Source organism: Malaclemys terrapin, chromosome 1 (assembly GCF_027887155.1).
Source record: "Malaclemys terrapin pileata isolate rMalTer1 chromosome 1, rMalTer1.hap1, whole genome shotgun sequence".
In the NCBI taxonomy this organism is placed as follows: domain Eukaryota; kingdom Metazoa; phylum Chordata; order Testudines; family Emydidae; genus Malaclemys; species Malaclemys terrapin.
The window spans coordinates 202,104,735-202,176,823 of NC_071505.1; the positions used below are offsets into that span (position 1 = coordinate 202,104,735).

The 72,089-nt window shown below is 43.7% G+C and overlaps 1 protein-coding gene and 1 long non-coding RNA gene across 2 annotated transcripts; both read right to left on the bottom strand.

Moving 5' to 3' along the window:
* Window positions 1–35,434: 35,434 nt before the first annotated feature.
* Window positions 35,435–40,794, bottom strand: LOC128823639 (uncharacterized). The gene is made up of 3 exons (XR_008441886.1): window positions 40,619–40,794; window positions 37,819–37,912; window positions 35,435–35,622 (listed from the first exon to the last, which is right to left on the bottom strand). It is a non-coding gene; the product is annotated as an uncharacterized LOC128823639 (long non-coding RNA).
* A 6,917-nt stretch (window positions 40,795–47,711) lies between these two features.
* Window positions 47,712–49,353, bottom strand: MID1IP1 (MID1 interacting protein 1). The gene is made up of 2 exons (XM_054005883.1): window positions 49,107–49,353; window positions 47,712–48,424 (listed from the first exon to the last, which is right to left on the bottom strand). The coding sequence occupies exon 2, from the start codon at window positions 48,244–48,246 to the stop codon at window positions 47,746–47,748; it is 501 nt and encodes a 166-aa protein (XP_053861858.1). The 5' UTR covers window positions 48,247–48,424; window positions 49,107–49,353; the 3' UTR covers window positions 47,712–47,745.
* Between the last annotated feature and the right edge of the window lie 22,736 nt (window positions 49,354–72,089).

Sequence of the window (72,089 nt, forward strand, 5' to 3'; positions counted from 1 at the left end):
ACAATAATGACCACCAAATTATGAATTTTCAAATGATACCGCACAAGGCACACTTGTACAACTATTATTATAATAGTGTGCAAGGGATGAATACAAGGGTCCATTCTGTCACAGGATGACCTCTTCAGTGCCCATAGCTACCGAAAGTTGCTATTACTTTGTGGAGGCTGGGTGCAAAGAGAGCCTTTGCTGGCACACCTTTGCAATAGGCAAGTCTGCAGCCAGGGCCATTGTGTTAGAGAAATTTACAACAAAAACAATGCTCTGTCAGCACATGTGATTTCTATGAAAAGTGTCCCTTAAGTTAGTAACAGAAAAATGGGAGTGCAAATGGGAGTGAAAAACCCTTGCCCAATGATAAGAGACACAAGCAAATGCCAACCGGACAACTACTCGATTGTGATGCAGAGGCCATTTCCTGGTTGTTTACATCAAGTGGCCACATTAAGAACATGATGCACAGGATTTTTCAAAACTCTGACCTGTAAAGTAAGGACACTCTTCCCCAACATACATCATAATACCTGTGTCTCTATTACTATGACGATCATTGGTGATCTTGCCTATTCTTTGATCCATTGGCTAATGAAATCTAATTCAGATTACACCAATAGAGTAAGGGATTGCTTCTGCTCCAGTTTTAGCCAGGGTCAAATGATGGCTGAATCACACCTGTGGGAGATAAAAGGTGAGGTGGAGAAGCCCTCTGGCAGCTCAGTCAAGTCTTCAACCAGTGGAGATACAACCTATCTCCACTGGTTGTTGTGTTTGCTCTCCAAGGAGGAGAGATTGCCCAGAGGAAACGGAATACTATGTTTTAGCAACTGGAAACCAAGAGTCCAATGCAGCTGGAAGTGTCAAGAATGCTACCTGTAGCCACCAAGGGAGTAGAACATACTTACTGGCATCCACTGTCTATAACAGCTGCTGTGGGCAGCCAGTTATGAAGTGCATTAACTTATTTTAGTCATCAGCTTCCTTATTATGCTTGATCATTGCTCCATAGTTAGGTGTGGAAGGGGTGTAGGCATGGGAATGCTTTCATGACACTACAATTATCATAATTTATTGGGTTGTACTTCTGTTGGATGCATTTAAAACATGATGCAGTTTCCTTTAGAGCATCAATCAATAAGTTGGCTCATGTTTAAGAACAAGTGATTTAGTAAAGAATCGTGCAAAACACAAACTGGGACTCAGGGAGAAAAGAGTCTCTACCATGTTCTGATATCCCCAAAATCAGTCAGATGTGAGCAGTCAGAGTATGATAGTTACTTGAAAGAAGAACAGGAGTACTGGTGGCACCTTAGGCCTTGTCTACACTACGAGAGTAGTTCGATTTTACTTAAATCGAATTTTTGGAATCGATATTGCAAAGTCGAACGTGTGTGTCCACACTAAGGACAGTAATTCGACTTTGTGAGTCCACACTAACGGGGAAAGCGTCGACATTGGAAGTGGTGCACTGTGGTCAGCTATCCCACAGTTCCCGGAGTCCCCGCTGCCCATTGGAATTCTGGGTGGAGCCGCAAATGCCTTCTGGGTAAAAAAAATGTGTCCAGGGTGCTTTTGGGTAACTGTCGTCATCCGTCCATCACTCCCGCCCTCCCTCCCTGAAAGCGCCGGTGGGAAATCAGTTCGCGCACTTTTCTAGTCAGTGACAGCGCGGACGCCACAGCACTGCGAGCATGGAGCCTGCTGCAACCATCACTGCAGTTGTGGCCGCTCTCAACGCCTCGCAACTTATCATACACCTTTCCCTGAGGCAGATGCAGAAAAGTCAGGCGAGGAGGCTACGTCAACGCGGTGATGGCCTGAAGTCTGAGAGTAGCACAGACCTCTCAGAAAGCAGGGGACCCAGCGCCGAGAACATCACGGTGGCAATGGGTCATGTTGATGCCGTGGAAAGGAGATTCTGGGCACGGGAAACAAGCACTGAGTGGTGGGACCGCATAGTGCTGCAGGTCTGGGATGAATCCCAGTGGCTGCGAAACTTTCGCATGCGGAAGGGAACTTTCCTGGAACTTTGTGAGTTGCTGTCCCCTGCCCTGAAGCGCAATGACACCCGGATGCGAGCAGCCCTGACTGTCCAGAAGCGAGTGGCCATAGCCCTGTGGAAGCTTGCAACGCCAGACAGCTACCGGTCAATCGCGAACCAGTTTGGGGTGGGCAAATCTACCGTGGGGGTTGTTGTGATGCAAGTAGCCAAGGCAATCGTTGATGTACTGCTGCCAAAGGTAGTGACCCTGGGAAACGTGGAGGCGATCATAGATGGCTTCGCAGCGATGGGATTCCCAAACTGCGGTGGGGCCATAGATGGAACTCACATCCCTATCCTGGCACCGGAACACCAGGCCAGCCAGTACATTAACAGAAAGGGCTACTTTTCCATGGTGCTGCAAGCACTGGTGGACCACAGGGGACGTTTTACCAACATCTACGTGGGATGGCCGGGCAAGGTTCATGACGCTCGTGTTTTCAGGAACTCTGGTCTGTTTAGACGGCTGCAGCAAGGTATTTACTTCCCGGACCACAAAATAACTCTTGGGGATGTGGAGATGCCTATAGTCATCCTCGGGGACCCAGCCTACCCGCTAATGCCCTGGCTCATGAAGCCCTATACTGGCGCCCTGGACACTGAAAAAGAACTCTTCAACTACCGGCTGAGCAAGTGCAGAATGGTGGTGGAGTGTGCTTTTGGACGTCTCAAGGGGAGATGGAGAAGCTTACTGACTCGCTGTGATCTCAGCGAAACCAATATCCCCATTGTTATTGCAGCTTGCTGTGTGCTCCACAATCTCTGTGAGAGCAAGGGGGAGACCTTTATGGCGGGGTGGGAGGTTGAGGAAAATAGCCTGGCTGCTGATTACTCACAGCCAGACAGCCGGGCGATTAGAAGAGACCAGCGGGAAGCGCTGTGCATCCGGAAGGCTTTGAAAGCAAAGTTCCTGAGTGAGCAGGGTAACCTGTGACTTTAAAGTTTGTGTATTGAGAAGCTAAACCTGCCCCCGTTTCTTTACCCAGTTAATGTTGACTATCCTATCCAGTTACATACCCCCTTCACCCCACTTCCAACACACGTTTCAAAATAAAAATAGTTCTACTTTGTTAAAGCACACCGTTTTCTTTAATACTGTATTCGCGGGAATTTTTTAAAACTGGGACGCAGACTGTGGTGCGGAGCGGGTGTACTGTAGTGGCGCGAATGCAGCTTCTAAACTCAAGGATTGACAGGCTCCGCTGCGGTGGGATGGTTGTTTCAACGGAGCCTGTCACCCCTCCTGATAGGGACTGTGTGTATGGGGGGGTCTATGTGACTTTGTGGCAGGGGGAGGACGGTTACAGATCCCCTGCTGTGTGGCTCTGTGATCCTGCCTAAGGACCGCCGCTTAAGATCTGTAACTGCCCTCCCCTGCCACAAAGTCACAGAGCAACCCACCCCCCACCACATAACATGAAAACAACCTCCCAGACTAACCAGGGTAACTAGTCACTGCATCACTGCACTATGTATGTGCCCTGCTGCTGTGCCTGCCCCCGACTATATACCCTGCCAAAGGTGACTGTCCTGTCGAATTACCAACCCCCTATCCTCCCCTCCTCCAAAAGAACATGATGGAAACAGTAGTTAACAGAAACGTATTTTTTATTATCAACCAAACATGGAACTGGGAAAGTGAAACTTGGACGGGGGCTTGTGTCAGGCGGGAAGGAAAGAACTTGTCAAATTTTGGGGAATGAGAGCCTTCTGCTGCTCGAGCTCTCTGCAGGGGTGGAGTGAGAGTTAGCAGGGACTCTGCCGCCTCTCCTTCTGTGCACTTTGGGTGAGGGGAGTATGGGACTTGGTGGCGGGGGAGGGCGGTTAGAGATGGACTGCAGCGGGGCTCTGTCCTCCTGCCTCCGTTCCTGCAGAACATCCACAAGGCGCCGGAGCGTGTCCGTTTGCTCCCTCATTAGTCCAAGCAGGGTTTGAGTCGCCTGCTGGTCTTCCTGACGCCACCTCTCCTCCCGATCCATGTTGGCTTGGTGCATTCGGGTCAAGTTCTCCCGCCACTGGGTCTGCTGTGCTGCCTGGGCTCTGGAGCAGGCTATAAGCTCCGAGAACATGTCCTCCCGTGTCCTCTTCTTCTTATGCCTAATCCGCGCTAGCCTCTGGGAGTGTGATGACAGGCTAGGTTGTGAGACAGTCGCAGATGGGGCTGTGGGAATGGGAAAAAGGGAGTGAATTCCTCAGAAAGATAAATGTAGTTGTGAACAAAGAACATAGTGTTTCTCTGTGAACAAGACCATGCACAGCACCTATCACATGCGCACTCAGCACAAGGTCGAATTCTCGGCCTTCGCATTCAGTGCCTGGGGTCTTCTACAGCACATTTGAGAAGCCTCTCAGGAGAACGGAATTTCTGTTGCAGGCAGACATGGTAAGCCGTAGACTTGTGGCAGCTTAAAACTTTAATATTAGCAATGGCCTCATTTCACATTGAAATCAATGTCGGTCCCTGCTGCCAGCAATTCGGCAAGCAGGAAGTCTGCTCCTGTCCCACACCCTCGCGGCTGTCCCCGGGAACGATCCCTTTCGGCTGCCCCTCTCCCGCCTCCACCGCGTGGCTGCAAACCAGCGGTTACAGTTCTGTAAAGGAACGGCAAAGCAGTCCCAACACTAACATTCCCCTACCTCATTCAAAGCAGGTCATCATGAGCGACATCACCCTCATGAGGATCTCTGACAGCGAGAAAGAGAGAATGCTCCGGGAAAGCCTGCAAAGACCAGGGCCGTATGCCGCCATGCTGTGCAGAGCAATGATTCCAGAGTACTTGATAGTCTCGTGGCGTGGCAACGTGTCCTACTACGGAGGACCCAATAAGGCCGCTCTCCCCAAGAACCTAATGCAGCGGATTTCCAATTACCTCCAGGAGAACTTCCTCGAGATGTCACAGGAGGATTTCTGCTCCATCCCCGGACATATAGACCGCATTTTACTGTAGCTGCTGTAGCAGTGACTAACCAGTAGAGCGGCTTGGGCAGGACAATCATGCAAAACCGGACATTGCTAGATTTTTTTTCAGTAGTTGCACTGCCCATGACTGAACCGTTAAGCTAATCAAACTAATCATGAGAAACCCATTTTTTAAATTGTTAATATTCCTGTTCTGTTACAAATAAATGTTTAGATTTTTACAACACTTACTGGCTGATCCTTCCCCAGATTCTGTGTCCGGGGTAACGGCTGGGGAGGGTTGGTAGGGGATCTCTGTAAGGGTGATGAAGAGATCCTGGCTGTCGGGGAAATCAGCGTTGTGAGCGCTGTCGACTGCCTCGTCCTCCTCGTCTCCTTCCTCATCTTCCCCGTCCGCTAACATGTCTGAGGATCCAGCTGTGGACACTATCCCATCCTCAGAGTCCACGGTCACTGGTGGGGTAGTGGTGGCGGCCGCACCGAGGATGGAATGCAGTGCCTCGTAGAAACGGGATGTCTGGGGATGGGATCCGGAGCGTCCGTTTGCCTCTTTGGTCTTCTGGTAGCCTTGTCTCAGCTCCTTGATTTTCACGCGGCACTGCGTTACATCCCAGCTGTATCCTCTCTCTGCCATGTCTTTAGAGATCTTCTCGTAGATCTTTGCATTCCGTCTTTTGGATCGCAGCTCGGAAAGCACGGACTCATCGCCCCACACAGCGATGAGATCCAAGACTTCCCGATCAGTCCATGCTGGGGCCCTCTTTCTATTCTGAGATTGCACGGCCATCACTGCTGGAGAGCTCTGCATCGTTGCCAGTGCTGCTGAGCTCGCCACGATGTCCAGACAGGAAATGAGATTCAAACTGGCCAGACAGGAAAAGAAATTCAAATTCAAATTTTCCCGGGGCTTTTCCTGTGTGGCAGTTCAGAGCATCCGAGCTCGTACTGCTGTCCAGAGCGTCAACAGAGTGGTGCACTGTGGGATAGCTCCCGGAGCTATTAGCGTCGATTTCCATCCACACCTAGCCTAATTCGACATGGCCATGTCGAATTTAGCGCTACTCCCCTCGTCGGGGAGGAGTACAGAAGTCGAATTAAAGAGACCTCTATGTCGAACTAAATACCTTCGCGGTGTGGACGGGTGCAGGGTTAATTCGATGTAACGGCGCTAACTTCGACATAAACGCCTAGTGTAGACCAGGCCCTAGGGACTAACAAATTTATTAGAGCATAAGCTTTCGTGGACTACAGCCCACTTCTTTGGATGCAAAGCTTATGCTCTAATAAATTTGTTAGTCTCTAAGGTGCCACAAGTACTCCTGTTCTTTTTACAGATACAGACTAACACGGCTGTTACTCTGAAACCTGTTACTTGAAAGAGGAGAGGGGAAAAGATACAAGGGACGGTTGCTGAGATTAGGGCAGCCTGGAGGGTGTGAAAAGCATCAGTTAGTTGTCAGACTGGAAAGGGCTTGTCAGTTGCTGATGGAAGGTAATGCTAAATCCCTGCTCTTGGCAAAGTCCCTGGCATCCATTTGTTAATGGCAGGATGAAGGATCTCATAGATGATCTGCCTGATAAACTAGGCCTGGCTGTCCATGTCCATCTACCATAAGCAGGTCTCATACTTTCTGTCATGTCTCTGGTTCTCTTTCTGCATATGAAACTTCAGTTTCTCCCCACAGCTCTAATCTCTCTTGCAACTGCCCCTGCCACCTGTTTTGTGTCTCTCTTCCTCATGACAGCAGCAACTATGACTCCCTCCTCCTCTCCTGGTGGGAATATTTCAACCCTTGACATTACCTTCTTCAATTTGCTAAGGGGTTTTGTGTTTGTTCTCTTTTGGCCTCTCTAAATGTCACTGGAGCCGGGAGCTATTTCAGGGGATCCATTAACACTTTTCTCATTCAGTGCATTGACAACTGACTATGTGGGGAGGATCTAGCAGAGAAGCAAAAGAAAATATATGAAGATTACATTATCGGCTTTGTACTGTACTAGTGTTGCAAGTTTGGAATGCAGCTGTTTTGTGCACAGAAAGGCCATTGTTAAGTGAAGTCCCTGAGAAATCATTACTAAAATACAAAGTATATTTTTCTAAATACCACCAATCTTTTGAAGTGAAATAATCAAGTCTTGAAGGGAATGAGTGAGAAACCAAAATATAGGTCAATGCACTTTCTTGAACAATTCCTCAGCCAAGTTCCACGGGTATTTTTCTTTTCTGTTTGGACCTTAAAAAGACTGACTTTATTACAGGCCACCTTGAAGGAACTCAGCAGGTAATGCTGGGTTCCCCACATTCTGGCTTCAGGCCTGGTTGCAGCATAGAGATGTTGCTAATTGCCCTACTGGGCAGTCTCCTCTACGCAGCCCTATAATAGGTTTGTCACTGTAGATCAGGAGATGCTGCTGATTTGTCCGAGTGACCTAGGAGGAGTGGGTGGAACTGCACTAAGATGGCTCCATCATGCCTCTCAGCTGGATCTGAGAAAGATGCGATGGGCAACTGCATCTCTGTCTCAATGTGTGTCACCTGTGGGCTCCCACATGGCTCACTTCCATTCCCCTCTGCATCATGTTCCACCTACATGTGAAATGCCAGGAGAGAATGAGAGTAGACATGGGCTTCAACGCACGGCTGGGTCGCTACAGCCGTGCCACTAAAAGTTGCGCAGTGTAGCCGCTGTTTGTCGGCTCTCCTGCTGACAAAAAACTTCCACCCCCAACGAGCAGGGTTAGCTTTGTCGGCAGGAGAGCACTCCTGCCGACAAAGCACTGTTCACACTGGTGCTTGTCATAGGCAAAACTTTTGTCTTTCAGGGGGGCGTTTTTAAAAGTTTTGTCGTTCAATTGCCAGTGTAGACAAAGCCTAAGACTTAGTCTGACATGGGACGTGGGATCAGCACTTGGTTAGTCCAATACACTTCTCAGCTCTGAAGACAACGTTAGAAAAAGAGTTTGAAACTTGATTGCTGACTGCTGGCAGAGAACCCTGAAATCAACAATCTTGCACCTTGGGGAACTTTCCTTAAAGGAGTAGGGGGGAGGGGGGAGTAAACAACGCTTAGACACAAAATTCCTAGGGTATGTTTAAATCTTTCCTGCGTTTTCACATTAAGCCATATAGATAATGGGTTAAATGTCCAACGAAAATGGGTTGCATAAATATTTAATTAATGCAAGTTATCCTGAGTTTTACATTCCCAGAAAAGAATACAAAAAGGATTAATAAATGGTCAATATTAACAAAAAAGTTTGAGAGAGAACAGCGTGAAAACTAAGGACCAATCCTGTAATTGAATCTATGTATGGGGACTCTTAATACTGTAGAGCCTCTGACTTCAGTGGGTTTAAGTAGGATTTATGTGGTGTTTAGGTCTTGTACTGGCCCTCTGTTCAGGGGTGAATGTCACCCTATAGGATCAAGAATCCTATAATCACCTTCTGCATGAATGGGATAGTTTCTTTCTGGTTTGTTTTTTAAAAAATATGCATTTATATTAACAACTATGGAAGCATTATAAAAAAAAACAAACACCCAAACAAACAAAAACATATCACACACAAATCCAGCTCTCCCAAGAAGAATAATAGCTTTGCCTTATTTTGGTTCTCAACAAGTTGATCATTAACTCTGTTGGATTTTCTCAGTGTTTACGTGTGTCAGCTTTCCTAGCCATTTTCCCTGTCTTAATATAATCAAATAAAATACATGTTTTCCACTTATATAGCATTCTTCATCCAAGATCTCAAGCCACTTTAGGAACATTAATTAATTACTTCTCCCATCACTCTTGTGAGGTAGTTAAATAAGTAGTATTATATAGAGAGACAGGAAAACCGAGGCATCAAAATTAGCTGATGATCCAAAGCTATGCAGCAAGTCAGTAATAGAACTGGGAACAGAACCCATTTGATTGGATTCACTGTCCTCAGTTCTAACCATTAGACACCCTCTACTCCCTGTTGTTAAATAGCTAGTAGATACAACAGAAAGTTAGAGCTCCTGAATTCTATCCTCATGTCTACCACTGACTTGCTTGGTGGCCTTGGTCAAGTCAATAGACCTTTCTGGACTTCAGTTTCACCATCTCTATCATGGATATAAAGCTACTTGCTTAACTTGTAGGTGCAAAAATTGGTGTTCTGTTTACCAACAGGGAAGATTTTTTTTTTAAATCAGCCAGTAATCACTGGATTTAATCCGGTAAAGCCTGGAGTAATTAAAAATGGAATTGATAAAAACCAGGAAGCCTCCATCAGTCCAAATAGGCCTTTTAGAAAATTCAGGAAGAAGACTCCCAATTCACACCATCCCATACAGAATGCTGGAAATCCAGCATGCACACTGTTACTCATCCCAAAGCTGAAGTAGTTTACCTGCCCAAGGCAATGGTTTGATGCTTCATTCATACAGTTTACAAATCCAACTAATGGTTAGTTCATTGTGGGCATTACAATTACCCCCCCCCCCCTTTTAAAAAAATAAACACAGCCATATACAGATTACTGAAAGTGCTTAGCATGGTGAACTACACAGTCTCTTTCTCAGAGGCCTCTGGGAAGGTCTTTGCCTGTCTGGTTTTAAACGCTCCTGCTCCCTTGCCTCCTGTGTTTGCTGAGTCTGCCTGACCTTTCCTATGCCTAGGCATATAAGGAAGAGGAACTAGCATAGCACCAGCCACTCGGTACTGTTTAAAAGCATAATCCTCCCTCTCTGAAAAGACAGAAAAAATCTTCAAAGGAGTCATATTCACCCTCCCATTCCCCCCAAGATCTGAAAATTCTCATAAGTCTACATCATAAATAATTGAGCTCTGGAATGCAGCGCTGACTCTGTTCATGCTCTCGGTGGCTGCAGGACAGTTCATGGAGTGCCTAGATTTTTATTTTAACACTTGCCCTTGGAGTCAGTTCCCCAGCTGAGCGAAATGTGTCGTTTTCCTCTCAAAGTACGGCCCCTCAGGATCCAATCCTGCTCCCACTGAAGGAGGCTTTTAACAAAATCTTTTGCAACTTTACCCGAGGCGCCAACATCCTGACTGTACAATGACGTGACTAGTCCATCAAAGTGCTGTTCACTCGTCTATGGGGGAGGATTTGGCTGTGGACGAGCATCCACATCACAGAAGTCACCGTCCCAATTGATACTAACAGCCTCAATAGATAGGCCAAGGATTTAATGAGAATGGAGACTAATCTACACTCCCACTCCCGTTCACTAGAGCTAGTCCCTTCCGGGCAGGTTTGAGGCACAATGGCAGAGCAATGTGGGGGAAGCTTTGCTGCTTCTGATCTACCAGATATGAGGTTGCATAAGAGAATATCTATCTCCAAGGCTGTCAGTGCAGTGCCTGAATCTTGGACAGCAGTGTCGGCGAGCAAGCGGACACTGCAGAGCAGTTATATCACTCCCTTGTGCAGCTGGGCATCAGGGGCCTGAAGGGAGTGGGAGGAACTTTAGTTCCAACCCCTCCCCCAACATCCCAGCCAGTATAGCTGCATCAATATGCCAGGGAACATACACTACGCTGGGTACAGATCTGTCACAGATCATTCCTCCCTGTAGCAGTGGGAAGATTAGAATTTGCCCAGTGGAAGCACAATGTCACAATCTAGCTCTCAACTTTCATCTTTGGTCTTGGTTCTTATCTGTTGATTTCACCTTCAAGTCAATCCTTGACTTAATGTATACACTTTTCAATTTGTTACTACCACTATTGTCAACTCTGATGATTTTAAATCACAAGTCTTTTGTCGTTTGGTGTTTTACTTAAAGCCCCAGCTCCTGGAGACATGTGATTGAAGAGGCAGCTCAGCTTTCAAAAAAAGTTTCTAGCCCTCAGTGGTAAAGAAAAGCTTGAAAAAAAAAATATCCAAATGCACCGTAAAGGCTCCAACACAAGAAGGCAAAGAACCCCACTCCCCGCCAACTAATTATTTTTAAATCTCATGATTTGGGGGCCTCACTCATTATTTTTGAATGCCTGTGGTTGGCAATGCTGCATTACTAATAATCAGATATTTGCTTCCCTCATCATCCTCACTTTTGTGTTCTTGAACTCTCTCTTTGGATTACATGTTTAAACCTATACTTTTTCTTATACATTTTTAATCTGCTTTCTATATATTTTTCCCTATTGCTTTCTTCTTCTTCTCCTCATTCTTTGCCTGAGCAATTGCTGTTCTCCTTTGTTCTTAAATCAGATATCTCTTGCAATTTAGAGCAGTCTGCCTTGTCAGTTTCAATAGTCCTGAGCAGCAGCTCAAACTTACAGCATCGCATTTGTGAGGCAACAATCCAACCCCATCCTTGCATCAGTTATCCAGGACCCCTGACAAAGAGAAATGGCCGCCTCAGCTGATCCCGTCTCTGTACAAAACTAAAACAAAGGAGGTAGTTACATATTTGAACCGGGTTAGAGCTATAATCTGAATAATCTTCATTTTAATAGTCTACTGCATTCTTCATTTTATAAGTAAAATTTAATACTATTTATTAGAAGTCTAAAGAACTTTTAATTCTATGTAAGTTTCAAAATACCCTGGTGTGAGAGAAGACAACAGAAGAACAATTACCTATATAAAAAGCTAACCACCACATCATGCAAGTACTCTGCGTTCTGGGACTGGGCTATATGCATATTTGTAGTTGTAATACAAGCAAGAACACTAAAATATTTCATTTTCTAATTGTAATCATTTACTTCTAGCATTCCTCAATATTAATCCAGTGGAGTCACATATTTCTAGTTTGTTAAAAAAAAAGTTTACAGAAAATACTTGAAATAACCGTTTCTATTGTAGAATTATTTTTCATTTTATTTTCCCTCCAAATAATAAGGGCTTGCAAAAATTTCAAACACCAAATTACACAATATGGAAAAAATGACCAAGATTTAGAAACCTGATTTTTCAATACCTGAAACATGGGGTCCTTTTCACACCTTGATCTCCCCCATACTCAGAAATGTTTTGTTATCTATCTATGGTACTTATATGGCCCGTACTACTGTGGTATCTGAGTACCTCACAGTTTTGAATGTATTTATTCTAACTCCCCTGAAGGCAGAGAAGTGCTGTTATCCCCATTTCACACATGGGGAACTGAGGCACAGAGAGACCAAGGCCTAGTCTACACTAAAGAGTTGGGTTAACCCAGCTACATTGCTCAGTGGTGTGAAAAATACACACCCTTCAGTGACGTAGTTAAGCCAACCTAACCTCTGGTGTAGACCACACTAGGTTGATGGAATAATTCTTCTGTCAACCTACCTGGAAGTGGATTAACTATGCTGACTGGAGAACCCTTTCTGTTGGCGAATGGCATGGCTACGCTGAAACACTGCAGTGTTTCAAGTGTAGACAAGCTCTAAAAGCAACTTGTCTAAGTTTCCATAAAAGCAACTTGTCTAAGTTTCTGTGGTGGAGCATGGAATTGCGCTCTAGTCTCTCAACCCCAGTAACAGAACCTCTCTAGATCATCTTTTCTTTGGGTCTAACTAACAACCAACTACAGCAGAATATTAGATATTACTGCAAAACAGATGCAGTCAGTTCCTCCTGCAGCTACTAGAAATGTTGCATTGGGAATTCTTTTTCTGCATACTTTAATGAGGAGTCATGAGTAAGGGCTTGAGGAGCCCACAGGAGAACATCATGAAATAAATTGATGTAGAAAAAGGAAGTACCATAGACAGACACTTATGACATGGATGTGAGTTGGACTCATTACAACCACTCCTCCCAAACTGTTCAGCTTACAAATTCATTGGGATTCCCTGGGTGCAAATCAGGATAGACTTTCCTCTGAAAAAACGGATGATAGTAGATTATCTATCCCATTCAGAAAGGAAAGCAGGAAAAAGAAGCCTAATCAAGAGGAGCTTATTTTTAATCATAAGTGGTGGAGGGGGTTATGGCTATGATAGAAGTACTATGAGTCACACCTTCTAGCTCTGCACTTAGGACCTAAGTGGCCTGATTTATTGATTTCCGAAGTGCAATATACCCACAAATCCCCTTGAAGTTAATGGAAGCTGCAAGTGCTCATCACAGCACCTTGGAAAATTAGGTGATTCATATTTAGTGACCTAGATGGGGGGTTAATGTCAACAATCCAAATTTGGAAATTTTAATCTAGGTGCATTTGTTATTATTTTGTTGAGAGTCGGAGAAAACAGGCCAAATGTTCATCTCCTCAGTAATATCAAAGCTAAAACAGCTGGGCTCTTCTAGATGTAAAATCGATTTACTTTTCATTAGAATTTTTCCTTAATTAGCATATGTTTAAAGTTTTTTTGGGGAAAGATACTCAGTAGACAGGAATGGACAATTTTCCCAATAGCCCTTCAGAGGCAGACTGATGACTGTCTGAGGAATGATGCAACACTTGCAAAAGCACAGAAACTAGGGGAAAAGGGAAAACGTGTTGAACTGCACTCGTTGACTTCATGCAAAGCAGCAACCTTTCACCTATATTTGTCGAATCACTTTTCTGAAAGAAATAAGTTAGGACAAATTGCCTCATACGGGGCAAGTCAGGCAAGGTCATGTAGGACCATTTCACATCAGGTGCAATGTCCAAAAATCCACCTTCTTTTGTTTTGTAACAAGACAGTTCCCCAAAATACAAGGTTAGCAACAGTCTATGAAGCGATTGTGTATTAAGAACTCTACTATTGGTACAAATACAGAGAACAAGTGCAGATCCTGGGCCAGGTGCTTCTATAACCCACTGGTCATGTGTGTGTGTTATGTGGGGCCCTATTTGCCTAGTTCATGTCAGACATGAGTCTGTTACTGCCACTACCTTCAAAGCCTGGTTCTTTAGCTCAAACTGCAGAGACCCATATTTCTACCACTGGAAATCCCCAATCCAATCTTTGGTGTATTGGCCAAGATGGCCTTTATTACACTTCCATGGGGCAGAACTCACAAAGCTTCCTGTACATTTGTAAAATCTGACTTTGAGGTTACCTTTAACTCCACTCTCTCCCTCACCTCACACATTTGGGTTATGTCCATATCCTGCCACATCTTCCACCTCAATCTCTCTAAGATCTGTACTCTTCTCCTCCATCACAACTGCCAAAACTCTCATCCTAAACCTCAACATCTCCCATTTTGATGCAGCAATCTCCCCTCTGGCCTTCCTAAAACAGATATTGCCCCCTCCACTTCATTTTACTCCTACTAGTGTCATGAGAACTTACTCTAAGGAATTAAGTACAAGAGATCAATTCTTACCCCTTTTCCCTATCATTTCAGTTAGGAGAGAAGACCCTTCTACAGCTACATGTCTATTGCTGAAGAAGCTCCCAAAGGTTGGGGGGGGAGGGTGGAGAGCAGACTCAAAGGTTCCTAGTTTGAAAAATCAGAAGGGGGGGGGAAATAAGATCACTTAAGTGTGCACAAATGGGATTTTGTTTTTCTTAAGCAACACTGACAAGTTAAAACATTAACTTGACCATGAATTAAATATTTTCCACTTTATCAAAACAACTGGACATCCCATAAAGTGAAAAGCTGAACAGAAATTTGAGATGGATCTGAGACAAAACCAGACCCAATTTTTCTCAGCTGGGCTTTGAGTTTATGTGCAGTGTTGGCCATAGGTGCTGGACACAGAGTCCAGATCTGGATCCACACTTTTCAGAAGAGATGTGCCTGGGGGATTGGTACAGTCCCTTCTCTAGGGGAAACCATGATGCTTGGAAATTAGATCTAGAACACAGCAGTGTATTTCTCTTCAGTGGATTCTATTCCATGAGACTGCAAGAAACATTTAACTGTCTGATCTGAGTCGAAAGAAAAGAAGCAAAAGGGAGAAACAAATAGAGCTTGGCATGTAGCTTGTGCTCCGTCCCCCTCAACAGGCACTAGAAGTGCTCCTGCATTGAACTGAGCAGCCTTCAAAAAGGTGTGATCAGCAGTTTAATTCCATGAGCCTGAGCACTGTATTTTATACTGTGACCTGGTAACACAAAACTACATTTACAGACACATCTGGAGCCTAAGACCTGCTGGCAGTCCTCTAGGCCAGGTGGGGCTGGGATCTACTGAAGACATTTGATAATAAGTGTTTCTGCAATGCTAGCAGAGAAATGCAGCTACTCTTTTCCAAGTTCAATAGTAACACAATAGGTACTTGTGCCTCTCATGTGACAGCTACTATTTCTGCTCAAAGTTCTTGGTAATTGCCAGGGTTTCAGTGGTTCCAGAGAAACAGCAATGTCATAAGGCTCACTAATATGTAAGACGTCACCAAGTTAGCATTTAGATTTTGGAAATTATTTTGAATTTGCCAACTGTGGTAAAAAATTGTATTGTGTGTTTTAATCTACCATGCTAAGCACTTTCTGGAAACTGCATGCAGCAATTTGCTTTAATAATGAGTGTAAATCAAGATATAAATACACCCAATATTGTTCTGGGGTGAAAATAACCATGTAATGCTATTTCTAGGGCCATCTCACAGGTAATCCTCCTCATTCCTGTATGAGAGGCCCAGGTACAGTTCTCTTGAGGATGGAGGGGAATGAAGTGCCTTGCGTCACTGAAGCCACAGAGACCCTTTCCCCACCATTTCAGCTGATTAAGGAACAGCAGCCATACGATCCATTAAAGAATCAGCAAAATCCATGCAGTAGAAATTAATTTACCCAGAAATCTCTAGCCTATTTGTGTTCCCCATATACATAAATTGGAGAATTAGTCTGAGATCAATAAGACGAAAGTCAATAAAAACAAGTGCAAAGTACTACACTTAGGAAAGGGGGAAAATCAAATGCATAACTACAAAATGAGGAATAACTGACTAGGCAGTAGTACTGCTGAAAAGGATTCAGGGTTTACAGTGGATCACAAACTGAATGAGCCAACAGTGTGATGCTGCTGTGAAAGAGGCAAGCATTATTCTGGGGTGAATTAACAGTGTGAATTTACAGGAGTGTCATATGTAAGACACAGGAATTAGTTGTTCCATTCTACTTGGCACTGGTGTGGCCTCAGCTGGAGTACTGGGTCCAGTTTGGGGCACCACAATTTGAGAAAGATGTAAACAAATTGGAGAGAGTCCAGAGGGGAACAAAAATGATCAGAGGTTCAGAAAACAACCTATGAGGAAAGATTGAGAGATTTGGACATGCTTAGTTTTGAGAAGAGAAGGCTGGGGGGAGGGGAGGGGAGAGGGGAGGCACAATAAGTCTTCAAATATGTAAAAGGTAGTTATAAAAAGAACTGTGACAAATTCTTCTCCATGTCCACTGAGGGTAGGACAAGAAGTAATCAGCTTAGTTTGCAGCAAGGGAGATTTAGGTTAGATATTACAAAAAATTCTATATAGTGATAGTAAAGCACTGGAACAGGTTACCTATGGTGGTCAGAGAACCCCGTCATTGGCGATATTTAAGAATGGGTTAGACAAACATCTGTAAGGAATGGTCTAGGTGTACTTGGTCCTGCCTCAATGCCAGTAAATGGACTAGATGACTTCTATGGGTCCCTTAGAGATCCCTTCCAGCCCTACATTTCCATGATTTGGGGGGCCCTCATATATTAAGGGAGTATCTCATCACACGATGTACAATCAACCTGCGGAACTTGTTGCTAGGGGATGTTGAGAAGGCTAAAGGTATAACTAGATTCAAAAAAGATTTTAGGTAAGTTCATGGAGGATACGTCCATTGATGGCTATTAGCCAAGATGGTCAGGGATACAATCCTCTTGCTCCAGGAGTCCCTAAACAATCAACTGCCAAAATCTGGGACTTGACAACAAGGGATGGATCACTTGAGAATTGCCTTGTTCTATTCATTCCCCCTGAAACATCTGGCACCAGGATAGTGGGCTAGATAGACCAATGGTCTGACACAATATGGCTACTCTTATGTTCTAATTCTGAAAGCTTCATGGGGACATTCCCACACAATAATGGCTTATTAATGTGAAACACTTATGTCCTTCTTGCTACTGATAATGAAATGATAGGAAACAGATTTGATTTCCTTTCCCTTCCTCCACCCAACTCACTTCTTTGAAAGCATTTCTATCGGTAGTGTGTTGGCAATTCTATAGGCATCACATGGCAAAGCAAAAGCCAGATGTTTGGTCTTGACAAGTTCAGCGTGAAATGAGACTGGAGATGCATAGTAAAAATGATGCTTAAGCAGGCCCTGTATATTACCTTGTACAACTTTTTCTTGAATTTACAGATAAATTAAAATACTGCCCCAGATGTCAGGATCAAATAAATAAAGTAAAATATGTTTTCTTCTAACATGCATAAATAGCTAGGCTGGCTTTCTGAGCATGAAATACTAATAAATAATACTTAGCACTTTTATTTTTTTCTTTTCAAAGTGCTTTTCAAAAAATTACTAATTTTCACAAAGCCTCTGTAAGGTGGTAATTGCCAAAAGCCTCATTTTACATTCAGGGAAACAGAAGCAGAGACGCAATTTTGGATTGTAAATTCCTGGTATACTAAATAATACCACCTAGCTCTTACGTAACACTTTTAATCAGTAGATCTCAATGTGCTTTATCCCATTACCCCAAGATGGGGAACTGAGGCACAGAGTAGTGACATGACTTGCCCAAGGTCACCCAGCAATCCAATGGTAGAACTGGGAACTAAACCTAGATTACCTGAGTCCCATCCCAGTGCTCTATCCATTAGGTCATGCTGTCTCCCTGTCCAGCAAGAACTGTGTCCGCATATGTCTATAAATACCACACCATGCGCCACCTACATGTGTATGGCATTGTACAGATAGCTAATAAAAAAAGTGACTTCCTCAAGGCCAGAGAGAGAGTCAGAGCAGAGACAGAACACACATGTAACTTCAGGATTAAAAGCCCAACCTACTGCTAAAGGCTTTATAACGAGCTCAAGCCAGCAAATGCTTACTCACACTGGCCCATAGAGGATATGCTCTGGAAAGAAGGGAAGCTTTCTTTCCTTCCTCTAGTTGTAGAAAGGGTGTGTGGTCTAACAACACCTGTTGTCTTCATTGTTTGTTAGGGCTGTCATAATTCCCTGAACCAGAATACATTTGTAATAGAATCTGGCCATTTCAATGGATTCGTATTTGTACAAATGCAATAGTTTTTTTTAAAGTATGGAAAATTAATATTTAAAATGGCTGCTGTCATATGACAGAGGCCATTTAAGTAGGGCCTAGCTCCCTCATCTTCCTCTTACCATCATCCCTCCTCCCCGCATGGTGCTCCCATGATCTTCTCCCCAACCATTCCTCCCATCAGCCTGCTCTTGTACTCAGTATCCATGCATCCTGATCCACATTATCTGTCCACCCGACAAATCCAAAACAAGCAGATTTGTTGCATTCCTGTTATCTGTCTGCTGTAATGTACACACGTATATCAAACCATTCACCTGGATTATGTATGGTCACTAAAGACAAAGTAAAATTAAGCACTTTATTCATTCCCTTTATAGAAAAAATATAGTTCTCGTCAATTAAATTGTCAATGTAAAGTACAGTACAATAACTATCTGTAGGCCCAAAAATCAGACCTACCTGAAAATTGATACTCTGATGGGGAATGCCCTTCACATTACAAATCTCTCTTTTAAATGGGTTACCATTCCACCACCAAGAAATAAATAAAAATTAACAAATACATACAGTTCATGTAGGATTGTGTACAGTGATTTGATCTCTTCTGCTTCAGAGCCTGTCAACCACACAAAGCAAGCACAAGCTAATTAATAATCCTTATTTACAGATCTGAGGTGACCTTTTGGTGCTATTCTCAATGCCAACTACATACAAAGCAGTATCCAAAACAGAGGCAAAAACAACAACAAAAAAGCCATATTCATTTCAGCTCCATTGATATTTCAGCTCTTTACTGGGGAAAAGATGTTGGTCAAACATAAGTGGTTAACACTGATTAGGAAAGAAATACTAGTCAGAGCTCTCAAATGTGGATGCTCTGCAGCTCTTAAAGAAAAAAGTTATATGCAGGTGCCTAAACATGTCCTTTGGGTACCCAGGTTGGAATATTCTGGCCATCATTGCCGAGTTCTGCAAAGCTGGATCATTAATGTCAACCGAAAGATTTTTTTAAAGTAAATAAAATGATAGGAAAGTATTTGACAATGTTTATTTTGTATTTATTCCTTTTTCCCTAGCTAGATTAAATTCTGGACCCATTCCAACAATTTTCTTGAAGACTATGAGCCCAGTCCTGAAAGATGTTCAGCACCTTCCTTTCTTTTCATTCACATCAGTGGGAGTTGGGGTGCTTTGCATCTTACAGGCAGCACTCAGGATCTTACAACATTTCGTCCTAAGTATCTTAACCCCTGGAAAATGTAATGAGAAACTTTGTAACACCTTAAATTATTTGTAAGTTATGGGCCTCATTCTGATCTCATTTACCCAGGTGCAAATCAGGAGTAACTCAACTGAAGTCAATGGAGTTGCATCAGAGTAAAGCCAGGTCTGCTCTTAAATTTTTTGCCAACATAGCTTGGGGCCCATCCAGCTTCCAACCTTGCCAGGGCCTCAGGGAAAGAGGAGGAGCAGGGGCAAGGCCAGTGAGAGTGGCAGGGCCTCATACCTTCCCCTTCTACCCAGGTTCCAGCTCTCCTGCTGAGGGCCCCCAAATTGGCCAGGGACCCTGGTCACAGGCCTCATGGGTCTATGTGTTAAACCACCACTACTGCCAGCCAGATGAAGTCTTAAGAGGGGGACACAGATGTCTGCAGAGTCCCATTAAATGCAACGTATTTGTTAGGATCTATTTAATAAGATGTGTAACAGAGATTTTTTTAAAAAAATAAATAACATAGCTTTCGGGAAGTCATGTCCTTGGCAGAGTTACAGGTATTGCTCAGAAAAATTCAGTCCCCTATAGAGGAAGGGCTATACCATATATAGGGCAATAAAACAATAGGAGGGGCATAGAGGATTCACAAATCTCCACACCATTCACCTGCAGAGTTCCTAATCTGTGTTCCTCATGTGTGGGGAAGATTTATCCCATCACGGAGGGAGCACAGCCCCCAAACCCTGATGATCCTATTTTTCAAGGACACTCCCACTCAAGCGGACGAAGAACCTCTGCTCACTTCCCACTACTCTGCTGGCTGTTTCTCCCCCTCCCCACAGCAGTACAGCTCATTTAGGAGCCAGACCCCATTGCCTTCAAACACCCTCCCACCCCCTCCCCCACACACCCCTACTACTCAGTAATCCTCCAAGGGATGGTGGTGGTAAGGAAAATAAGCAAGGAACAGAGATAAGCACTTTGATCTCTGCCATTTTAAAAAGGAGCATGCTGCAGAGAGTAGCTTCTCCCCAGCTCCTCCCTTTTCCATGCCAAACACAGGCACCTTGGAATCCTGCAGAGCCCCAGTGCTGAAGAGAAGAACTTCCTGTGGGCCCCAGGATCCCCTGCGTTTGCTCTTACAGGCAGGCATGATAGCAACTCCCCTACCTTTGTTAAAAAGAGCCATTGCTGTACATAAAATAAAAACCTGCGCTGGATCCTGGTATTACCTTATATAATCAGCCATCAAGGTGCAGTGAGTTATGGTAATGAGCAGATACCACAGCCTTGTGAAGGCTCATAAACCACTTGGGAGAATCCCCACAGAAAATGTTGTCCCTGTAAATAACTAACTAGAGGTCTTGGATTCTACTTTCTTGATACCTAGTTTGCATTCTCTCTCTTGCTTTTTCATAATATAGTTTGCATCTAGTTTTGGGGGTTTTGGGTTCAAACAAAGATGCAAATGAAGTGCTGGAAACAATAAACCCATTGAAAGGAAAATGTCATGCCCGTCAATAAATGTCCTTGTGAGTGTGGGAATGTAGAAGACCATGATGTCACTGCTGGGAATAACTCTGACATTCCCATTGAGAAAAGGAGTCTTATGTTAACAGAACCAGTCCTTTCAAAAAGATGCCCTGTGGGGGCTGTGCCATACAGTAACGCACAAGACGATTTAACTGCAGCATGACCAGAGTCAAAAAATCTGATCTGATTCACAAGTTACAAAAGCTATTTGTGTTTCGTTTCCACACATGCCATGAGAAACAAATAGCTGTGCATCCTGAAGACTGGTTTGCAAGCAAAAATATTCAGGACAGATTTTTCTCTGACACTGATGAATTTAAAAGTCCCTCTCCCATGTGAAAACTATTTTAAAGCACGACTTCATCAAATACACTGTTGAACTGCCGTATAGTCAGTGTCTAGCTATTACGGCAATAGATATGCTACATTTCAATTAGTTAGCTATTCTTGGATTATCTGAGATGGGCCAAGTAACAAAGCTTGGGTCTGGATCCAGATTTCACATTCCTCAAATGTCAGGGCTATAGAGATTTAGGGGTTTGGTTTAGCCTACTACAGAGATAGAATTGACAAGCTTTGTGCAGGGGAAAATGCTGCTGTGAAACACACTTCACTTCCTCTGCTGTTCAGTACAAACCTGGAACTTCCCCATCTTGGGATAAGAATAAGGGAACATAGTTCAGAAAGCAGAGACCTGCCACCTTATCCCTTTTTCCCTCTTAGCTATAATATTTTGGCCCTTTCAACAAGTCTAGAGGAAAATAAGCGCAACCTACTATGCTACAGCATAACTTATGAGAAGGCACATGTTTCTGGCAGTTTGTGTCTTAATATATAGAAATCAGTGCAATATACTGTTTTTCTGGAAGATGTTGGAAGGAATGAAAGCACCTTTTGCAATTAGTCTGCCTCCCCTTGAAGTCATCATCTTTCACTTGTGGCAGTACAACTGTTTGCTGTTGAAAAAGATCATACCATACACACAAATTGAGAAATACAACTGTCATGGAGTGGGGGGACATCAGGGCCCTGCACCCCTCTTCCTGGGATTCACTGTGACTCTCAGCCAGCCAGTAAAATGAAAGGTTTATTGGACAGTAGGAACGCAGTCTAAAACTGGGCTTGTAGGTACAGCCAGGACCCCTCAGTCAACTCCTTCTGCGGGGCAGGGAGCTTAGACCCCAGCCTTGGGGTTCCCTGCATTCCACCACCCAGCCCAAACTGAAACTAAACTCCTCCAGCAGCTCTGTCCCCGCTCACCTCAGCTCCTCCTCGCCTTTGTCCAGTCTCCTGGCCAGAAGGTGTCACTTCTCCCAACCACCCTCCTGGCTCAGGTTACAGCACAGGGATTTTCCTTCAAGGGAAGTCCCCCATCCCCAAAGTAACTCCCCTGCAACATTCCCAGGTCAAATCCACCCCGCTCCCTGCACCGTCACAACAACTTCAGGTGGAGAGTGGGTAGAAGGAGCAGCTGAATGTTTAAAGTGCAGTTTTATTCTGAAAGTAACACAATGGGGCTCTGTGTTTATTCTCCAACAATGATTTCAAGATCAGATTAGCTGAATTTAAAAAGAAAAGTCCCCCCCCCCAATCTCATATCTGTCAGCCCTGCAAATTTACCATTGGTTCTAAGGGTCAAGCAGGGTTAGTTCTGGCTAACATATATCCAGTAATAAAGGTTCCTAGAATCATAGGACTGGAAGGGTCCTTGAGAGGTCATCTAGCCCAGTCCCCTGCACTCATGGCAGGACTAAGTATTATCTAGACCAGTGCTTCTCAAAGTCGGGCCGCCACTTGTTCAGGGAAAGCCCCTGGCGGTCCGGGCCAGTTTGTTTACCTGCCCCGTCTGGAGGTTCGGCCGATCGCAGCTCCCACTGGCCGTGGTTCGCCGCTCCAGGCCAATGGGGGCTGTGGGAAGCAGCACGGGCCGAGGGATGTGCTGTCTGCCGTTCCCACAGCCCCCATTGGCCTGGAATGGCGAACCACGGCCAGTGGGAGCCGCAATTGGCCGAACTTGCAGACGTGGCAGGTAAACAAACCGGACCGCCAGGGGCTTTCCCCTGAACAAGCGGCGAACCGGCTTTGAGAAGCACTGATCTAGACCATCCCTGACAGGTGTTTGTCTAACCTGCTGTTAAAAATCTCCAATGATGGAGATTCCACCACCTCCCTAGGCAATTTATTCCAGGGCTTAATCATCCTGAAAATTAAGAAGTTTTTCCTAATGTCCAGCCTAAATTGCGCTTGCTGCAATTTAAGCCCATTGCTTCTTGTCCTATCCTCAGAGTTTAAGAAGAACAATTTTTCTCCCACCTCCTTGTAACAACCTATTATGTACTTGAAAACTGTCATCATGTCCCCTCTCAGTCTTCACTTCTCTAGACTAAACAAACCCGATTTTTTCAATCTTCCCTCATAGGTCATGTTTTCTAGACATTTTTGTTGCTCTTCTCTGGAATTTCTCCAATTTGAATCTTTCCTGAAAGGTGGCAACCAGAACTGGACACAACACTCCAGTTGAGGTCTAATCAGTTCAGAGTTGCACGGAAGAATTACTTCTTGTGTCTTGCTTACAACACTCCTGCCAATACATCTGTAACGATGCTGGTTCTGGTGGGACACAACTGAGAGTGCCAATTCAAGACCAATTGCTTAAAACCAGGCAGTTACAGCCCAAGGCTGGGTTTTTTCCACCTCTAAGGCAAACAAAACCAGCCAGACAAAGAGGATTTTGGTCTCACCCCACTGGCTAACCACAAGTCACACAAGCAATTCCCTTAGACACTCCAGTTTCCCAAAATCACCACCAGTGCCACTCGTTATAGGGACAAATGGTTATGAAAACCAATACCCCCGTAAAAGAAAAAAGGTTCTCTCGATCCCAAAGGACCAACCCCCAGACCCAGGTCAATATACAAATCAGATCTTACCCACAAATTACGCTGTTGCCAATCCTTTAGAATCTAAAATCTAAAGGTTTATTCATAAAAGGAAAAAGATATTGATGAGAGCTAGAATTGGTTAAATGGAATCAATTACATACAGCAATGACAAAGTTCTTGGTTCAGGCTTGTAGCAGTGATGAAATAAACTGCAGATTCAACTCAAGTCTCTGGAGTACATCCTCAGCTGGGATGGGTCCTCAGTCCTTTGTTCAGAGCTTCAGTTTGTAGCAAAGTCCCTCCAGAGGTAAGAAGCAGGATTGAAGACCAGATGGAGATGAGTCATCAGCCTTTTTATAGTCTTTTCCAGGTGTAAGAACACCTCTTTGTTCTTACTGTGGAAAATTACAGCAAAATGGAGTCTGGAGTCACATGGGCAAGTTCCTGCACACTTTGCTGAGTTACAAGGCGGATTTGCCTTCTCTCAATAGGGCAATTGTATAGCTGACGGTCCTTAATGGGCCATCGAGCAGGCTAGGCAGAGCTAACACCAACTTGTCTGGGATGTCTCCCAGAAGCATAGCATAAGTTTGAAATATAGACAGTATAGAGCCAATATTCATAACTTCAACTACAAAATTGATACAGACATATAGACAGTATAATCATAACCAGCAAACCATAACCTTGTCTTAGACACCTCATTTGACCCCCTTTATACAAGATTTGGTGCCACTGCAGGACTTTGGTTGCAACCATGTTCTATATGCTCCCAGATTCAGATTATGTCAATAACATCACACCCCCAATGCAAAATTAATGTAAAAAGGCATGACACAGACATCACTGACTGCATCCCAAGAGCTCCCATCCTTGGTTCTGTCTTACTACCGCAAGGATTGGTGTATAACAGAAATGATTTATCAAAGTCATGTTCAATAACGTGATTGAATCTCTTTACAAACGCAAGGTAAATAGAACAATAGTGGATTAGATCTGTTTTTGCAGCATGGTTCTTGTATGTCTCATGTGAACTTGCCAAGAGCTAAAGAAAACAGCGAGCTACTTTATCCATACAAGCTCTGGCAAATGTTTGGAACCCAACTAACATCAAATCAACATAGATATTAATGTTGTTCATAGTACAGGAATCCTGGCATTTAGCCATGAAAGCAATATGGTAGTGTGCCTCGGTTTCCCTTTTCATACAGATCATCAGGTCTGGAATGTCTTTTCCCCTGTGAAAAGTTCCAGTACGGTTTATAGGCATCAACTGTGAAACATCAGTATAACAAGGCTTTTTAACATAAAGTGGGTTCTCATGTATTTCTTTTAACATGTTCAAGGGATCTTCCAAAAGATTAGGCATATTGTAAATTTTTACAGTTTGTGGTAATAGCAACACATTAGTTACAAAAATTACCATTAGCAATAACAACAAATCCATTGCAAGTATCCATTTACAATCATGTTTGCTATGCTACACCTTTGGCTCAATACCATTGGGGATTTGGCATTTTAGGGTTAACCTGTGGCTTCCCTTTGCAAAATTAAGTTCTCCTTTTCCTCCTTGTCCTGAAGGATTAAACCCTGATTTATCTTGTGTAACAGAATTCACTGGCTGATTGGCAGGGTTCTCTGCTAACAGCTATTAGCAATTCTTTCCTCTCCCAGCCAGGCAGGTAATTTGCATTACCACAGACAAGAGCCAGTTTACAGATTCTTAACTGCTACCAGTTCCAAGGCTGGACTCTGTCTTAAAGAGATACCATCCATTTTCACTAACAAGCTGGACTCAAAGTTCTGTTGTCCTTCCCTTACCAACCTCTGCTTCCACATGGAATTAGATGTTAAGTTCACTGAGAGACCACAAGTCATCATATCCAAAGTGTCTAGAGATGAGAGTACACCTACCATCCCCTGCATTCTCGAGAGATTAACTACACAGCTGTTCTGCCCTGCAAACTCAGCTAACCAGTTTTCCCTTTGAACCTGAGACACAGTCTGTTCACTTACAGAATCAGCATGGAGACATTCCATTCTCTCAACAACCTTGTCTCCCCCAACAAGCTAGCCAAACACAGCCACTTGGTTATAGGACTGTTCAACTTTCTTAACAGCTTTCACTCCATTTGAGACCTTTTCAAAGCTATCCACACTAGACCTTTCAAAAGGAAAGTCAGTGGATCCATTTACAACAGAAAATTTCTGGCTGTTAGGAACTGAAAACTTCCTTGATTAAATCACTTTCACACCCTTTAGCTGTATCAAGCTGCTTGCACAGATTACCATGAGGGTTCCTTTCCCTTTTTTTGACTTGGAGCTGAAGTTGGGCTGTCTCCTGTTGCATCTTGTGAGTCTCCTGTTCCCTCTGTCGAGTTTTCTCCTCAGCAGCCAGCAGCTCCAGATGCCCCTTACAAGCTTTTTCTTCCAATTCAGCATTCTTTTGCTTCTCCAGCAATTGAAGATCTGCTATATTCCATTCATGCTCAAGTTGCAGGCTGTCCATCAGGGTTTGCAGTTTCATTGCTTCTGCTGTTGCTTTTTGACTCATGGTCACTGACCTTTAACCAACAAACTCTCAATACCAAAATTCAAATTTGGATAACATGGGGTTCTGACCCAAAGCTTAATTGACCCGGTTCTGCAGATCCTAGCACGACTACGCCACTGTAACGATGCTGGTTCTGGCAGGACCCAACTGAGAGTGCCAATTCAGGACCAATTGCTTAAAACAGGGCAGTTACAGCCCAAGGCTGAGGTTTTTTCACCTCTGGCAAACCAAACCAACCAGACAAAGAGGACTTTGGTCTCACCCCACTGGCTAACCACAAGTCACACAGGAAATTCCCTTAGACACTCCAGTTTCCCAGTATCACCACCAGTGCCAATCATTATGGGGACAAATAGTTATGAAAACCAATACCCAAGTAAAAGAAAAAAGGTTATCTTGATCCCAAAGGACCAAGCCCCAGACCCAGGTCAATATACAAATCAGATCTTACCCACAAATTACGCTGTTGCCAATCCTTTAGAATCTAAAATCTAAAGGTTTATTCATAAAAGGAAAAAGATAGAGATGAGAGCTAGAATTGGTTAAGTGGAATCAATTACATACAGCAATGGCAAAGTTCTTGGTTCAGACTTGTAGCAGTGATGAAATAAATTGCAGATTCAACTCAAGTCTCTGGAGTACATCCTCAGCTGGGATGGGTCCTCAGTCCTTTGTTCAGAGCTTCAGTTTGTAGCAAAGTCCCTCCAGAGGTAAGAAGCAGGATTGAAGACCAGCTGGAGATGAGTCATCAGCCTTTTTATAGTCTTTTCCAGGTGTAAGAACACCTCTTTGTTCTTACTGTGGAAAATTACCGCAAAATGGAGTCTGGAGTCACATGGGCAAGTTCCTGTACACTTTGCTGAGGCCTTGGCTACACTCACAGATTTACAGCGCTGCCGCGGCAGCGCTGTGAAGCGTGAGTGTAGTCGCGCCGCCAGCGCTGCGAGAGCTCTCTCGCAGCACTGCAAGTCCTCCACCTCTCCCAGGGGAATAGCTTGCAGTGCTGCAGGCACCGATTACACTGGCGCTTTACAGCGCTGCACTCGCTGCGCTTGGGGGGGGGGGTGTTTTTTCACACCCCTGAGTGCAGCAAGTGCAGCGCTGTGAATTGCCAGTGTAGCCAAGGCCTGAGTTACAAGGCATATTTGCCTTCTCTCAATAGGGCAATTGTATAGCTGACGGTCCTTAATGGGCCATCAAGCAGGCTAGGCAGAGCTAACACCAACTTATCTGGGATGTCTCCCAGAAGCATAGCATAAGTTTGAAATACAGACAGTATAGAGCCAATATTCATAACTTCAACTACAAAATTGATACAGACATATAGACAGCATAATCATAACCAACAAACCATAACCTTGTCTTAGACACCTCATTTGACCCCCTTTATACAAGATTTGGTGCCACTACAGGACTTTGGTTGCAACCATGTTCTATATGGTCCCAGATTATGTCAATAATGTCACAACAGCCCAGAGTGATGTTTCCCTTTTTTGCAACAGCGTTACACTGTTGATTCATATGTAGCTTGTGACCCACTATAACCCCCAGATCCCTTTCTGCAGTACTCCTTCCTAGGCAGTCATTTCCCATTTTGTATGTGTGCAATTGATTGTTCTTTCCTAAGTGGAGTACTTTGCACTTGTCCTAATTGAATTTCATCCTATTTACTTCAGACCATTTCTCCAGTTTGTCCAGATCATTTTGAATTTTAATCCTATCCTCCAAAGCACTTGCAAACCCCTCCCTCCTCCACAGCGTGGTTCTGCAGCTGGAACTCAGTTAACAATTCTGCTGATGATGCAAAAGCCAGAAAACTATCCTGCTCAATAGTCACAAAGCAGTGCTGGTTCTGATTTAGTAAAAGAATGAAAAAGTAACAAAAACTTATTTACGTAACTAAAGCCAGCTGATCTGACTCTGAAGTCAACCAATTGCGTACAAAAGTGCCATTATTACACAGACATTTTCTGAGTAGAACCTCACATTAAGCAGCAGAGGTTGGGTTTTTTTGCAAGTGTTCCTTATAATACTTAAGAAGTGGAGAATAATATAGAAATATATAGCATGCTGTATAAGTTCAATTGTTGCTAAATAGATTTTTTTCTCAAAGTTTTCCATTGTTTCATGGTTTTTCAAGGTTCACTTCCTTGGACAAAATTCAGACTGGTATAACTATGTGAACTTCTATTGGTTATGGAGTTGCCCCTGTTTACATCATGAATTTGGACCCAGAGGTCTACCTGTTTTGTCTCCTGCCTAATATAAAACTTTTCATTCTCCATCTCCACTGAGAGCATGAGGGTTATGTTTTTCACATTCTTGTATATACCTAAAATATTTGTGGCTATGCTAATCAAGGTGATACAGTAGTAACAAAAGAACTCTGTGGTTACACAGAAAAACCTGTAAATCCATGGCACCCCTACTTCTAATGTCATGCAAAAGTTGACAGCAACACAGCAAGGATCAAATTCCATCCAAATTTCTGGTCCACACGTTTTTCCCCTAACAACCCTTGTCGGATAGGTTAACAAAAGGTTTTGCAGATTTGATACAGACCTTTCACGAGGATATCTTTTCAAACTGGGGAACAATATACTTGTTTGCAATGTTATATCCATGTAGGTCTCAGCATATGAGAGAGACAAAGTGGGTGAAGTAATATCTTTTATTTTAGAAGTTGGGCCAATAAAAGATATTACCTCACCCACCTTGTCTCTAAGCAATATACTACCATTTTCCTTTCTAGTCCATACATATCCAGATTACAGTACAAAAGGTTCTCCTTTCTTTATAAATGCCTCCAACAAACATCACAAAGAAGACTAAGACCGAACAGGAACTTCCCTACTGAAAAAATATGTTGGCCAACTGTATTCTTAGAAGTTTCTCATTTTGAGCTTATGCACATGCTGAAGAAAACTCAGCTGTTGCAATTTCAGCACCATTGCCAAAGCTTTTAGCTTGTAAATGTTTTCTCACTCAGACTATGGATTTTGGACAGAACAGTGCTGTTCTCAATGAAGTAGTTGAGCTAGTTTAACAGGCAAAGACAGAAAAGGAACAGTGACTCAGGTGTCTGAGAAAAATACTCTAGGGACCAATTCTATTATTCTTTCATTGAGTAATAACTTTCTTTACAAATAATTCTCATGAACTACACATGAAGTAAATTACAATTTAGTGTAAGGGAAACTGAATCACCCCATAGTAATTTAGACTGATTGAAGTAAAGCATTAACGAATTGCAGCAGTGTAACACACCTATATGTTGTTTCATGACTAAACTGAGCCTTAGGTCAATAGATGAAAAAAGCATTTCATAACCTTGTTTGATGTGCAACACAAAGGCTTGGTCTAAATCAGTTAACATCTCCACCTCAACACCTTACTCCAGCAGTGACTTTGCATAGCTGTTTTTAAGCTATTTTTATATTCAATTTTTTAAATTTTGGAAACTCTAAAATTCCAGTTGGGTGCAGTTAAATTTGGGTACCAGACACTCTTTAAGAAATCTCACTATTTTAGATTAGCTGTGGAACAAATAGCTAACTTTGTTCAATAAACTCCATTAAAGGACAGTAAACCAGCTTTTATGTACACACATATGCTGAAAAAGGGGAGCATCAAATAGGATGTAACTTTGGTACCCTCGACCCTTATATTCCACAGGTCACCTGCAGAATGAACAGTGAACAGCTCATTCCAAGCCAGAGTCTGGGAATGAATAGTATGAGCCATGCATGTCAGCACATAGACCCAATCCCCTGTACAGCTGCACATCCCTGCAGGTGCTCCTGACATGAGTAATCTATGTAGGTGGTGTATGGGCACCCACAGGTCAATCAGCATATGCTTATGTTTTTTAAGACCACTGATCACACTCAAGCAAACTTTAAAACATACTTTATATTTTTTCTTGAGCCTCTCCATGGGTAGTGGGTATAAGAGGCCAGGGGAGGCTAAGCCTACGCTCGCACCTCTGCCCACAGCCAACCCACTGCCGGACACCTGGGCCATGGTGGCCCCACCTGCGCTCTGCCTCTTCCCCTCCCTGCTCTACTCCTTCCCCGAGGACCCCACTGCCTACCGCTCCCTGGTGAATGAGTCGCTCCTCTCCTCACTCCACCCTCCCTCCCCTGAGGTCCCTGCTGCTCGCCGTGTCCCTTCTCTCCCCCCACCCCCTCCCCATGAGACCCCCCCCGCCTGCCACTTGCCACATCCATCCTCTCCTCCACCCCTCTCTGTGAGACCCCCCCCCGACCTGCTGCTCGCCACGTCCCTCCTCACCCCCCACCCCCGCGGACAGGACACAGTGAGTGGCGGGTGAAGGGGTGTGTCTCGCAGGAAGTGGGGTGGAGGAGAGGAGAGACACAGTGAGCAGGGAGCAGCCCCACAGGGGAGGAGGGGTGGAGGAAAGAAGGGATGTGGCGGGTGGGGGAGGTTGCAGGGGAGGGAGCGGGGCCTGGGGTGGAGCATGAGTAGGGCCGCAGGCAGAAGAAGCAGGATAGGGAGCTAACCTCCCCCAGGGGAAGTTTCACCCGCCACCCATGAGCCTCTCCTAACTCTTATGAAACTTTTCTGTATTTCTTTTCCATCACAGCTGACTGCAAGGTACATAGAAACTGTTTCATTTACAGCCATCTCATTCTTCCTGCCTTGTTTATATAGTGGCATCTTAATCCAGTGTGATCACTTCCCAAACAGTGCATTATGTTATCTTTGGCAATGAATTATGTCCTCAGGGAGAAACACCCATCCAATTGCTTCTATTTATACATACATACTTTGATAGTGAGCAACAGTGAGGAGGAAATAGTGCCTGACAAGGAACTGGTAAAACAAATTAACTACATTTAATATTAAATGGGCCAGGCTAAATGATAGGTGGACCGCACAAGGGAGAGAGAGGACACACAAGGCCCCTCCCACCAGAGCTCTTACACAGGAAAAACCCATATGGTAAGTTTTGCCCTGACTTCAGTGGGAGCAGCATTTGGCCCATAGTACTTGAAAACTTCAGATTAGCTGGGAGTTGCTACCTGGATTTAAAAGTGGCTGAAGGACCATAAATAAATAGTTAATGATTAGCACCAAGGCATTGAGTTGTTCGGGGGGGGGACGACCACAGTGATTGCTGCTGGAACAATCCAAGTAACATTTCCATTAGCCATCTAGGAATAATAGCATGTCAATAAGACTTGCAGAGGAGTCTAGAAGTAAGAAAATAAGTATGTATTGAATTCATGGTATCTATCTGCCAGGGAAGTCCAATGTCAGTAGATGTTATCGGTTTTTCAACCTTTCCAATGCCAGAAGTGTGTGACTAGACCAGACCTGCAAAATTCTACTTGCCATGGGTATTTTTTGTTTGATGAACAAATAAAATATCATCAGTTTATCATTATCATCAAGGTAAGGGACAAGCAAGTAAATGTTATGCCCTGGTCACCTATATTTTAATGACAATTTGGAAGACTGGACTATGTTCGTCCATCCCACAATGACTTCACTTCTGGGGGAGTTGCATAGCATTTACTCTACCACTGCGGAGGGATCTCCTTTGTAAGGAAGGGATACCAACCACAAAGTTCAGAACTGCACCTGGATCCCTGTCTGACCGCTCCCAGAAGCTGGACAGTAATATGGGGGGGTGGGAGAGGGTGTTCAGACCCAGCTGGGGGGCTTCACGTCAGGGCCGGCTCCAGGCACCAGCGCAGGAAGCAGGTGTTTGGGGCGGCCAATGGAAAGGGCCAGCACGTCCGGGTCTTCGGTGGCAGGTCCCTCAGTCCCTCTCGGAGGGAAAGACTGGCCGCTGAATTGCCGCCAATGAATGAAGCAGTGCAGTAGAGCTGCCGCCAAAGTGCCGCCGCTGAAGTGCCGCCGATCGCGGCTTTATCTTTTTCTTTTTTTTTTTCTTCGCCACTTGGGGCGGCAAAAAAGCTGGAGCCGGCCCTGCTTCACTTAGCCTATTATAGAGACAGGAGCTAATGATAACTTTCTAATCTGGATCAGAACCTTCCCAAAATTGAAGGGTGTTCACATGGGAAGTTTATATTAAAACCTATCTCTAATCTTTTGTACATCATGTAGCCTTCATTCATTTCAGTACGGCCTGGGACAGAGACTTGGAAATGAGGCTGCACTAAAGCAAAAAAAGCAAACAAACCCTCATTGGGCCAAGAAACACCCTCTTTTCCGAGACCATGGGTGGGATCTGCAAAGGGACTTTGGTGTTTCAGTGATGAGCAGAGCAACACAATGGCTAACTTTTAGGCACCTAGAAAATCCCAGGAACAACACTATGACCACAAGGCAAACTGGGAACCAAGGCTCCCTGTACAAGGAATGTGAAGAAACAGGTGCCTTAGAATGCCATCCCCAAAAGCCAGCATGCCAGGTAGCTCTTCCACAGAGCTAGAAGATGAGGAGAGGAGCAGTCTTGTCCCTGGGGTTGAGAGCCTCTTCCAAACCTTTCCATAGGGCTGGGAGATGAGAAGTATTTGAAGTGGGGCCTGGGTGGGAGAAGCAGTGAGAACCTGGCCAGGGGGAGAGGCAGGGAGTAGCTGAGCTTTCCACAAGGTTAGGAGGCACTTCACTTCCTTTGGGGGAGGGGACAGTGCTCAGGAGTGCTTGCTGCACCACAGGGGCTATGTACAAAACACATGGTCAAGCGAGACTTTGAAAGATTTAATTTGCAATCTTTTCATTTCACCAAAATTCAAATCAATAATGTCCCTTTAAATAAATAACATGGAGTAGTAAGTTAAAATTCCCTTAGTCTGGTCTTATCTAGTCACCACAGTTCTTTCAATACATCAGCAGGAATAACACTGCTCTACAGCCAAAATGCTTCTGAAATAAATGTAGTCAAACTTTACTAATTCTGGGTCACTGAGAATGAAAATGATGCTTAAAATTGTTGATTGGCTCTAATTTTCAAGATATGCTATTGGGTCAGTATATACGACCCTTGACTTGGGAATGGCGGAGGATAAGTGAGTTATAAAGGGAAGGGATCTCAATTTAAACCAGAAATGACTAAAATACATCTTTGACTGGATCTATGAATAAATCTATGACGGAGTTTGGACAGTACTTGCTTTTTAGGCAAAACAATGAATGATGCAATCTGAAGCTGGTATTGCGTCATACATGATATGAATTTCATCATGTTATTCCTAGAAGTCATGGATGATGCAATCATAATGAAGCTTACATCACTCTGCTGAACAAATTGCCCTATATCAGCTCTAGAAATCATACAGTGTCGTGCTCTCTTATTTGTCAGTGTTTGATTTTGCAAAGGGACACATTTCTGTTTAACCAAAGTGAGCAGAGATGCCTCGTACTTGTGTGAACAGTGCAGATAACTTCTGCTATGTTTGTGGTGAAGTGACTTTTGCATCACAAAAGCGCAGTATAACCACTATGGTTAAGAAAGCCTATCACCTTTATTTTGGCTGCAAAATTGGAGATCAGGACAAGAGGTGGGCCCCACACATATGCTGCAACACTTGTGCAACAAATCTTCACCGGTGGTTGAACAGGAAAAGGAAATCTATGCCTTTTGCAGTGCCAATGATTTGGAGAGAGCCAACAGATCATACCAGCAATTGTTACTTCTGCCTGGTGCCTCCAGTTGGGAAAGGTGTGTCAAAGAAGAAAAAGTGGACTGTGCATTATCCAAACATTCCATCAGCTATACGCCCAGTACCCCACGGAGAAGGACTGCCGGTTCCTGATGCACCAGAATCATTCTCACTTAAGTCAGACGAGGAAGAGGATGAAACTTCTGGTCCTGAACCATCAATGTCATAGGACCCACATTTTCTCCCATCCTCTTCCTCTGAACCACACCTCATAACACAAGGTGAACTGAATGACCTTGTCAGGGATTTGGAACTACCCAAGAGTAAGGAAGAGCTGTTGGGCTCCAGACTACAGCAGTGGAATCTCCTGGCAGGTGATGTTAGGGTTTCCATGTTCCGTGACCGTCAAAAGGATCTTGTCCCATTCTTCTTCATGGAAGGTGATCTTGAGTGGAGACTGTTCATTGAGTCATCGAAGACAAGTCTTAAAGCTGTTTTACTGCATAACTGCAATGTTTTGCCATCAATTCCAGTTGGTCATGCAGTCCATATGAAGGAAACCTATGACAACATGAAACAACTTTTGAGGTGCATAAACTATGACCAACATCAGTGGCAGCTTTGTGGCCATTTGAAAGTTGTTGCTCTCTTGCTTGGTCTGGATACACAAAGTACTGCTGTTTTCTCTGCGAATGGAATAGTTGTGCAAGAGATTCCCACTACATCAAGAAAGATTGGCCACTCCGACAGTCATTGGAGCCTGGGAGGAAAAGTGTTCAGCATCCACCACTTGTTGAATCAACGAAGATTTTGTTACTACCCTTACACATCAAGCTGGGTCTGCTGAAGAACTTTGTCAAGGCCATTGACAAAACACAAGCAGCTTTCAAGTACCTCCGTGGAAAATTTCCAAGGTTAAGTGAAGCTAAGATAAAGGAAGGTGTCTTTGTTGGTCCTCAGATTCGTGAACTTCTTCGAGATGATGCATTTGACCATGCACTGCGTGGCAAGGAAAAGACGGCATGGAAAGCCTTCCAGTTAGTGGCAATCAATTTTCTTGGAAACAACAAGGCAGACAACTACAGGTTGTTGGTGGAAAACCTCCTCAAGGCATACAAAAGCCTTGGTTGCAACATGTCACTAAAGATACATTTTTTGCACTCTCATCTAGATTTTTTTCCACCAAACTGCGGAGCAGTGAGCGACGAGCACGGCGAGCGATTTCACCAGGACATTGCAACAATGGAGAAACGCTATCAGGGCAAATGGAGCCATCAATGCTAGCAGACTATTGCTGGACAGTGACAAGAGATGCTCTATTTAATGAATACAAGAGACAAGCCAAGAAGCACCGAGTAGACACTGAATAGGACTAAACTATGTACATAATAGGTTTTTGCCTTTTGTTTCATAATAAATTTTATTTATATAACACTTTTGCTGTTTTTTAAAGTGTTACATAAACAGGACAGGTGAAATATTATCATGTAAAGCAACCATAAACACATGAAAAGACCTAGGTTTACAATTTATTATTAAAACTCTACTATCTACACAATATACATAGACATAAAATGTAAAAACTTAAATATCTTAGAAACAGTAGCCAATCAGTTGTTTTAATTGTTATATTTGAATTCAGCACATCAAAATACATAATAAATAGCACATTTTATCTCTGAAGCAGACGACTTCTCAAAAACTGTAGACCAATGTAATCTGTACTTTCCATGATGTTCCTGTAATCAGAATTAGAGTTCCTGTAGGTTTCATTTTCTCTTCCTTTCCCTCCGCTAGGAAAAAATGGAAAAAATAAGTGGTAAAACTCGACTTTAATGCCACCCACCATTTCCCTTCTCCTGAACATTCATAACGTTCAACTCCCTCTTTGGCTGCTTAGTGACTCTCCCTTGGTGTTAAGACTTTGCAGCACATACAGGATGACAGCAATTTCATGGCCTAGTCTCAGACCCTTACAATACAAATATCAGGGGAATTGTCCAGTTTAGGGGCCAGAGACGACCTGTGCCTGCCGATAGCAGAGCGAGGGCAGCTGGCTTAAGCAGTGTTACTGAGCATGCTCAGTCCAAGCCAAGTAGCAAATCGGGGTGGGGTGTGTATGTGCCTGGTGAGCTAAATTGTATTATGGTAGCTCCTTGGTCCACTAAATATTTTGGTGGAGGAGTAGGCTTAGAGCCCACTGCAACTCCCTCCATGATCTGACCATTCTCAGGCACTATGTGTGGTCCCCAGTGGTCTAATCATTCTCAGGACTGGTCAGACTTGTATAAACCCTCATAGGTATAATATCTCCTTATTCCCATAGAAGGGGGCCTTAGGATATGACCTTAAACCAATCCTTGTAACAACATTGCAAGGATAGAAAATACACATGTGCATAGATGCCATATTATGATTGCTGTGGAAACCACAGCCTTGAATTTTTTGACTTGTGTGTGATTAAAATGTCAGCCTGTAATATTATATTAACATAGTGGGGTTTTGCACTGAATATGTTATAATTTTAAAGAAACATCTGCAGGGAGGAAAAGACAATAACACTGTGTCCTTTCAAATTAAATATAACCCAATGATAATAGCTTGAAACGTGTATAAAAATTGGCAGACTTCAAAAGCAGTGATTTACAGGTTAGAATAGAAAGCTAATCATGTTAACATGCAGAAGAAGAGAAAGGATTATAGTGTAAATGTTGCAAGAGGAGAAAGACTATCATCTGAGAGAAGGAAGAACAGACAGACAAAATGAGCATGTTATTGGTATAAAACAACAAAGATCATCATGCTGCATTGAACTGTAGTTTATGAGTACTTAATTCCATTGTATATGTGAACAGATAGTCTCATCTCAGAAACAGAATCAGTAGCCTAACAAAGTAGAAGGTTACAAAGCAGCAAAGCAGATCAAGTTCTTTTTGCCACTTATTAAATTAAATGTAACATTTTTGCAAAATGTTTGTATTTCAGAGTACCTAAGACAGGCATGTCTGATGGTGAGGTGGCAAGGTACCATGCTGTCATATACATTTGAGGAAACCTCAAGACTCTCACTTCAGAGAATAGTGAAGAACAGCTGTATCCTAGACATGATTAACTTGGTCCAATGAGGGATGAGAGCCATCTTTCTCTATTATCTATTTGATAATCCATTGAGTGACAAGGAGGGCAGCTAAACAATAGTGCATACCCATGTGCTGAAGGACAGTGCATTGGTGTATGCTAATAGTGCAGTGAACTGAAGGGACCCCAGAATAAGTGATAGGCCCTGCACATATTCTTGGAAGACACCCCCTCCCTTCCAAAAGAACATATAGATTCTGTCGGTGGAAACACAAAGGTGTTTACAGACTCATGTGTGTCCTAATCACTCACAAATACTGGGAAAGACTTCAAAAGTGCTGCATTTTTATTTCTTCTGCAAGGAAAACTAAAAGTGGATTGAGGTCATGAAAAATGCTGAGTCGGGGCACTCCTCTCAGTGTATTACATCTGCATTAACTTTGCTCTGGCTTCTTTGGCATTGCTGCTCATGACCACCTATCTTTATTACCTTGAGGCCTGGGCAAAGGTAGTCAGTCCACTCTTGCTCCTTATAACACCACCAAAAAGAGGGTTGTAAAGGAAAGTGGAGATAAGGCCTTATTTGCATAAATAGAAGATAAGTAAAATGAAAAGCTTTGTGTAAGTTCAGAGGCTTGTCTCTCTCACCAACAGAAACTGGTCCAATAAAAGATATTACCGCACCACCATGTCTATATAAAAGAAAAGACATATTGCATTGCTGGGATAGATCTCTTATTGCATTTATTCTTATTCTTTAAACACAGCTATATCAAATTCTGCCCTAATCAGTATACCCCATTCAATCTCACTGAAGCCAAAGGAATTGCACAAGCTATATGTTAGCACACAATTTCGCACATAGGCACTAAATTATCCAACATCAAAGGTAATCAAAGTGGTCTACCTACAGAACAGAGTGATGGCAGTCCCTGGACAGCTGGTTGGTCATATGGTGCTGGTTTCTCTTCCTTGTTTCCAGCTGCTAAATTGTATTAAAAGAAGCTGAAAGTAAAGAATTCCTTAATATTACTTTTGTATATTAACAATTGTTATGTAAATACAAAGGAGAGGGGAGTATCCAAAAGACACCAGGGGGAATTTTCAAAAGCACCTAAGTGACTTAGGGGCCTAAGTCCCATTTCAAAAATTACTTAGGCTCAGATACTCAAGGGAATTTAGACACCTAACTCCCATTGATTTCAATGGGACTTGTGCTCCTAAGAGCAGGTCACTTTTGAAAATGGGACTTAGGTTCCTAAGTCACTGATGCATTTTTGAAAATTTTACTCTGGGTTCCTAACTCAGTTTTGAAACTGAGACTTAGGCCTGGTCTACACTGGGGAGGGGAATCGACCTAAGATACGCAACTTCAGCTACGAGAATAGCGTAGCTGAAGTTGACATATCTTAGATCGACTTAGAATTACTTACTTTGCATCCTTGCGGCGCAGGATCGATGGCCAAGGCTCCCCTGTCGACTTTGCTTCTGCCTCTTGCCGAGCTGGAGTTCAGCAGTCGACGGGAGAGCGATCGGGGATCGATTTATTGCATCTACACTACACGCGATAAATCGATCCCCAATAGATCAATCGCTACCCACCGATCCGGTGGGTAGTGTAGACGTACCCTAAGGCACCTATGTCTCTTAGGGACTTCTGAAATTTTTAGCCCCTCTACTAAGATGTGGTCCACATTATGGAAACATTTGAGAGATCCTTTTATACATTATTAAATATTGTACTAATGATGCTAGTGAAAGCTGAAAAGACTACACATTCTTCCTTGTTAAAACCTGATTTCTTACTGTTTTCAAATTTACATTTTTTTTCAGTATTCTGCACTCAAATGCAATTTACTAGCTTTCTGTAAATTCATGCAGAGCATTCTAACAACCACCTTGTTCCTCCTCCTCCCTATATATGCTCACTATGGATATATTTTCCTTTCAGTGCGTGTATGTGTGGGAGGGGGGATGTTTGAGAGAAAGAGCGAGACACTCCCCTTAATGCTAACGGCAATTATGATGGCACATCAAAAGAAGAATATAATGTACTTTAGCAACATAAACTAGTTTCCTGCATTGATGGCTCTGCTTTCAGCAGTGCTCATTATGCACTCTGACATTTTTCAAAGTATTGATTGGTGATCAGCTGTCATCTTTAAATTAAAAATCAGCCCATCCATATAAAAATAGTAAGTTAATAAAAGTAGTAGTATTCAAACAAGGAAGCACCATGGAATCACATCACATAACTGTATTATCCATTTCAGTTCAATCCAAAACTCAGACATGCCCAGATGATGAAATAAGGTCAAGGGCTGGTCAGGAGTTTTGGGAGAGGAGGGGTGGTGTGAATGGGTTTGAAGGGAAACGGGAGTGAACTGGGAAGGAAACAGTCCATGGGGAAAATGGCCTAATGGTGGTGCAGAGGGAGAACATTAAGGGAAATCATGCAGCGCATGTGGGAAAGCAGCTGTTGAGGCAAGGGTATAAGCCACCTTGTATGTGATCCTGTGATCATTACTCAGGCAAAACTCTCAGTGAAGCTAACTGAAGTTTAATCTGAATAAACACAGTGGTATTAGTCTCACCCTGTGTAGATTGTATATAGCTGTAGGACTTGGTGGTGTACAAGTGACTTTGTTGGCCTTTTTTAGCTAGAGCATTCTAAATATCCACTTTTGTTACTAACATGTGAAAAGCCCAGAATGAAATTGTACCTGCCAACATCCTGCAACAAAAAAGCAGTAGATTGTGCATTTGCTTAATTGTTCATATATTTGCATAAAATCAGGCAGAACCCATTATAAGAATGTGCATGCCCATTTTAAAGTTATACTATAATAAGGTGCCAGTGTGGGGAGATAACTGCATGCATTTTGGGGGTATCTAGATTGCTTATCCTAGGTGCCATACATGCGAGTTGAGGAAATAAATACATTTCCAACAATATTTCTATTCCCCTTTTCATGATGACAAGTCTTAAGAGGCCAATTTCAAACTTGAATAGGATGAAATAGGAAATCTGACAAACATGGATATTAAAAATAGAAAAAGGAAAATGTTTTCTTAGAGTAAATGCCTTGTCAGAGTCTCTGGGGAATCTGGATTTGGATAATCTACATCATGAGAGAAGCAAGGGGAACAGAAGATTACTTTTAAATATTTTAGAGCCAGAGCTATGGTTCTGCACATGCAAAAACCACTCTTAGCTTTCAAATAATAGCTACCTCTCTTCCCCACTGAGCCAAGAACCAACAAAAGCAATAGACTGGTCAGGTTTCCCCCTAGATCAGAAAGAAGGGCTGACAGGTAGTACTCTATCTAAAGTACCTAATCTTTGTTTTCACACAGTCCCCATCAGTGCAGAATCTGAAGGCCCAGGAAAAGCAGCAGATCTGGCAGGTCTAATCATTCTCCAGACACTTGGCTAAAACAGCAATCAGTGGCATGCCGACAACTCGGGCCAAGAGTGTTTCTTCCGGGTCTGAGTATTGTGGGGATCTTTCATGCGTGAATCTCACCCCTCCTGCATGGGGGACGAATGGGGGAGGAGGTCATGCACTGTCATATCAACTTCTCTCTTCATTTCTTGGACCCCAGTTAAGATTCTTTGCAGGGCTGGGATTAGGGTGGGAGGAACTGGGCAGGCATGGCTAGCAATGGGCAGTCTATGACAGGGCGGGGACAGGCCTTAACCTGTATTACCTTTTCTGCTGGACCCCTCCACTCGAGAGAATTCCCGCTTTAAGGAGCATCCTTAAACAGCAGTGCCGGGAGAGGAGTTAGGGCCTCTGCACAGACAGCCCCAGCCTCCTGCGAGTCCTGGGGCAGAACTCAGCATTCCAGGACAAAGGTTGGGGGAAGGTTTAAATTCCTCCCTATCCACCCCTCCCCCACAGAATGATGTGGAAGAAATGCAAGGAGGAAATCTTCACACAACATTCCTCCTCACAGACTCCCTCCCCTGCAGCAGCAGGTATGTCAGCAAGAGGGGGGGACCTGATGACATGCAAAACTGTGGGTTATTGTGAATTATTACATTAGATACATTGCCTGTTTTCTCAAACTAATTACAGTTTACAAGGGGGAAACTTTTAATAAATAGGCTGGTTTGCTCAGTCATAGGTACCAGTTCTAGAACTGTAGGGCATTCGCAATGTTCAATATACCCAGCTTTTAACATGAAGATGCTAATGCAAAATAGCCCTGAGCAATTACCAAAAGAAAAAAGGAAGAATTATTTTAGAATTATTTGTATGTAGGTAATCCTAATAAAAAGATCCAACACTGTTTAATTAATACTATGACAGATCCTACAGACATCACTAGACAAGCTCATTTAATGGCTTGTGATTTAATTCAGAGGCACCACCTGCTTTTTCTCTAATCTCTCTAAGGTTTTAATATACCATCTATTCCTGTGGTAAGCAAGCACTACACAAAGGCCCAGAACTAAAAGGTGTTTTTCTCATTCCATTACACTTGGGCAGAAAAGTATGAACTTGTGTGAGGGGGACTTTTTTTTAAAGAGCATTGATTCTTGCCGACAGGTAGTAACAACAAGTTGAGTAATTGCAGCAAAGTCATTTTTGCTAATGCCTTTTCTAAAGAAGTTTGTAACTTGATTAATACAATTAATTTGGACCTAAACTTGGCATGCCAGGCCTCAGTCTGAAAATTAATTACTTTACAAATTTGACACTAATACGTTTGGGCATTTCTAATTTTTAGAAGTGACAAACAAATGACCCAAAAAACTCAAAAATTCATGTGACCAATTGTGGTTAATTTTGCCGTATTGACCTCTTTACTTGCACTCTGCCCAGATTTATGGTCTGTTATATCTCACCTCCTATTTTTTTGTCTATATGTTATCTTCTAGATAAATAAACCCTTTATGACATGGACTGTGCGCTTTGGCTAAGCCGGTAAGCTGTAGAGCACCAACCATGCTGCTGGCCAAATAGAAATGATGTGATAACATGTTAAAATCTGTAGGCAAGGGCTCTATGGGAGGAAATCTCTGCAAGGATCTTCTCACAAAATCATTTCCCACTAGCCCCAATTATCTCATCAGTGGGGAGGAAGATAGGTTTTACTGTCTCTCTTTCCCTATGGAACAGGGAGCAGAGCCCTTCCTCAAACCTACCAGATCCCCACTCGAGTGGCCAGGCCCATTTCAATGGAGGCCTTGTGTCTTGGCACCAGCTCTGGCCCATGGTGGAGATCCAGCTTCCATTGAAGCCCCGCTACCAGAGATTCCACTGGCTTCAGCAGCCCCTGGAGTGGGGCCTATGTAGAAAAGGTAATACCACCTCGAGATATATTTGCTTTCACAAGCTAGGTCTATTGGGAAGGAGATGAGTCAGTGATAGTCCTGCCCAGCTGTATCTAATCTCCATCCTTTGCCCCTGCATGGACCCTGGACAGCATGGAGCACCCTCTGCAAGGTGTGGAAGGCATGAGATGGTGCCATTGAAATGAGCCCTTTATTCGACACAGCAATGGGGAGAGCCACATCTGGCCCAATGGATGTCAAATTTTCCAGTGGGATGCCTCAGTGTTTCTAGTCAATGTTGATGTCAAGATATTGGTTTCAGATCATAAATCTGTCTCTATGCCAGAACTGGACATAGAAAGTAGAATGTTTAGGCCCTTCTTTCCTTGATCAGTATTTGGGAGGGAAGGAGAAAACCTTATTGTGCCATGTTCTTCTTAGAAAGACAGGCAGCTGTTGAAAGCTTCTCTGGAGTTGGGGATGTTAGAAGTAGCCCCAGTGGAAATGGAGTGGTGGGCAGAGTACTGGCAAAGAGATCAAAGCTGTGAAATAAATACACAATTTATTGGTTAAAGAAATACAATTGACCTGTAGCTATCATAAGTGTTATTTAGATTTTGCCTGTATCTTTAAAAGCAGGGAGAAAAATCAGATGGAAATTAACTACAAAAAACCTATGTTAATGTAAAATGAATGCTGAAAATGTAAACACACAAAAAGTTAAATCTCCCATAACAACATCAACACTTTCACATCACACATATTATATGGGAAGGTAAACACCTGACATCCAAAGTAATAATCAGAAGTAATGTGTATGTAAGAACCTTAACTGGGCTACTTCTTGACTTCTGTGTTGTTGCATTTGGAACCTTAGGCCCAAATTATGGCTACGTTGTTTAGGTGCACCAGATGGGGGAGTGGGCCCAAGAAGCCCTTTCCCTCATGCACACCCAGCAAAGAAGGTAGCCATTATATAACTGCAGGGAAATGAGAGGCAGGGACCAGCTAGCAATGCAGGCAGAGCTAATGGCTTTACAGATAGATTTGTCTGGGGCAGGACATAACAGCAGAGCAGTTTTTCAAAGGCACAGAAAAAGCAGTTCTCAAAATGTTCTCACCACTGCTGGTGAAGGCACATAATGCCACCAGCCACCACCACTTGGGTGGTGTGCTGCCTCCTCCAGTGTACCACTGCCTCACAGGAGGCATAATTTTACTCTTAACATTGTATTAACCTAAGTATTTGCATTCAGCATTTTATGAGAGTCTTATATGGATCCTACACTCTTCCATTCCCAATTATTTTCCTATGTGCAGATGGTGGGACTGGCATGCACCTTTGCCACCCCAACACTTTACCAGTCAGGGGCTCATTGTGCACACTTATCAGAACTGTACAATGTGCTTTATGAAATGTACATTTAATCCAACACAAAATTTCATTCATCAAGGACTGCAGCCCATGGTTGTAATGCCCTTTGGCTGCCATATCCCCAGTATCCGCCATAGGAAGATAAGGCAGCCCCCTGCTAAGATGAAGCCATGACTTTTCCCTCCTGTGGCTTTATATGCAGAAAGGTATGATTCTGCACCTAAACCACAGTGGTGTATCATTGTATGTGCTCTCAAACAACTGACATATTCCACGAACAATGCCTTGTAGTAGTTAGTAGACACAGGGCCGACTCCAGGGTTTTGGCCGCCCCAAGCAGCCAAAACAAAACAAAAAAAAAAGCCGCGATCGTGATCTGCGGCAGCAATTCGTCGGGAGGTCCTTCACTCCCAGGCGGAGTGAGGGACCGTCTGCCGAATTGCCGCCGAATACCTGGAACTGCCGCCCCTAGCACCTGCTTGAGAAACTGGTGCCTGGAGCTGGCCCTGGGTAGACAGCATGTATATAGAGTTGTAATCAGTTTGTGAAGTATGCAAGGGGCTTTGAGATTAATTATTACTCTACCAATATCTGAAATACAGTTTACTTGGTTATTTTCTTATCATCAAAGGTGAGTTAAAAAATACTACTACAGTACTTACAAATTGTACCTCTTCTGGTTTATATAAAACTATAGTTTTTTTTTTAAACTTGCCTTTTCTTATAAGACATATCCTTGGAGAACAGTCCATTCACTACGTTGTTAGACTTCAGCGTTGAGGGAGAAACTTCTTAAAGGCAGATCCTGTCTGTAGGCATCATTTAATCTGAAATCAGAATTGTTTTATTGGCACAAACTGATGGTTTATCTAGTCCAGTATCTAATCTCCAGCACTTAAAAATGCCTAATGCTTCAAAGGATGATACAATGCCCAATAACACAGCTAATTGTGCAACACTGAACCATTAAGGGAGATTTCTTCCCAATCAGTTTATGGCATAAAGACTGACAGTGGTGGACTTTGTAATTGTATCCTTGCTACTGAAATATCAGATGTTATGACTTATATGTAATTTTAAAACATATTTTTAAACTAAGTTGTTTTCTTCAATAACATGACAGCAACAAATTCCATAGTTTGGACTTTGCATTGAAAAAATATTCATTTTTATCTAGTTTTAAATTCAAAGACTTATTTCATCAAAGGTGCTCTTTTACTTAGATCATGTGAACAGGTAAACAGAAGAACTTGAATGGCTTCTCTACAGTCCTTGGTATTATATATTCCTGTATCACCTTACGCTTTAAGGTTTACTCATATGGAAACTCTGTTTCCACTCCCAAATACCTCTAATAATTTTCATTGTTCTCCCTCTGAACCTTTTCTATTTCTGTTGTATTTTTTTAGATGTGTCCAAAATTGAATGTAATATTCAAGATGATAATATACTATCAGTTTACTAATGGATATTTTCTACTATCGTATTTGTGGTTTTGATCAGCACTATAAATTGAGTATACACTAAATCTTTACTGGGAGAGATTACAACTAATTCAGAATTAGATAGTTAGACTTAAAATAATATCAGGGCCTGCCTTTTTAATAAGCAATTTTAAACAGTAGTGTTGTAGTCTTAAACTGGTTTATTTGGAAAGACCTTGATGGAGAACTAAATAATAAAGCAGAACAAGTTGTTCCTCCAAAACTTCCAGGAGTATAAAACTTTAAAACAACCCCAAGGCAAGGCATCTTTTACCTCATGTTTATTGGGCTTTGTTCACTAATAGAAAGCCTTACCAGCTGAGAAGTTAGGAATCCTTTGTAGTACTTCTCATTACCCCTGATATTTTTCCATGCACCACCCTATTGGGAAGTAAAACAGACTGACTTATAGTGTTACTAATGAGACATTATTAGGTTAAAAAGCCAGTTATGTTTTTCAAGGTCTCCTCAGTTATATCATTAATAAATACTTTGATTTATTAGGAACATAGGACTGGAAAGGACCTCCTAGTCCCCTGCTATACCAGTCATATAATCTTGTTCATAAACTTATCAAACTCCATCTTTCAAACGAATTGGGTTGTCTTCCCCGGCCCCCGACTGCTCCTATTGGAAGGCTGTTCCAGAATCTCTCCTATGGTTAGAAACCTTCTTCTAATTTCCAGTCTAAATTAGCACTAGAAGCACTGATGAACTTTAAAATATATTTCAACATTTAAACTGTTTACTTTTTTCACATTACTCAATTTGGACAATGAAACTGACCCACTAGTATCAGTGTCTGGTTCTCATGCACTAGGACAATGTTGCAGTGAGACGTTGAGGAGTGTTGGGGGATTTTTAAATCTAAACAAAGGTGGGTTTTGTTTGTGTGTGTGTGTTACTATTCTATTAAGGTTTTTTTTAATGGGGTCTGGGTACATGCTGCATGGCAGTGTCCTTTTAAGTGCATTAAGATATCTACAAACTATTAGCCTTTCTGAGCATGAAAAATTTGAAAGTGATATTGTGCCTGAAGATTAACTGTATATTATCACTGAACATAAGCATTTCATAACGTGAAAAGAAAAGCTGTTAACCCTATCTGTTTGTCATATGCACACACATATTGTAATCATAAGTATACTGTAATGTTACTTAGGACTTATTCAAGGGCAAACCTTTACCAGACAATATACTGTACTATGTGCTACACCACCTAATGCTGCATATATATGTAGAGAGGGAGAGAGAACTAATTACAGGGCCTATTACTTCAGCAAATGGAAAAAATGCACAGAGAATAAAATCTATACAATTCTGGTAACATAGAGCCAGTTGCTAGTAACCATCAATGTATATTCTCAAACACTTTAGTTTAAACAGGGATTGACCTTTATATTGGTATACATACATCTTGACAGACTATTCTCACTCTGTTTAACAGTCGAAGTAACTAAAAACATTGTGTAAGGTATATTTGCTAGACCCATTTTTAGCAGTTTTGCATATGTTAGCTAGTCCTCACTAACAAATTACCCCTTTATATCCAGCGCCTTGTAACATAGCACTGGAAATACAGTTTTAAAATAATATAGAGATGCAATTAACATATTTAGGTTGTGTATGTGAATAATTAGTATTTAATGCAAGTAGAGAACAGGGAGTATAACAAAAAAAGTTAAGCCAATCTTAGTCAATACATTTGCTTCTTTATTTTAGAATATACTCTACATCTGGATAAAAAAAAGTTTTAAATAAGCTTCAGTACATGTACAGTAATGGTACCCTTCATCCGTCCAGCAATACAGGGATATAGTTTAGTAAACTGGCTCCGTCCTGGGTAACACATGTAATTTTTACAACAGTTTTGTTATTTTCATTGGCTTATTTTCAGCCTCATATCAGCCAGCTATACAGCCAGCACATACATGTACAAATCATCAGTCTCCTTACTTAGAGGGGAACAATAACTGCTCACCCTGGACAGAACATAAAACCGAATGAACTAATATTGATTAATGTACACCTTTCTCTGTTTGTGCGTTGGTAAAAAATAAGAGGACGGCAATTCTAAGAGCATGCAAAGAAATCTTACACATTATATACACGTCTTTTATTGTTATAAAAGTAGTGCAAAACAGGAAAGAAAGAAGTGATGCAGTCTCCACTAGGAGGACGGCCGCCTCCGCCACCCCACGCTGTCAGTAACTGGCCTCGGCCACCCTCCGTCATTCATACTAAGCTCCCAGTCTAGGAAACTTGATACACACACGCCGCTTTGCTGCTACTGCTGCGTAGGCAAAGATCCCCGCCGCCGTGCAGCGCACAGCTGCTCGCACACCCGGGCAGGATGTGCCCGCCATGCGTCACGGTCCCCTCCCCCTCCTGCTTGAACGTCCACCCGCCCCAGCCGCGCACACACACACACAGGTCTGCCCATCCCCCTGCACCCCTCCTCCACGGTCGCAGTCATTCATTCCCCCTCTGGCACGCGCCCCCACCCGCTTCCATTGTCACACAGTCGCTCCCCCTCCATGCCCATCCTATGCTCATCCCCTCCATTTGCGCGTGCACACACATGCTCCTCGTCCTCGGACGCGCTCCCCAGAGCCCCTCTCCCCCCCCCCCCCCCCCGCAGATAGGGATCCCTTGCTCGGCGACACCCCCCCCCCCCGCCAAGCCCTGCCCTGGCTCAGTGCCCCCAGTTGCTGAAGCCGATTTCCTGCTTGTATCTGTTGGTGAGCACGTTGGCCTTGCGGGTGAGTTTGGAAAGCACCGTGTGGAGTCCGCTCAGGTGATAGTGGAATTGCTTCTCCAGATCTTCCTCCTCCACCGCGGCCTCCGGGAGGCCCCGGCTAATGTCCCCGCTCAGCTTGTCCTTCTTCCGGCTGGCCTCCTCGGCGCCCTGCTGCAGCACCCCCCACTCGATGTCGTTGCGGATGGACTTGAGCAGCAGGTAATGGCTGTACATGTCCCTGCGGGAGAAGAAGGCGCCGGCGTCCCCCGGCGACAACTGGGGGTCCCCTTCCCCGCAGCCGCCCCCCGAGTCCAGCTCCTCCAGCAGCAGCGGCACGTCCCGCAGCAGGCTGGGCACCATCACCGTCTGGTCCATGTTGTTGACGGCCCCGATGAAGCGGTTCATGGCGTTAAAGAGGGAGTGTTTCTGGCTGTAGGAGTCGCAGATCTGCATCATGTTGGCAGATGGGTGGGGTGCAATGCCAGTAATCACCGGGTGCCTGGGGAGCACGGATACAGCAGCCGGTTCTTTCTTCTGCCCCACCAAATCTCCTTGCAAGGGCCACCAGGAGCCAGGCCTTGTATCTCCAAAGCCTCCCCCCGGCTTGCTCGCTGCAACGCTCAGGGGCGATTTGCTGGAATAGAGAAGGATAGATGGTGTTTAGATGGAGGGCATTTTGCGCCATGCGCTAACCCACAGTCATCAGTACTTTTCCTTCCTACCCATAACCCTCTCCGAGAGCTTCACCTTTTTCTCCCCCTAGCCCTCAGCAAACTCCTTCCTCACCCCAGTCCCCTTCAGCTCCCCATTGTAATCCCAACCCCGCTCTTGACTTTGCCTCCGATCTTTCCTCCTAACTCCTCTATCCGTGCACCCCTGCACCTTCCAAGGCCAAGCCCTCCGTTCCCTCTCCCTCGTATCTCCCGACCTCTCTCTGCAAATCTTCTCTGACCTCAACCTCTCTCGGTGGCCCCCTGCCCAGTATCTCGCGGCATCCTCTGTCAGTGCATCACCACCAAAGCCAGCAGCTAACGGAGGAAACCGAGCTGCTTTTCGATTTCTCATTCAGAAGATGCAAGAGCAACTTCTTCCAGTCCACACCCCACGGCTCAAAGCATGAGGCTGGGGGATGGGGACGGCAAAGGGAGCGCCTCTGATGGCAGAAACACAACTCCTTGCAGCGTGAATAAGTTAAAAGAGCCCCCTATGAGCGTGACCCGGCCACAGATCCATGCAAGCCGCCTTGGGAGCTCCCACTGCCATTCACCCCATCACCCGCTCAGATCAGGGGGACGCCGCAGGCAGCCCACACCCACCAATGTCCTGTAGAGTCGAGCCTCACTGCCGGCTCTCTGGATCTGGCTGCTGCTGGTGTCCGGGTATCCGTGCGTCACTGTGTCCCGCTGCGGCCGGTAGCCCTGCTCCCATTCCAGGTGGTGTATTTATAGCGTGTATGGTAAAATAAGGTGTTCCCAAGTGCCACCCCCTTGCAGTGGAGCAAGATAAAGGCGGCTCTGAGTGACCGCGAGTAACACCGGCTCCTGATACAAGCGACTGGAAGGCGGCTCCGCCTCTCGCCTGACACCCATAAGGGGAGGGCGCAGCGCGCACCCGGAGGCGGAGCCTGCCAGAGCTAGTGGCTGCGGGAGCGAAGCCGGGCGGGCGAGGTACCAGCTCCTGCTACAGCGCACCCCACCCATCACTCTACATCCCGGCCGGTGACTGGAAAGGAGCAGCTACCCGGAGGTGCGCAACTCCCCTGCACCCATTTGCATCAGGGCCGAACTTGGTCCTGTTTCCTCCTGATTGGATTGGTTTGTTATCTATAGCCACATCCATCTATGCCTATGTATAGGACCAGCCGCTCCTGACTCACTCCGGTAGGAGTCAATGTGGAGAGCAGGACACAGCGCGGAGTGGAATGTTGACTCTCTCGCTGAATCACAGTTCTGTATCGGCCGGGTAAGCCATGCAAACAGTGGCAATGTAAACCCAGGAGGCAGAAACCTCGGGCAACTGTCAGAGAGGTAGTTCCAGTAAATCTATCACGCATCCCAGCAGGAGAGGTCTGGCATTCGAAAAAGAAAACTCCCTCTGGTTCCCAGAGGGAACCAATTTAATAGAGCACAATCCTCTTCCTCCATGCTCACACAGGGATAGAGTGTAACATACCTTACGCCAGCTGCCACCAACCCACAGGAGGAAAACCCCTAACAGTCAGCCTGGATGGAATTCCACGCCCAGTCAGCAGGCACACAGCACTCCCCAAACCATCCTAATCTTCCTGCTCTAACAAATCAATCTTACTTCTCCTCCTCAGACCCCTAAAAGCGGAAAATCCACCCACCCCACTCCAGACAAAGATTAGCACACCCAGCCTTTTTTTACGTACACAATTTAGCTACTCTGCAGATAAGCACTTTATATATGCTGGGTGGATGGATAGAGAGCCCCTCTCTAGAGACCATATCGACTTCAGACAGATATGTGATACCGTGCTTTAGCGATACTTGTATACGTTGGTCCAAGAAAGAACTGAATTGTGTAATACAGCAAATCCTCCCCACGCCCAGAGAGACACACTGTTACACCCAGCTTTAAATTGGTTTCCTCCACCCCCCTAAAGCCCAGAGAAAGGGAGACTGTAAAGCGCCCAGCTTTAAACTGCCTTTCGCTCCGCGGACCATAATCCAAAAACAGGGAGACTGGAACAGACCCAGTTTTAAACCTCTTTCCCACTACCAAATATGTATGTTTGCACCTCGGTATGTGTCTGCAACCGTGTTGCAGGTTGTAACGTGCCTGGTGGGACTGTATTTGGCACGGGTGACGATGTGGCACGGCTCTGCTGCAGGGTGGGGGAGGGGGATCGCAACGGGTAGGTCTCATATATCGTAGCGAGCGAATAGATGGTTTTGCCCGCCTTAGCTGCATAGCCAGGCACGCCCCAAAGTAACATGCCGGCCCCGCATGCTGCTACCTTAGAAGGGACTTTACAGCAAATGCGATTCCTCGCGTTGCGATCTAAAGGGAAGGGAGAGCGAATCAGCAGTCCCGCGGCGTGCACACACAAACTCTTTTCCGGTTCTGGTGCGCAGCCGGCACTCTGACCCCAGGCATGCGGAGGGGGGAATCAGCCGGGGAGGACACGGTTTACTCATGCCGGGCAGGAATGTAGTCCTTGTTAAACCGGTCTCACTCGACCTGCTGTCGGCCTTCGCCCAACAGAAGCGACGGCCGGGAGGCGCTCTGCCCAGCTGTGCCCTGAGCGGACTGGCTGACATTGGCATGCTGGTCAGGGAGCACTGCCCAGCAGCGAGGGCAGAAGGCAGAACATTAAAAAGAGCCGCTGTGCACACCAAGACCAGGCCTCCCTCCCGCCTGATACGACATATTGCCCAGCTCCTGCCTCCCTTCCCCCATCAAGCCCCTTGCTGTAGCAGCAGCGCTGCACATTTGCAGCCAATCTGTCCAGCAATAGCCCGGCTTCCTTTGCGTTGTCTTCTCCCAGCTGGGCAGACTCGCCGATGCGCTGCCCCAGCCGCGGCTGCAACCAGAGCCGGCTACACCGCGAGCACGTGCACTGCCCTTCCCCCAGCCCGGCTGCAGCAGGCGCTGCTGGAGGAAGGGCATCTTAGGCCAGGCGCGCGACACGCAGCCCAATCCTCCCCCCCGCCCCCAGGAAAGGAACGGTCGGGCAACAGGCGCGCACGCGGCCCCGCCCTATCTGTCTCCGTGCCCGCGGCCGGCGAGTTAGCGGGCTGCGCCGAGCCCGGGATCACCCCACAGCCTCACCTCCAGCCTCAGCCAATCGGCTCGCGTTCCAGTAGCCAGGCTCCGCCGGCATATGCTAATGAGCAAGATTCGGCGGTAGCCAATCAGAAACAACACCCCGCTCCCTGTCTCTCTCTGGCGACAGTGGTAACAGAGGCGGCCGCTGAAGGGACACGTGGGACAGAGGGAGATTGCCGTGGAGCGTTACCTTGACAACTGATCAACCACAACACGGGGCGGGGGCCAATAGTGGGCATCGATTCCTGCCCCGCGCGGACCCGGCGTAATGCCTCAGCCGCTGTGTCACAGACGTCCCGGCATGGGAGAGTTCAACGCCTTGGATCGCAGGGAGACTGGTCCCGCCCTTGTACTGCAAACAAACCCTGCGTTTCTGCAAAGTCAGGAGCACGCCTAGTGCATGCACAGATAGTGCGCACAGGATCACTCCTAAGGCACACACACACCTAATGGACACCTGGCCACAGGCAGAAAAGAAGCACAGCTAACTAAAGCACTTGCAGGGAATGCACACACAGGAAAACAGCTGCCAAATTAAACTAAGACATTTTCCTTTCCAACTCCTAGCCAACGTACAAAAGCCACCATGAACTTTCTGGTGCCACCTCAACCGCAGCAACAAATGGTCTGTCCACTGCAAGGAAGCACTGGCAAGTCAAAAACTATTTTTTTCTGGACATGAGCCTACGCCTTGTAAGAGTTATATTCAAGTTACTGGGAAGAACAGATGAAAAACGACAAGCTAGCATGCAAGTCACACACTAAAACTAACAAGTCAAAAACTAATTTTTCTGGACATGAGCCCACACCTTGTAACATTCATATTCAAGTTACTGGGAAGAACAGATGAAAAGCATCAAGCTAGCATACTACCATACTACCTTATGCCACTGTGAAATGCACAAAGCTAAGGCAGAGTTATCAAACACAGAATGAGTGACCATAGACTATAGTGAAAATCGAGAGACACAAAGCATAGTGCAAACTTGGGGCAGAATGGCTGTGCAGCCTGTGAGACAGAGGAGAGACTGAAATTCAACCTACATATGCATATATACATTTGGGGTTTGGGAGTGAAGATGATGGGAGACACAGAAAAACCAGTCAGTCAGAAAGAACATGATTTCAACAATACAGTGAAATATATCTAATCAACATGAGTAGCAGCAAAGCACTCACACCCATCATTCCAGCTGAACCTGCTGCTATTCCCTGTGCTGCTGGTGGTTGCCTGCATCAGAACTTCCATACTGAGTCAGACCAATGGTCCATCTAGTCCAGTATCCTGTCTTCTGACAGTGTACAAAACAGGACAGTTGAAGTGATCCACCTCTGTCTCCCCCTCCTAGCTTTTGGCAGTCAAAGGTTTAGGGTCACCCCCAAGCATGGTTTTGCCTCCTTGACCATTCTGGCTAATAGTCACTCATGGACCTATCCTCCATGAAATTATCTATTTTTTTTAACCCAGTTATACTTTTGGACATCACAACATCCCATGGCAATGAGTTCCAGAGGTTAATTGTGCACTGGGTGAAAAAGTACTTCCTCTTGTTTGTTTTAAAGAAATGGTCGGTTTTCACAATGGAGAGAGGTAAACACTACTATTCAATGTATTCATTAATGATCTGGAAAAGGGAGTGAACAGTGAAGTGGCAAAGTTTGTAGATGATATACAGTTATTGAAGGTTGTTAAGTCCAAAACTGACTGTGAAGAGTTACAGAGGGATCTCACAAAGTTGGGTGACTGGGCAACAAAATGGAAGATGAAATGCAACATAATGCATTTATATATATCTTGTATAGTCTGCCTGAAACTTAAATATGGTTAGCTAATTTCATATTTCTTCAGAATATGTAGGCATGTGTCCAACCCCTTGACTTGGGATAAATCTGTATAGAGGCCAAACTTCACTGGGTAAAACAAACTGCTTCATTTTTTTCTACTTCCTTATATTTTGATCAATTTAATAAACAGTATAAACAGCCTCTTGCAGATATGCTGTATATCATTAACATGAGCCTTGCTACATTTGATTATTGCAGCACTCCTGCATCAGAATGAAATAAGGAAGCATATGTTTATGACTTTAATAACATGCAATTATGAAATAGCTATAGGTATAGATATTGTATGTGTGTGCAATTCTTTCTTCCTGCTGTTGGCAGAAGGTGATCCCATGCATTTGTGGCACAAAGTTTAATCCTCAGTACCATTTGTTTATTCTTTAGGGCAGTGGTTCTCAAACTTTTGTACTGGTGACCCCTTTCACATAGCAAGCTTCTGAGTGCGACCCCCCCCCCCCTTATAAATTAAGAACATTTTTTATATATTTCACACCAATATAAATGCTGGAGGCAAAGCAGGGTTTGGGGTGGAGGCTGACAGCTCGCGACCCCCCATGTAATAACCTCACGACCCCCAGAGGGGTCCCGACCCCCAGTTTGAGAACCCCGGCTTTAGGGTGAGACCAGTGTTATGGATATGCACTGCATTGAAATACGGGAAACCCAGCTTGTTCCTGTCCTTATCTCACTCCTCAGTCCAGCAAGGGCTGTGAGCAATGAGGAAGCTCATGCATTCAGAACCTGGTGGTGCAGGTGTGCCTAACATCACTGTACAGCATAGACTCTTGGATAGATAAGGAACATACTGAAAGGGAGGGTGCAAAGGGAATCCTGTCCAAACCTCCTCAACAAGAAGGAGAATTCCTGTCATACAAGGTCTTGATGGGGGGATTAAAATGAAGGTATCTCAAAACTCTATGAAGATGCAAAGGACACCAGAAGACAGAATAAATTCAATGTCTTGGTCATATCATCTTGTACTCGGAGCTAAAAAAAATTCTGAAGTTAAGCTTAGTCCGGTTTGTTAGTACTACAAGTTGCACAGCATCACATGTAAGGTGCCAAGAAAGTCTCTTAATTCTCACTGAAGTCAATGGGAGGTGAGGGCGCTCAGCACCTTGCAGGATCAGGGCCTTCCATGGGAGACCTCTAAGGAGGCGGTGATATGCATAGTGCTAAAGAGAACTATATGAGGCATGCTTCTGATGTCCTCTGCTCTCTGACATTAATAGTTACATTGCACTTTTCAAGAATAGGCTGATAAGCTTGGTATCTTGCTTGAATTTCAGTATAGACCAGACACTAAGGCCAGTCTTAATTCCCTCTTCAATGGTAATCAAAGAAACAATCTTCATTAACAGTTTTGCTGTATGCATGCTCGCACAAAATAGCAGTTATTGGCCCATTGCAACCCATCAATGGCTACACTTCATCAGTCATGAAGTAGTTCTGCTGCACAATGTTTGTAAAATAACATGAGGTTTTGTGAGAGAAAAGTGATTAAATATATGCATATATTTAAGTGTTATAGTTTTAGCCCTGGGAGTACCGCTTGGGTAGGTCCTTCAAAAGCAATATCTCATATTGCTTAGGCAATTGATTTTTTCTTGTAATCTGTTGTATGTGTTATCGATTATAGTTCAGTATAGCCAGGGCCAGATTTAGGGGCAGGTGACCCAGGCAACTGCTTGGGTGCCTGGATTGGTGAGTGCCAGGCTCGGGGTGTTGTTTTAATTGTTAGCGACAAAAGGGAAAATAGAATGTTTGAAGTAAAATGTTTCTGATATTCTGTATGGGAATTTATTTTTCATTAACTTCCTAGAATGTTCTGGACCTTTGTAGAATCCCATGGAACCTTCCAGACTTTCTGAAAACTACGTTTTCCTCGAATCTCCGAGAATGTTGTCAGCCATGCCCTCATGGATATATAAGGGGCAGGGCATCGCTGGTCAGTCATTGAGATAGAACGAAGTGAGAGCCCAGCTGCTATACTGTGAACCTTGTTTTATTGTGTACTTGTAAAAGGGTACTTTTGTTTTAAGACTTGAAGAGTGTAAGTAATGACTAATAAAAGACATATTTCATGAGACACCAGAGATATCTATTGAACCTCTATCAACAATATAAAAGCAATACTGTTACTTCTTTTGCCATGTTTAATATGTAATGTTTGATGACTTTCTAAGACTGCGGAACATAGACTTTTGCTCTCTCTTATCCTGTCTGTTTTCCCCGCTGTAGAAAATAAAAGATGCCCCTGAAGAAGCCTTCAGAAGCTCAGTATGGGAAGCAAAAAGCTCAATTGCAATCTAGCAGGGGGCAAATTTGATGGGAAAATATCTGAAACAGAACAACATAGACTGGACTTTAGGCAGTAGCGATTGTCCCAGAGCAGAATAAATTGAGGAGCGAAGCATAAATGATGGAAGTCCTATTACTAAGGAATTAGCAGATTTACCTGAAGATAAGGAATGGAAATGCGAGGAAAGCGATGGAGAATCATCCAGTTTTCTTGGCGGCATAAAAGAGAGTGATCATAAAGAAAAATCTGGTTTACATGAAAAGGAGAGAAGCAATAAAGAAGAATCAGCATCACATGATGACAGAAACAGGAGTGAGAAAATTTGTACACCACAAATCGATACATCAGATCCCACTTTATGGCCTGCGATCCTAAATTCTGCTGATATTCATTGTACAATTTTGAACAGGCTGGGCAAAATGGAGGATATGACATTTCCAGTAAATGATCAGAAGTGACACTTCTCAAAGTCACACTGTGAAAGAGTGCTCGAGATTGGTGAGTAACTGAATCAGCGTTGGCTAGTTTACTCAAAATCAACTGACAAAGTGTTCTGGTTTTGTTTAAAAATATTTTATAAGAATGTCAAATCATTGCTTATGCTTTCCGGGTACAATTACTGGCATAATTTAGCTGATGCTCTGAAGCGACATGAAAAGTCACCCAGCCATTTTACAGCCTACTCCAAAAGAATGGAGGTCAAATCCAGGCTCAAGCTGAATAAATGCCTAGATGCAGAAAACCAGCACATTATTAATGTAGAAACCCAGCACCGGAGGAACGTGCTCAAGCGTCTGATCTCAACTACCCTCTTCCTTGCAAAGAATAATTTGGCTTTCTGGTGCTCATTGGATAAGTTGTTCACTGAACATAACAATAATTTCCTTGGTTTGGTAGAACTTTTCTATGTTGAGTAATTTGTAAAGAAGCTATGGACTATTACTGCAGCAAAACAATTCAAAACGAATTGATTGACCTTATGGCAAGGAAGGTACTCGATAAGATGTTAATGTGACTTGGCAAAGAGAAGTGCTACACCATAATAACGGACTGCACTCCCAACATTAGTCACAGTGAAAAGATATCATTTACAGTAAGATTTGTTGACTATTAGGATGGCTGTATTCAAATAAAGGAACATTTTATCTGTTTCCGGTCTGTGGACAATTCTACTGGAAAAGATCTAACAGGACTGTTTATGAACATTTTGAATGAGAATAAAATAAAGTTCAGGAGTGCCATGGCCAAGACTACAACAACGGTGCGAACATGAAAGGAAGAAACAGTGGCATCCAGGTAAGGATCCTTGTGCTGAATCAAAGAGCTTCCTTCGTGCCCTGTGATAAATCATACGTGCAAATCATGTATCAAAGTCATGAAATGGGCTACAAATGCAATAAACATAAGGTATTCAAAAGTTCAACAAATGGAGGGGAGGGGGGACGCATCAAAGACACTTCTCGCCTGGGGCGCCATTTGGTCTAGGGCTGGCCCTGAGTATAGTCAACTGGTGCAGGTGAGGGGCTACTAAGTTTTATTCTGTTCGTATTTAATATATATTTTTGCTTTCTGTCTACAGTTGTGGAATGATTACTTCACTTAGGGTGGTAATGCAAATGCATACAGTTAACATGGCCATCTCATCCTGTCTCTTTGTAACTTGTTGTCAAGGTATACTAAACTTGGACCCAAGAAAGTTTGTTGCTTCAAATCCAAAATGACCCTAAGGAAATTTAACATTATAAATGACGTCTCTTGATGAGTTTCAGATGATCAGTACTGTAACTTCAGGCTACAATGACCATGGTCAGTAGAAATCTGTTTAAAATGTTAAAGAAATTTGTGGACCAATTTGTCTGAGTCCTGCTGAAATCCACGGGATAATTTGTATCTGTTCTACAGAGATTTACGTACATCTCTTCTAGTTTTCACGTAACTGTTTTTTATGCCTAATCATTCAAGCTTGTTGTAAGGGAACTAGTCCATATGCCAAGGCCTTATAGTATGTATTATGCCCAAATTTGAAAAATAAAAAGTCAGAATATTGCAAATGCCTCTGAAACATAAAATAACTAATGTAGCGAAAACAAACAACAATAATTTAGCAACAAAGCACAATTAACAATAACTACAGTGTTTTCCTCAGGCAAAAATAATAAAAAAGTCACATTGTATTAGAATGTCATTGGAGTTAGAAGCAGCATTAGGTTTGCACACAACCCAAGGGGGTGAGGGTGGGGCTCAACACCGTGGGTCAGTGAGCAACATTTCACTTGTGTTGGTGGAGGGGAACAGAAGCTAAAGGTAACAGAGTGCAGATGCAGGAGGAGAAGTAATTCTGAAGAATGATCCTCCCAAGCTGATGGAAACCTTCGTGTAAGACTCTGAGCAGGTTGGGGCTCTGTAGCTCAGAAGAGAACTGGGAATAGGGAACAGCTATTCTTTGTGGCATGTCCCCCTTCCAAATCTCAACAGGGATGCATGCTGCTAGGAGAAGAATTCACATCAGCTCCATGATGTCCCTTCTCCATTGAATACAACTGTAATGAGCGCCAATAAAAATACAAATATTTAGTTAAATTGCAACAGGTTTATATGAAGAGCGTTCCCTTTTGGTCTAGTAAAGCATAGGCTGAGAGTCACTTGATTTTTGCATTCCTTGAGGAATTCTCAGATTAAATCTTGCAAGGGCGCCTTAACATGACGATCGCATGTCATTATCTTAATTTTGTATGTGCGATCAGCAAGTGGGAGCATCTTTGTAGCATCTCCTCCTAAAGAGGAAGCCAACTTTGCAGGGTGGAGGCAAAATCTCCTTCTGTTTTTATCCCAAATAGCCGTTAGTTAGTCATCATTTATTTTCAGGTACTGGAATCAATCTTAAATGGTGCTCAATCAGCATTACTAGGACAAAAAAATAAAAATAATAATAAACATATTGCAGAACCAACATGCCATTTGCTGCCATCTTATTGTTCAATGTTTGTGTGGTATAGCCCTTCCCCCACTTTGTGTCTTGTCTATTTAGACTAGAAGCTCTTTGGGGCAGGGATTGGGTCTTATTCTATATTTGTACAGTATCTGGCACCACGGGGCTTAGTTCTCAGATTGCCCTTCGGCACTGCCATAATAAGCATGATAATTAATAGTATGGATTGTGCCAGAGAGCGCACAATTGCCCAGAGATTTTTCTCCTCTTCATACTAATAGGAGTTTACAAACAAAAAAATCCCTTGGTTATCATTGGGAAGAACAGACCCCAGTATTGAGCATGATCTACTCTTAGTTACACAAGCGTAAATCAGGAGTAAATCCACGTCAATGTTATTGTACTAGTATAAAATTAGTGCCGGGGAGAGGAGAACAAAGCCCCTCGTTCTTAATTAGCAAAACCCTTATTTGCAGGGATTTGTTTCACTCTGGACCAAAATGTGGCTTGCAAGCTCGTAGCTCAAGGTTTAAGGCATTTTTTTTGGAAGAAGAAAAAAAAATCAATTTGGCTGTTTTCAAGTCTCCCAAAGCAGGGATTCAGGAATCTGAGTTAATCTGAACGGGGTCTGTGGAGGTTTCATCCAGCCTTTCCTTCCGGCCATCATTTAAATCCCCTCCTACTGTCCTCCATGCAAGCTGCAACGGCATCATCATAATAACCCTATGACCGAGAGGAATGAGAGTCTCCACTGAGACAGTAATCTCACTCTAAACAGCTCTCTAGCGGGTGCTCATGAGTGGTGATACATCATGCAATTTTCTCCTTTAGAGACTCAGAGTGTCACCTCCACTGTGATCCCTGCCCTGCCTGGCAGATGCCAGTAAGTGAGAGCCCAAAGTTAGCCTCAGACCAGCGTTTCTTACATGGCTGTGCACTGATGCTGCATGGCAATGCAATGCTGAGTCTGCAGGCCAGCCTGCCTGCCAGTGATTCATATTTGAATATTGGTTATTATGCATTTTCTGGAAACATTTTCCAAAACGTTCTTTTAATATCTTTATTATTTCCAATATAGATAACAACATACATTTGAGTCAGAACTGCATATTGTACTCATGCAAGCATATGAAACAGGTAGTGCCATGCAGAGCTCTGTATTAACACCTATGCAGACTTGTATTTGTAACAATGTACACGCGCTAACAAAAAAGCTATACGTTTGACTTGATAAGGAATGCTATTGGCATAACAGAATAATCCTCAATAGACCTGTGTATTTCCATAATGCTATTTAATATGCACATATAGAAACTAATGCCCTGATGATGATTTTTAGTGGGCAGGTCTATCAAGTTCTCACACATTCAAATGCAATACCGTGGCTCCAAGAGAGGAACTAACATGTAGTCTAGAATAATGTGTAACTCCACACTAAAATGGTAACCCAAACACATTTAAACCACAGAATTTTTCCTTCGTATACAAATAAATACAAACGACTGTATTTATATATCATTAACAGTTTGATACAAACCCATAGACATCCGGAACTTAGAGCTGAGCCTCCCACTCTGATGCTAACTCATATATCATTGTGTCTTCTCTCCCTCTGTCTAAAAGAATGATAAGAATGGAATGTCAACCTCCGCTTTTAAGTGCCTGAACCACATGCTGCCCTCAGTCCTGCTCCCACCTACCCCCTCCTCTTCCACTCATTTGATTTCATTGACATTATGTGGATGCAACTAGGGACAGCATTTGACCCCTCCGCTTTGTGTAATAACCTGAACATTGTCTACACAGAGGGTTTTGTATTTAATAATCTTCCCAGCTCAACTGTTTTCAACTCACTCTCCCTCCTGAACTGATAAATCTAAATTGCACATTTTTTGAACAGCTTAGCTTATATCTTGCAGGTATCCTTAAATGACTGCTTAGTCTCTTTTGTACTTGTCTAGCACCATCTACTGTAACTTTATTATACTGTCTTCCCTTTCTTTCGAGACTGCAAGTTTGTGATTCCTTCGCGAGTCTGCACTGGGGCTAAGGTGTTCACGGCAAATCATGAAGTCTGTATCCATTTCAAAGGCCACATGCTGTTATAGAGAAACAAATGCAACATGCACCCATCTTGTGTATAGAGTGAACTGTATTTGTCAATTTTAACATCAGTTTTGGTGGGAAGAGCTTCTTAGATCTGCCAGTTTTCTAATGGCAAGTTCTACTCCCCCTCAGCAGCTAGAGAGGACAGCAGAACAAGAGGAGGGGCAGCATCCCAATCAAGAGGTCAGCACCCTTTGCGCACCACACAGCCCAGCTTCATTGAAGCTCACCGAGCCAGCCTGCACAATAAGCTTTGAGAGCAGGGCAGGTAAGGCAGGGCACCCTCCTGAGCCAGCTCCACACAACAACAGAGCTTCTGGCCACTGCCATCTACACTGGGGACGCTAGCTCAGCTGGCATTATGCAATCTGGGAGCTGCAAAAGGAGCTGTGGAATGGGTCTGGAAGTGGGAGGACTTTCCCTGCAAAAACTCCTGTCCACTCCTGTTCTGTAGGCTGTGGGAGAGGAAGGAACTCCTCATGGAATCCTCCTTCGTGCCCAGCCCTACTATGCAGTGTTGACAAAGGGGACAGAATTTAGCTTTACATATTCTTATTACATTGTATTTTTGTAGGTGGATTTTGCATGGCAAAGGAGGACTAGTACAGGTAGAAACAGAAACCAGAATCCATATTTTATGGATTTGTATTATTATTCTTTAGAGGCATCATGGTAGCACCCAAAGGCCCCATCGTACTAGGAGCTGTATGTTATGCAGCTTTCTTTTTAAAAATCTGATTAGATAAAGAGCATCATTTCTTTGGATGGCAGATTTAAACTTATAATACCATTCAGTCTATTCCAGATATGGGATCTCCTGCATTATTAGCGGGACTTGTATAACAGCCACAGCATAATATATATCATATGGTGTGTGCACTTTTCATGATGTATTGCACTTTTCATGGTGAATACCATAAACATGCCTTAAGAAACTCTATTCACAAATCACCAGGGTAAATTATTTGTTTTGGTGGTGAGTAAAATATTTAGCTTTCTATGATTATGATAATTGTAAAGGGTAGAAATCGAAGAGATTTAGTGATTCAGCTGGTAAAATATCATGACAATTTTGCGAGGCTGTCATAAAGGCAGCTTATTAACTTGATAGTGTTTCTTGATGGTGTTCTAAAAAGAGTGAAACTATGCATGCGTTCCAGCCAAATGTATGCATTTGTTCTGCTGCAATGTTTTATCACTGTTAGTGAATTTATCCTACATTCCCAGCATTCTGTAAGGGAATGATGCAAGAGATTGAAGACTACTCTCGCCAGAATTACCTTGCATTTGTTAGTTAAAAATTATTACAACAGCATTTTCATTTGCATGTGTGAAGAGTCTCTGGATTTTCAGTAAATTTGTATTTCAAAGCTGATTTCTTTGTCCGTCATCACTGGCAGTTTACAAGTGTTTTTTCTTTTGGGGATGCTGGAGCAAATGAAATAAACCCACAATAAAAATAATTTTGTCCAGGTGGGGCATAAATCAGATGAAGAACTCTCGTTCTACGTGGCAAATATAAAACATATGCCATATTATTTAAAGCTTAGCCTCCTTATTTGCCTGCATGACAAAAATCTACATATGTGGTGAAACTGATGTAGGCAAGCAATAAGAATATTAGGAATAAAATATGATGTAGGGAGTGACTCAAATAGAGCCACTCGCAGGGTCATGGCCATTCTCCATTTCAAGTGGGCATGGAAATACAGTGAGGGTTATTCTTCTCTAGAGATGTGCAGATAATAAACACCTGCTACCCAGATCCACTCTTTCCTTTTAACTGTTGATGTATTGAATATTTCTGGAAATTGTGGACAAGCTAGTTCAGGTGATGAGGACAAGGGTGGTCTAGCCTAGTGGTCAGAGCAGGTGTAGTGAACCAAGTGTCGGAACCAAGAACTAGGGTCAGAGTCAGTAGTCAAAGCTGGTGCCAAGGGTCAAGATGGAGGGCAGGAACTGGATACCAGAGCCAACGGACAAGCCGGAGTTGGTAGTTAGATGCTGGAGCCAAGGGACAAACTGGAGGGCAGGAACTGGATACCAGAACTGAGGGTCAAGCTGGAGTCAGGAATCAGTCACAGGCCAAGCCGGAGGTCAGGAACTGGAGCAAGCAGCATAGCTGTCAAGGAAGGGTTCTGGGCAGGGGCAGGACAGAGGCAAGGCTGGGTGCAAGGCAGGAGCAGCAGGAACATGGTAACGCAGGAGAGTTAGCCTCCTGACCCCTCCAGCCAGTCAGGTTACGTGGCTAGTCAGGCAGCCTGCTGCAGGCCAGCTGTACTGATGACACTGTCTGGAGACTAGATCTGCTACAAGCCCTGATTCCTGACAGCCAGTGAGGGATAAAACATGGTGCCTACTGGTAAAAAGTGGGGCAGATAGAAAAATGTCGACAGATTATGTGGAAGTCCTTCAGTAGGGTCTTCTTTCCCCCCACATCCTTTGTGTGTGTGTAAGTTATTGTTCCAAAAGCCAGGACAGTCAGGGAAAATCTGAAACTACGTTCCCCACCACCCATCCCTGGCATTGAAGTAGATGCTTCTGAAGGAATGTTTCCAACAAGAAACATCTGAGTTCTCAAAGTATTGGGGAAACCAAAATCTGGGATTTTTTTTTTACATTGTATTTTTAAAATCATTTTCAGATTATATGTTATAAATCTACACTTCTTAAATCCTTGTTTATATTCCACTGGAGACCATCCAAACTGTGAATTTCTGGTCCTGATCCAAATTCTCCCAAGGCTCAGGGGGGTTTTGGACCATTCCCATTTCTAAGCTGAAGACAGAAATAGCTTCAGTTCTGAGGCTAATTCTTGACTGATAATAAATTAGCATTGAACGTCATAGTTGTTGGAGAACTTTGAGTCTGAGTCATCGCAAAGAGACTGAATTGATGAGATTTTCCCATGTAATTTAATAAAAATAATTGCCCAGAGCACTTGTCCAGTGTAAATTATGCTCCTTTTCTAGTATCTAATACTTTCCTCCCTGATGTATGGGTGGAGCTTCTTAGTTATGGGCTCTTGAGACACGCAAGGCATGAAGGAAATGGGGTTAGCAAGAATCAGACCACATTGGCTGGAATGAGACATGTATTTATTTAGAAAAAGAGGATTTTTTTTTAAATATTAAAAGGTGAATTCATAAGGTAGAGCTGCCTGGGAACTGTGCTCTTTACATGTACGGTTTTAAATAAAAAAATGAGTGCTCACCCTAGCAACTGGAGCAACACACGGTTCAGTACTTCCATGACGCTGAACAGCTTATTAACCTAGAACCATAAAATCACTCACAATGACATTTAGTAACATGAAACGTCTGACATAAATCCACCAGTGTAAGGAAACTCGCCGGCAGGAAGCCTGTCGCTTACCCCTCTTGTGTCTACAAACAGCAGGACACACAACATGGAAAGTGAGCAAGAGGCCTGGGTGCATCTAAAGGCTCCAAGAGAAGGCTGGGAGTTTGGAACGCAGGAATTCTAATCCCAGCTCTGCCACCGACTCCCACTGTGGCATTGTACAAGTCATTTTGGACCAGATTTTCAGGAGTTCAGCAATCCCAGCGGGGACTAGGTTGTCAAAAGAGCTCCACTTGTTGGGTGCTGAGTGCTTTGGAAATCTGGCTCTCATTGAGGTGTCTAAAAGGGAGTTGACTTCTTTTAGAAATCCTGCTCCAATTGTGGGTGCTGAGCACGTGAAAATATGCCCCAAGCTCTTTTGAAAACTGGTACATTAAGGTCTGATGCTGCAGCTTAAAGGGGGAGTTGTGGGTGCTCCCAGGATCAGACCCTGGAGACAATAATACTGTGGGTGTGGGTGAGGCTTGATTAGTTAAACCCTGATCTTGCAAGCAAGCAGCTCCCATATAGAACCCCACTGGCTTCAGTTGTCCACAGGGAGCTTCTTGCAGGGCCTAGGTTTGAACAGTGCTTTGAAAATGTTAAAGCAATACTGTCAATGTGAAGTCTAGTCATGTTTCAAAACTCAGTTACAAAGGAGTTTCAGGTACTACACCTGGCCCTGAGTCCTCCTGGGAATTCTTGCAGTTTTACAATCTAATTTTCCATGTTTGAAGAAATACTTCTCTATTCCTTGTTGCTGTGTGAAAGCCCCACACAAAAATCAGAGAAAATGACTCAGGCTCCAATCTCCTGCAACCACATGTACACTTAACTTTAAGCATAGGGTGACCATATTTCCCAAAGGAAAAACGGGACACCGCGTGGGGCTGGCCCAAACCCTCCCCCCAATGTGCGGTTGGCCTGAGCCGCTCGTCGGAGCCCCACTCTCACACGGGGCTGGCCCAAGCAGCTCGCTGGAGCCCCCCACCCCACGCAGGAGGCAGGCAGGGCTTGGGTGAGCAACGATGCACATATTACATAGGGTGATCGAATTTCCCAAAGGCTGGGACTGGCATTGCAGCTTGCCCGGGCCTGCCTGCCTCCCTGTGCGAGGCTGGGACTGGCATCACTCCTCGCTCAAGTAAGCCCTGCCTGCCCCCTGCCAGAGCCCGGCCTCCTGCCCCCCTGCACAGGGCTGGCATTGCTGCTCGCCTCCGCCTGCCCCCGCACATTCCTCTGCATCCCACTTTTTTGACAAATGCCCACTTTTGCCAAAAAAAAGTCAGGACAGCCAGGACAGGGCTTAAAAAAGGGACTGTCCTGGCCAAAACAGAATGTATGGTCACCCTATTTAAGTAGGTGAGTAGTCCGATGGAAATCAGTAAGATTACTCATGTGGAGAGCTGGCTAGAGATAGGTAATTCCACTGTACAGAGGATTTTGCTAGTTCAAAATCTGGTTTCGTTCCAAATAGGAACCCCCCAATTTTTTGAAATTCTCCCTGAAAGAGGATGAAGCCATGGTTTTGAGGTAGTCCACATGGTGAGGTGTCTCAGAGCCACGGACCCTGGAAGTGCTGGGGTCCCCAGCCCTATAACAATCTGCATGCCGGCAGTCCCCAGAGCTGTGCATATTAGAAGCTCTGGCTCTCCAACACCCTGCCAGGCATGTTGCTGAGGAGCCGCACAGGCAAGCTGGCAGGAAACCAGACAGGTTTTGAGGCCTGCCCAGCCAGCAAGTTTCCCTCAGGATCCGCTTGGCTTCCAGAGGAACTTCTCTGAAATCAAACTGTCTTCACAAAACTTTTTGATTTGGACAAATCCACTAATTCCAATGAAAAAACTCTTCTGTCTGAGTTTTTCCAACCAGTCCTATTCCAAGTGCTTAAAATTCAACATCTGTAACTGCAAGTTTGGTGTGGCAGCAACTGAATGGAAAGGGGGAAATAGCAAAACTGACCATGCAGAAAGCACTACCAAATACACAAAGTAAACTTACTGAAAAAATAGGGGAAAGTAAATGTACTTTCTAATGTCTTTCAGTTCTAGTAATCTTAGTTGTTATTGGTAAAAATGACATAAAGCGTTTTCCGACAGACATCTTATCTTTTAGTTGATGGTCTCTCTCTTTAAGTGCTAAAGCATAGTTATGTGGCAGTTTTAATGTAGTAAAATGGGGACTTGATTGAAATCAATAGCCCCATTTTGCTTGTCGCTTATTTAAGCTTGATTTGAACCCAGGTTTGTAAAGGCTTCTGCACTACATCCTTAGCACACCTCCTATAGCCAGCACACCTTTCTGCATTTCACATGCCTGAATTAAAAAAAAAAAAAAGTGCAATGTAAGATTTTTTGTCTTAAAATGTTTAGCTCTCCACTCCTTCCATTATTAGACTAAACTAAAATGTGACAGCTAAAAGGAGATTAAACACATAGGCACATCTACCTTGAGCAGAAGAAGCCTTTCATAACTCATACAGAGTTATTGGGCTTACCCACAATATTAGTGATAAAAATTGATTAGCCATTCCCACCTGTTTCATGGTCCATGGCTATTTTTTCATTGGTACTATAAGTTGGTTTATACAGAGGGAAATAGTATTATTAAATAGCAGAGTATACACGTAATATATTGTACTCACAAAGGGCCCCAAAACAGCTGAAAGCAGCACCTGTGGGCCTGCTGGCCCACAAAAGCAATCTGAATGCTCTGGACTTTGCATCTGCTAAGGTTACTCCTTGTTCTGAAGAGGAAGTATCTCTTCTTTAGTGTATGTGCACTGCCCAGTCAGGCTTTCTGCTGCCTCTCTATTCCCAGGGAGGAAGATTTATGACTCTGCCAGCCTGATCATCATATATACCATCACACTGAGCTCTGGGAATGGCACGTGGGGACATGCTGAGCAATGTCATGGTGCAGAGTGGGGGGAGGAAAAGGATTGACTAGTATATAACTAGGAAAAAAATTAAAGGAGCCACAGTCTGAAGTGATTGGGAATCTCCCTGGCTGAAATCTGTGTTTTGAAGGTACAGACGGGGCCAGAAGCTCACCTGCTTCCAAAGAAGCAGACTTCTTATTAGTCACCAAAGGAAGCAACTTGATGGCCATTAGAGGCCAGAGCCCTCCAAAATGCTCTTCTAATTGGAGGAGTGGGAAGGGGAGCCCCCCACCCCCATCCTGATTCTGAGCCTAGACTATTTAAAAATGACCACACTCTCTTTCCAAGAACAGGTCATTTTAAAGACTGTACTGGAATTTTTCTGTCTCCCCATCTGAACCTGCACAGGGGATGTTCTCAGGCACCACAACTGCAGGTGAAGTAGGGACATAGACTGTCCAAGAACTGGGCATACTGGAGTGCCAAGTAGTGAGTAGAAGCTTATTGGTATGTACTCTTCTCACCTTGACCCAAACAGCCCACCAACTCCCTTCTAAGGAATGGACAGGGTAAGGTATTGGCCTCTTTACAGGCCAGTGTTTTCCTTGGTTAGACTTGGCCTAATTTAGACTTTGGCTAGTATATTCAGATCAGGACTCTAGCACCGTGGGGCACTGATCCATGACTGGGGCTGCTAGGTGCTACCATAGTACAAATACATAATGATACTATCTATGTATACCTACACAGTCAGCGTCATTGTTTTCTCATCTGAGTTGTGTAATCACAAGAGAACTTTGGTTTTGGATCTGAACTCTGCAGCTTGGACCAATCTCGAATTAACCCATGTAATCATTTCCCTGCCATTACAGCAGCCTTCATCACTGGTGCACCTCAGTCCCTCCTCTTCTCTGCCTGTGGCACCTAATGGTCTAGTCTCCTGTGGGTCTCATTTACTTGGTCTCATTTCAGTTGCTGGGTCTAGCGTGCTGGTGGTGCTGGGTGGTGTTGGTGCCCTGTTATATACAGGAGGTCAGACTAGATGATCTGGTGATCCCTTCTGGCCTTAAACTCTATGACTAAAAAAAAATGACATACCTAGGTGTTACCGGTCCAGCAGAATCCATCTGATATATGGGAAGTAAAAGGGATGGCAGGTGAAGAGGTGAGTGTTACAATACCTGGAGAAAACAGACAGCTGGAAAAGATCATTTTAGCAAAATTAGGACTTTATATACATAACACTGTTTTATGGCCCCATGTATTTGTAAAGCGGGTATAAACTAGACTCCTGAAATAGATCAAGTTCAGACACAGATGTGAAAAATAGCACTAGTTTGCCATCTAGTGTTGTAGGCTCATATTACAGTTAGTTAACCAACGTGTTAACTAACTGTTCTAAGACCAGTAATTCCTGACTACTACCTGCTGCTCATTTTTAATGACCAAGGTTTAAAAGAAATCAAGGAGTTTTATAATATAGCTAGGATTATAGGATCTTCAGCGTTTTTACATTAATTTTCTTCAAATTTTATGTATCAGACATAGGTGCTGGAACTAGGGGTGCTGGAGATGCTGCTGAACCCCCTGGCTTGAAGTGATTTCCATCATATACATAGAGTTTGGTTCAATGGCTCTCAGCACCCCCACTATAAAAATTGTTCCAGTGGCACTGGTATCATAATGGCTGGAAAACTCTACTCAAAGGAGCTGTATTTTCTACTTGTCAATAGTGATGGGGGGGGGGGGGAGTAAATCAGCAGTGGACACGAGCCATCTGTAGTTCATTTCAAAACCTTTCTCTAGCTGATTAGCTATCTCCTAAAAGTAGATATTTAGTGTCACTCAGCAATAGGGGGTGGTCTGATTTAGTGCTAAAATTGTGATGGAGCCGTAGCCATTAGCTCAGCACCACTGCTTCCACTCAACATAGTTGGCAAATAAGTCTCCTGTTTGTGAATGACAACATCATTTAAGTATTGTCTTGGGAGTAAAGCTAGGTGAATAATTTTCAGTGACAGTGAGTAACATATTTGATCAGTTTTGACTTTTTTTCCCCTCCTTGGTAATTGTCTCTGGGCAGATCATGCTTTTCTCATATTTATTCATTATTCTAAATTATTCACTGAATAATGTCACTGAATCACTCTTGGTCTCTAGATTGTGCATGAGCAATTTATTTATTGTATCTGATATTCCAGATTCAAAGTAGATTGGCTAGTTTGGATTCAATGCGTAGATCACATGGCATTGATTCTCTTCTTCAAGTGACTGAGTATAACCCTGTAGTCAGTTTCTCTTTTTGAACAATCAAGTTTATGAATTCACAATTCACTTTCCAGTGAATTCCAGTATTCATTTAGCATTTGCCATTTCCACAGCCATTTGGGCTATAACATTTGTTTGCTAGAATATATCTGGATAGCAAATATACCCTGGAACCAGGGGTGTGGGCACTGCCAAAGCTAATTTGTTACAAAATAGGAATGAATATTTGATTATCACCCCCACTCCCCAATTCACTCTGGCCTACTTAGCCAATCTCAGACGCAGAGAGGGCGGAGATAAGTGAATTTGACTGCACCATGCTGAAATCCCTGTTTGCAGAGTTAAGAAGTCTTGTGATATGCAAACTGAAATTAACAGAAAAAAGGAGACAGATTTGGATTTGGAACCCCATTTACGGGGTTAGTGGAAATCTCTGACCTGGCATCCAGCCAGATGAGCTTTGCAAGTAATTTTTGGCTACATATGCAGGCCTTGACTCTTCAGTTAGATCCAGGCACACCCTGCAGAGTCTTATTGAAGTCACTGGGGTTCATCATGAGCAGTGCACAAGAATCTGCCTGCATGGGTATAGTTGTAGTATTGGGGTTGTTGTCATTCAGAATAAAATACAAAAGCGTAAGACAAGTGCAGAGAAGGCTTAAGATAGAACATAATTGGGCAAGTGTTATGTTTATGACATACAAAGTGAGAATTTCAATTAACAAATATAAAATTCTCTTTCTGGAAGGCTGCAATGTAACACTACTTTATTTCTTAAAATCCAGAACCTTAACACACAAGAACCAGAAAAGAGAGGGAGAGAAAGCAGGCTGCTCCCTAGAGCAGAGAGCTACAACTCACCTCACCTTACTCTAGGCAGGCTCTTTGCAGACTGACTACTGAAAGACTCAGATTGCATGCTTCCCTACAGAGCACTCTAGCCTGCAAGCAGGACCAGGAAAACTCCTGGAATTTTTTGTCACTGCTTACCATTTTAACTCGGTTTTAAATACAGCACAGTAAGCAAAAAGAAGATGTTTATGGCTTGAATAATGTACTGAGGTATAGCCAAGGAAAAATGAAGAAGATAAAAAAAAATTGTGAAACGTATTCAAACCAGCTGCACCACCGAATCTCACCCAGTAGGGAAGCCCAATAATTGCTAGAGGAATAAATACCATGAACAGTAGGCTGGGTTAGCTTTACATTACAGCACAGGTTAAGTTACAATCCAGCATCATAACCTTTACTTAGTGGTTTAATGGTTTTGTGACTGAGGGGGAAAAGAAACAGGTTTAGAGCAATGCGATACTCAGGATTCTAAGCTCCGTTATGCAGCAGCAGAAAGGGTAATGTCTTTGTGACGCTGTCCGCGTATTTTGACACCTGCATGACTATGAGGATAATACCAATAATAAAGTAATGATAATAATACGTTAACATTTGCATAGCAGCTTTCATCTCAAAGGATCCCAAGGTGCTTTACTAAAAGTATACACACTCTGTAGTTTTACACACCTAGAACACTTTCATCCAAGGATCTCAGTGTGCATTGCCAGCTATATCCCTGCAGCATTACTGAAATGCAGTCCTCTCTAGGACAGGAGAACAGCAACTGCGTGGGCAAACAACAGTGGAGGATGGGGAATAGTAAGCCCCGGAATGTCCTTGTTCAGGTAAGCTCCTAGTATTACAGAAAATGCCATGATATCTTTAATATTCACACAGATAAGCAAGGACTTCATTTTTAAAGGTCTTATTCAATAGGATTTGGTTAGACTAGAAAAACTACAAACACTGTGTTGGCTAACGCACCACAACCTTGGTCTCTTGTCATTGGCTATCTTAGCAATGCAGGGAGCTGAATCGGGATCACAGTTATGCTATACGTGCATAAACGCAGCAGTTGATTTGATCAGCTATGCAGTGAAGTGCAATCACATTGATTCTACAAGATGCAGCTCACACAAAACACAGTCTTGCGATCAAAACCAGACTGAACTGCCACTGAATCCTGACCATGGCATTCAAAAGCAGAGAAAGTTGTCCTCCGAATGCTTTTAAAGGAATTACTGCTCTGCTGATTTTTAGGACAGGATCAGTTACCTTTTTTAATGTATGTTTATACAAGTGTTTAGGTATGGGCCCGTGTGAGAGCACGCCTACAGAGAGAGAGAGAGAGAGAGAGAGAGAGAACCGAGCCTTTTGCTTTATTTTTTATCATTACAGAGTCTAAATTTGTTGGGTCATTATCTGTTTTAAGGAGGTCGAGCCTCCATTCATTACTCATCTGCCATCAGCATGTAGAACTGCGCATCCCCTCTGCAGTGTGGTAAACATGCATAAGGAGCCCCGTAACACTTACTAATTAGTTTCCCTATACAGTATCTCATCAGGATTTTTTATTAGTAGTATTCTGACAGTGAGTATGTACAGAGAATGACTAACTACGCTGAGTTTGAGAAACATGATTAGGAAAGAAAAAATGCTTCCAAAAATTTCATTCTCCTTGATTTTTTTTTTGGCAGAGATTAACTGCAAGAATAACCACCCACAATTTTCTTGCATAACCTTGTGCAGGAGATGGGCTGCAGGCAATTAACCATGTATTTCTCACATTCCAATTTTGGCCTTGTCTAACTTGGAAATAGCACCAGTTCAGTAATCAGTTGAGCATCATGGTGTGTCAGCCTTGTAGACAGTGTGTGGGTCAGCATCAGGTCAGCCAAACAGATCATTGAGATGGCACTACTTCCAAGCAGAGGCAACGCATGGCGGGGGGAGGGAGAGGAAGAGGGGAGAGGCGGTGTGACGTCTGGTGTCACGTGCCTCAC

Bases quoted from the DNA above. Each gene is read 5' to 3' on its own strand.
- MID1IP1 (XM_054005883.1), bottom strand. From the start codon at position 48,246: ATGATGCAGATCTGCGACTCCTACAGCCAGAAACACTCCCTCTTTAAC.